The sequence below is a fragment of the Manis pentadactyla genome, chromosome 1, assembly GCF_030020395.1.
Source record: "Manis pentadactyla isolate mManPen7 chromosome 1, mManPen7.hap1, whole genome shotgun sequence".
Classification (NCBI taxonomy): Eukaryota; Metazoa; Chordata; class Mammalia; order Pholidota; family Manidae; genus Manis; species Manis pentadactyla.
Genome location: NC_080019.1, coordinates 26,151,516 through 26,223,604, shown reverse-complemented (window position 1 = coordinate 26,223,604; position 72,089 = coordinate 26,151,516). Strand labels below are relative to the sequence as shown.

Sequence of the window (72,089 nt, the reverse complement as noted above, 5' to 3'; positions counted from 1 at the left end):
TAGCCAATGCATGATTCCCACTGCCACATGGGCACTCTGTTTATCCAGGGAATTCCCTATTTCTCCGAGGGCATATACAGCCATAGGTATCACCTTCACCTGCCCCTTGTCCTGGGGAGGGGCCCACTCCTCTAGGAGGATCACCACCTCTGACAATATGACCACTGGGGGATAATCAAATGTCTCCCTTTCCATAGGGGCAGGCCACAGAACTACCTCTCCAATGAGGGCAGTTTATTCCATTTTTCAGTCTGTAGTGAATACTGCCAACTATGCCAAAATGTACCTCTGAGCCAGACGGGGTTCCCAGCTCCAGGCAAGTTCATTCTTGATTTGGTGAAACTGAAAAATGAAGATGGAATGTCTGGGGGATAAAAGGTCTTATACTAAGCCTTTTTTCTAGTGATGGCAGGTTGAGTGTTAGAATCACATCCATATCTGGGAAGTCTGCATGCAGCAGGTCTGTCTCTATCTCTGCCTCCACTACAAGCTCTGCACAGAGCACTGGGCAGAGCTCTTTATATAGCAACACAGGCAAGAATGGCTTATTGCCAACATGTGTGCAAGCATGCACTTACACAGTAGGCCAAGTATTACATAATTGCATGTACATAATGCAAGAGTAGACTAGGATCAGGTGAGAATTCTGGCATGGAACTTCCATTTTCCCTACAATCTTACAGAAAGTTTTCTTTCTGTATATTCTCAAGTTCTTAATTTCAGTGAGTTGCTATGAGGTTTCTTTCCATGAATGATCAGGTTTACAAAATGTTTAGAATAATTACATACACTAAGTTGATTTCCCATGTCAGTGTATTTACTTAAAATGCTAGATGGACTTTTAAGTCAATCAACACTTGATACCAGATCCCTTCCCCCTCCTAACCCCTCCTGCCTCCTCCCAGTGGGTGCCTAGCATTGTGTTAAGCATAAGGAAAATCCAGAATGTACAGCATCTTCATATCCTTTGAGGACTTTTTAATCCCACTGAATAAACATTATTTTAATCATTAAACAATTAAATACTTTATCACAATGATATGTGGTCTTTTCTAATGCCATTATATATATATGATTTTATACATAGTCTTTATAGCAGAAAACTCTGTAAGTGCATGATGTTATTGCAAGTTAGAAATGATAAATTGGTGGATTGAAACTGGAAAAAACAGATGTAAAATATTCTTCCTAGGATATTCAACCCAGATTCAGTAAACTTTTTTTTCTATCACTTTTGGCCTTTATATTGCAATTTTGCTCCTATCAAAATTCAAAATATCCAAATGTAAACAAGAGAACAAAAGAACAAGATAAACAAAGCACTACCAGATGAAAGGGCAGAGGTGTCCTAGAGCAAAAGCTCAACACAGCCTACTCATTTGCAAAGGAATGACCCCCGATTGTGACTGGCATTATCACCAACTGGGACCCACTTAATTCAGATCTTGGTCTCAATTAAGTTGTATATAAATCACATAATGAAGCTGTCAGAGAAATGCATGTATAACAAGTTTTTTCATATGTGCCATACATAAGTACCTTAGGAGTCCATCTCAGTGATCAAAGTCATCAAATGAAAGAATCATTAAAGGCTTCATAAGAATGTGGAATTTTGAGCTGGCAATGAAATAAAAAGATGAAATGTTCTGTGAAATGTATAGATGAGAAGAACAGTATCTCAGCAGGAAACAATACATATGAGAAGAATTTAAACAGGAGAAATGTGCCTGGAATGGGTGTAGCAACAAACTGATTCAGCCAGTGTGGCTATTAATCATTATCAAAATTTTATAATAGATTCAGTAGCCACCAATAGGTAGCAGCTATTAAATTAAGTAAGGTGCTAGGGAACCTCTCTGCATCTCACTAGCAGTATCTAGTAAAAATAACTCTCAGAATGAATTTGTGTATGCCTGGAAGCATTTATTACTAAGCAGACAAATAAATGAATAAATAGAAACCATTTTATGACATCAACTCCCATCTCTCTGTCTTTTTAGGTGCTCTAAACATAACTGACACAAAAAGTTCACAAGAGATAAAACCAGTGTGAAAATAAGACAAAAACCAAGCAAGTTTCATATCCCACAATATCCAACTACGCCAGAGAACAAAATGCATTACATCAGGCTGTGTGATCTCCAGTGCACTCACACCCTCCAGTGGGCAAATTGTGATAGGAAAGTGCTCCAGAGGCCAAACAAAGTATCTGGAGACATGTGAAACATGAAATTTTATTGAGGCTTATGTATAGGGAGTAAAGGAGCAGCTGGCTGGGGGAGGTTATGCACCACTACTGTAGACAGGAGGGAACTGCTTATATGGAGTGAGGGGACAGAGATTACATGCTTTGCTGGAAAGGAGCATTCATATGTGACCAGTGCCTCAAGTAACAAAACCTTGATCAGAAGGGCCTACCTCCCAGTAACATGTTTCCATAACTAAGGGGGCCTGGAATTGGGCAGCCTCAGGACATCAACATACCACATACCTAGAATACTGCCTGATGATAAGTGATGTGGAGCACCTTTTCATGGGCCTGTTGGTCATCTGCATTTTTTCTTTGGAGAAATGTCTGTTCAAATCCTTCGCCTATTTTTAAGTCAGGTTATTTGTTTTATCAGTGTTGAGGCATATGAGTTCTTTATATATTTTAGATGTTAACTCCTTATCAGATAAAACATTTACAAATATCTTGTACTATACTGTAGGTTGCCTTTTTATTCTGCTGATGGTGTCCTTTGCTGTACAGAAGCTTTTGGTTTAGTGTAGTCCTATTTGTTCATTTTTTATTTTGTTTCCTTTGTCTGAGGAGATGTGATCAGGAGAATGCTCATACTCATGTTCAAGAGAGTTTTGCCTATGTTTTCCTCTAAGAGTTTCATGGCTTTGTGTCTTACATTCAGGTCTTTGATCCATTTTGAGTATGGAGTCAGGCAGTAACCCAGTTTCATTCTCTTGAATGTAACTGTCCAGTTTTTCCAACAGCAGTGATTGAAGAGGCTGTCTTTTCCCCGTTGTATATTCATGGCTCCTTTATCTTATATTAATTGACCATATATGCATGGATTTATATCTGAGCTCTTTATTCTGATCCATTGGTCTCTGGGTCTGTTCTTGTGCTGGTACCATACTGTTTTAATTACCATAGCTTTGTAGTATAGCTTGAAGTCAGGTAGTATAATACCCCCAACTTTGTTCTTTTTTCTGAGGATTTCTTTGATTATTTGGAGTCTTTTGTGGTTCCACAGGAATTTTAGGATTATTTGCTCTAGTTCATTAAAAAATGTTGGTATTTTAATAGGGATTGCATTGACTCTGTAAATTGTTTTGGGCTGGATGGCCATTTTGACAATATTAATTCTTCTTATCCATGACCATGGGATAGATTTCCATTTATTTGAATCTTCTTTAATTTCTCTCATGAGTGTCTTATAGTTTTCAGAATACAGGTAGGTCTTTTACCTCCTTGGTTAGGTTTATTCCCAGATATTTTATTCTTTTTTCTGCAATTATAAATAGAATTGTTTTCTGATTTCTCTTTCTGCTAGTTTGTTGTTAGTATATATGAACACAACAGATTTCTATGTATTAATTTTGTATACTGCAACTTTGCTGAATCGAGCTATTAGTTCTAATAGTTTTTTGGTGGAGTCTTTAGGGTTTTCTATGTATAATATGGTGTTATCTGCAAATAGTGACATTTTAACTTCTTCCTTACCAATCTGGATGCCTTTCATCTCTTTATCTTGTCTGATTGCCATGGCTAGGGCCTCCAGTACTGAATAAAAGTGGTGAGAGTGGACATCCTTTTCTTTCCTGATCTCAGAGAAAAAAGTTTTAGCCTTTCACTATTGAGTATGATGTTGCCTGAAGATTTGTCATATATGGCCTTTATTATGTTTAGGTACATACCCTCTATACCCATTATGTTGAGTTTTTATCTGGAATGGATGCTAGATTTTGCCAAATGCTTTTTCAGCATTTGTTGAGATTATTATTGGTTTTTATCCTTTTTGTTTAATGTGGTATATGATATTGATTGATTGATGAATATTATACCATCCTTGCACCTGTGGAATAAATCCCACTTGGTAATGATGGATGATCCTTTTGATGTATTTTTGAATTCAGTTTGCTAATATTTTGTTGAGTATTTTTGCATCTATGGTCATCAGGGGTATTGGTCTGTAATTTCCCTTTTTTGTAGTATCTCTGTCTCATGTTGGTATTCAAGTCTTGCTGGCCTCATAGAATGTGTTTGGAAGTATTTCCTCCTTTTCTATTTTTGGAATACTTTAAGAAGGATGGGCATTAGCTATTCTTTAAATGTTTGGTTATTCAGCTCTGAAGGCTTCTGGTAGTGGACTTTTGTTCATTTGGGAGTTTTTCATTACCAGTTCAATTTCATTGCTAGTGATTGGTCTGTTCAGATTTTCTTTTTCTTCTTGGGTCAGTTTTGGAAGATTGTATTTTTCTAGGAATTTGTCCACTTCTTCTAGGTTGCCTAGTTTATTGGCATATAATTTTTCATAGAATTCTCTAATAATTCTTCATATCTCTTTGGTGTCAGTTGTGACTATTCCTTTTTCATTTCTGATTTTGTTTGTGTACTCTCTCTTTTTTGCTGGATAAGTCTGGCTAGGGATTTGCCCATTTACATCATTTTTAATCAAAGAATGTTAATTGAGCTTCTATAATATCCCTGTCCTTGTTTGTAAAGATACATTATGATAAGCAATTCACACTGACTAAGGGAATAGAAGATTAAGAAATTCTGTAAAATCTAGGAACTTGGAAAAACTTCCAAGTATAAGGCTTTGGATTTCCTCATTTTAAAATGATCTCAGGAAGTAAAGGGTTGCAGATAAATTTATCATGTGGTAATATAACTATATTGCTTTAAATCACATTCATTATAAGTATTTACCAATGATTATAATTTTATTATGATACCTCAAAGAAACTCCAGCGTATAATAGCTTAAATAAGATAGATTACTATGTCCCTATCACATTATACTCTAGCTATTCCAGACTGGCAGGACCTCACAGATATTCTGAGATCCATATGTTTGCCATGTTGGGCTTGGCTGTGCCCAAGGGCATTGCCCTTTTCTTCATGGACACAGGCAGTTCTCTGGCATGTCTGTTTCCCAGTTCCTGAAAGGGGTAAAGAACCAATGTCTGGAAAAAGTGGTTAGTTCCTAAGTTGGAGAAGAGATTTAAGTTGAATACATCAATTCCTCTCATATCTTTGGTCCAATGCTAGTCACATGGCCATACCCACCTCAGAGAAGACTGGGAAATATAGCCTTACATGGATTAACATATATCCAGGAAGAAAGAGACAATTTGCAGCCTGTTATAGTCTGCCCCTCTGTCCACCCAGATAACCTACACACCATTGTACCCACAGAAGCAACACACCACTTTTTTCCCAAAGGAAAATATGCAAAGTCCCAACCAGTTATGGCAGTCAGCTCAAAATTCAGGACCCCTGAGTGATGAGCAGCTGCTCTACCTGGTTCAGAGTGGTTCCTCATGGTCCGGTAATGTATAAACTAAAAAGTAAGTTATATACATTATCTACATCCTTCCCAATATACATATAAAACACAATGGGGACTAAATTCTAGCCTGAGTATATCTCTTCCTTATAATACTTTAATACTTTTCTAATAGCATCAGAACATTATGTGAGTGCACATATTCAAATTAACCAGTTTTGGTGCTCTAGGCATTGGAAATCACCAGCAGGGGCTTCCTGAGATGCTGCAGGCTGATGGGGTGGTCTTGGAGGTTCCTGAGATTGATTACAGCTACCTACAGATGAGCTCCTGAGCAATGCTGGATAAGATCAGCAATGACAACTTCCCTGCTCTGCACTTGCTCTGGCCTGTTATTGGTGGTGGGAGCCTCTAATTCCCTGTATTGCTATGTTATTCTTAGAATACACAGATTGCTTTTATTTTTCTGACCAAGCCCAAACTCTTTTACCATATTTCATCAAACCTAAGTCATCATCAAATATATGACCCAGTATTAATTTATTCAACACAAAAAATAAAAATTATTGCTAACTAAATTATGGCATGTCAGTCATCCTGAGAACAGTCTGATTTCAGAGCTATTTGATGATTAAAATGTGCTTCTTAGAATAAATAAAATATGGGAAGTTTTATCCACTCGGAATTGTTTTTTGAGTATGAGATGAAGTAGAATCAAGTTTCATATTTTTTCACATGGATACCAAATTATCTCAGCATCATTTATTATAAACTATTTATAAATAAATTATCATTTATTATAAACTCCACTCACTTGCAGTGCTGCCTCTGTTAAATATTAAGCATCTGTATGAGTATGGACATGATTCTGGGCTCGCTAGTCCATTCCACTGGCTTGTCTATCTTCATACAAATATGATGTTGCCTTAGATACTGTAATGCTGAAAGAAGTTTTGATAGCTAATAAACAAATCTTCCCAAATTATTCTTTGGGGCAATCTTAGACTGTTGTATATTATATAAATTTTAGACTCAGCTTGCCAAGTTTACACACAAAGCACTCTGGGGATTTGTTTCAGACGGCATTGACTCTCTAAAGGAATTGGCATGTACAAATAGCACCTAGTCTTCCAATTTATGAACATAGTACATTTTATATTTGTTACTATTTTATAATTTGGCAAAAGAATTTGGTAATTCTATCAAAAAAGTCTTTTATGATTATTCATAGAAGTCTAGCACATATATTGTTGGATTTATTTCAAAATGCTTCATATTTTTGATGCTTTGTAAAATTGCAAACGGCATCTTTGTAAAATTCAATTTATGTATGTTGTTTTTGCAAACTCTCACAAAACTCTCTGTGAATAATGATAGTTTTGTTTCATTCTTCTAATGCTTGTAACTTTTATTTCTTTTTCTAGCCCTGTTGAACTCACTGGAACCTCAAATAAAGTGTTGAATGGAAGTGATGATAGCAGACATGCTGGTCCTCTTCTTAATCACAAGAGAAAGAATTCAGCATCTCACCACTAAGTTAGCTCGTTAGCTATAGTTACTCTGATGAGTAAGAATGTTACCTTCTCTTCTATTTCTAGTTTGCTCAAAGATTTTATCAAAAAAATAGACATTTTACCAAATATTTTATATGTGATAAGAAGTGGTCAATGGCATTTCAGACTGCGGTATTTTTCTCATCACCTGCCACTTGGCTGCTACTATACAACATATTTTTTGTTATGACAGTATACCATTCCCAGATACCTGTTTCTGATTTGTTAAGATAAATGATAAACTAATCTAACAAAGATAATCCAAAACACAGGAGTTTAAGTGACAGTTTTACTTCTTTCTTGCACAGCAGTCTGACCATCCACTCTTCCAGAAAGTCTGTTCATTTCATCATTCACTTGAGATTATGTAGTACTAATTATGTTCTAATTATTGTAAATACAGTAAATGATTCAATCTTCACACAACAACTCCTTGAGGTAGATATTACTAATGTCCTCATTTTATAGGTAAGAAAGCAAAGGATCAGAGGGGTTAAATAAATTTCTCAATTAATGAAGTACGAGGCTTAGATTATTTGTATATGATCCTTGTTTGTAGTCATTGTCTTAATCTTATTTGGCCTCCCTTTGAAGGTCTTATCTTCCTTTTGCCTCATTTTTTTTATCTACTTAAAATGTATTTCATGCATTGTATGTATCAATAAGTACTACCTTAAACTTCTACAGTTACAAGTTAAACTTTTTGAAGAGTGAGCTGTTCACCCAAGCAAATTTTACAAAAAGAAACAAACCATAAAATTAATTAATTTTTTAAATTGTGCATGCACAAACATGGGTTGGCTACAACACCCCTTTCACTGAGGCAAGCCATCTGCTTGTATTGACATAGTTATTAATTATCATTAGATAACTAAAGCTTCACTCACATCTATAAAAAATGGCTGTTGGCTTGAAATTTCAGAAAAACTATCAGGATTTCTTTTGCTTTCTTGGTGAAAAAAACTCAACTTATTAAGATGTATAAAAAAGCATGTTAATCAAATGTTAAATCAATGGATTTTTTACTTTACCTGCCTACTGCCGCCCAATAATACTGCTGAATTTTTATGCAAACTTGAGCCTCTTTAACTATCTATTATTTTGCTTAGGTTGACTTTAATTTTACTTATGGAAATCAATTGAGTTTAATTCCTTCATTGCTCACCTGAATTAGATTCATAGGCTTCTGTTCCATCCGTAGTTCTAATAACCAGTCTCAGGATGACATGTTCAGAAACTTCACCAGCATAAACATGAAAGAAGAGTTCTGCAAAATTTGCTGGTACCATTGTTGCAAGTAACCAAACCATACATAGCAGTCCTCCTTTTCTGAGTGTTTCTCAAGACACATTCTAAATACTAAGAGCCTCCTGGAGCTACAACTTGGGAGAATCTAGTCCCAATCATTTTCCCTTACAATGAACCATTTTCACAGTGCTTCATATTCAATAGAAAAGTTGTGCATATTCATTATTTATTGTAACTTTTTTTTCAAAATTGATGTGTATTCTGCCTCATTTCACAAAACTTGGGAAGACTTTGCAAAAATCAATTTACTACAGTCAGCTAAGATAAAAATAAAATAGAAAATCAAGGCCAGGAGGAAAAGGCCATCATGCAGACTAATAACTAACCTTGCAAAATGTGTACAATCACACATTAACAAGAACTCTCCCGAAGCACAGGGACCTTGCACCTATTCCCAAGCCTACTGCTAATGACACCAGTCCTTCAGCTTGGGATTTAAGTCATTTCCAATTAAATTAATAAATCTTTCTTGAGCACTTTCTAGGTGTTAGTGGTTGTGCTCAGTAATGGAATATGCAAAACATTACAGTTGCTGTTTACAGTCTAGCAAAAAAGATAGGCATGTTCACAGCTGGCTCCATGCCAACTAGAACGAGTTAAGTAGTAAAGTCCATATGCAAACAATGAATTGAGAAGAGAAACCAATTCCAGCTTGGAATCAGGAAGGTCTCTTTTTTTTTTTTAAGCCAGAAGAAATTGTCACATGGAAAAAACTTGCAAAATAATCTAGTTTAACATCCATTTTTAAACGGGAAAAAAATGAGAGATTAACCAAATTGTTCTCCTTCCCATAGCTGAGTGTCTGAGAGGGTGGAACCCTTATCTCTTTTTTTATTAAACTGTCATTAATACGCAATCTTATGTTGGTTTCAAATGTACATCACAGTTGTTCAGTAGTCTCCATGATCAACTTATATTGTGACTGCAAATTATTGTGCCCCTTCCCATCCCCACCCCCATACTTACCCCAACCCCTCCCCCTTGGTAACCAGTAGTCACTTATCAGTGTCTAAGACTCTGCTGCTGTTTTGTTCCTTCTGCTTTGCTTTGTTTTTATACTCCACAAATAAGTGAAATCATATGATATTTGTCTTCACCTGGCTTATTTCACTGAGCATAATACCTTCTGATGGATCCAAGTTGTTGCAAATGGCAGGATTTACTTTTTTTTTTGGACGAATAATATTCCATTGTGTCTATGTACCACATCTTCTTTATCCATTCATCTACTAATGGACACTTAGGTTGCTCCCATATCTTGGCTATTGCAAATAGTGCTGTGATAGACATAGGGGTGCATATGTTTTTTCTAATCAGGGATTTTGTTTTCTTTGGGTAAATTCCTAGGAGTGGCATTACTTGGTCAAATGCTATTTCTATTTCTAGTTTTTTGAGGACCCTCCATACTGCTTTCCACAGCAGCTGTGCCAATTTACATTCCCACCGAGTGTAGGAGGTCTTTGGAAGAGGTAATATCTGAGCTGAGCTTTAAAAGATAGATAGAATTTAGACAGCAAGGTGAGAAAGGAAAAAGGCACTTCAGGCTGAGGAGACAGCTGACCCTCTCCTTGCCCGCAGTGCCGCCGTGAAACACCACAGCTGCTCTGCTACCAGCTACAAGAGCGTGCTGAAGATGCTTGTTGCTCCTCCTGCCCGTTCCCAACGCCAAGGCCCTTCCATGCATGGTCCTTACATCACTGTGAATCCTTCAGCTCTTCTAGTTCATCTTTTGATCTGTGTAACCTCCAGGTCATTAAGGCTTTTGCCATCTTCGTTTTGTTAGCTAAAAACAGAGGCTGATGTTCAGCTTTATCAATGGCCTCGCTGGGGCCACAAAGCCATCTTAACATGGAGGGAAGGGACCTGGTCTGACTTTTGAACACTCTCTACCACCAAGTCTAAACACATGCTTTCCATTAAAAAGCTATCTAATTGAGAAATGGTATTGCTTTTTATTTATAGAAATATATTTTAGTAACTATTAAGCATATACTATATATATCATGTATTTCTAATTTTTAAATGTTTACTTATATAAATATGTATGTTGAATAAACATTAAAAAATATTTAATTCATGTTAAATAAAATAATAAATAAAAGATATTTAATAAAATGTCCCCTTTCAAATCATTCTCCAGACCCGGTATAGTTTGATGATTTTGCAAACCACATAAAGCCCACCTTTGTGTTTCACTGCTCTTAGGTTGCGGGCCAAACTTCTTAGCAGTTTACAATGTCCTGCACGATCAGTCTCTGCTTAGCTCTCCTGCTCTGCAGCTCATCGCTCCTATCATCACAATCTACGTTATAGCTATAGAGTTCCTCAAACCTTATCTTTTATTTGTAGGCCCTTTCTTATACTTTCGGAGATTGTTCACATTGTCTGAATCTCCTACCAAGTGATCTTCCAGCCTTAAACCTTCTTCCATTCTCTTACTAAAAAATACATAAAGAGGTTAAGTTTTAGAATAATCATTTGAGGGTAAGCTGATATAGGAAACGGAGACAATAGAATATGATTTTTGTGACAATCTTTTGATGCTCAGATCTGAATTCCTACCAGGACATCTACTTAGAGGGACCCACAGGGAAATCAATCTTAAGAGACACCTGCAAGCAAGCCCAGAGCAGATTCATATTGATTTCTGTCCCATTCTAATAAATCAAGGATGAGCTTTCTTTAGGCTCTTAGAAGCTCAAAGGCTGTGCCTCGGTGAGTGGAAGTTTGAGGAGCAGAGTCTCTGAGGGGTGCAGAAGGTCTGCAGCAATGGGTCAGCAAAGGTGTCAGCAGAGCAATAGCAGTGAGACCAGCCCCGCAGCCCAGGAGGGGCCTCCTAACACTGCCCTCTCCTGATTCCTCCCACCTCACAACCTCCCTGGGCGTGGCTGCCTGCCACTCCTTCACATTTCAGCCTGAGCATTAGTGCCCTGGCATCTAGGGGCCATCCTATAACAAGTACACACTGTCTCTGGGATAACTGCCAGGGTGTTAAGTCAGTCACCCAAGAGCACTACAGACCAATACAGTCCCCATTAGTCAATTTTATGTAGTAGCCTCCTTGACCAGGCACCCTCAGCATCTGGTCCCATTCCTACCCCACTGAATCGTGCTAGTTTGTGTTGTCTGTCTACACATTTGAGGAATATTCCCTTTCCTCCCTTATAAGGCCTAGCACAGGCAGTTGGGTTATGCTGAGACTTAATCCTGGTTGTAGGCCTCATGGCCAGGAGGAGAGATAGGCAGAATCACTTAGACTCTGTGTCAGGGTCCTATTCTTTCTCAACTAGGCTGCTAACCAGGGCTTTCCTGCCTTTGTTGGGAGTTAACCCTCTCTGGAGCTGAGCTACTCTTGACAATTCAGTGCTAGCGGGTCTCCAGTGCCCAGGCTTTCTCTGATTTCCCTCTTCAGCAGATGAAAGCCTCTGTAATGTATCTAAGCCCTCCGTTTTCACTGCCCATTAGATGCTTTCAGCCTTTCATCATCATTTTTTAGAACATCAATCAAACTTACCTGAGGGCATCGAATCCCACTGTTATTAAAGTTACTATTTCCTGCCTACTTTTCAGTGATACATTGTACCAGCCAGTGTATCCTTTTCCACTACCACACCGTCCCAGTTTCACCACTAGCCTCAGGTTTACCAATAGGAGCACCCGTGGGAGCTATCTGCACTCGACCTACCAGAGATGGGGTCTTTGGTTCAAGCCCCTCAGTTAATGATCAAGTTCCAAACCATCTTTATTTTTTAGACACATTTTTTTACCCAGTTTTATTGAGAAATAATCAACATATATCACTGTGTTAGTTTAAGACAAACAGCATGGTGGTTTGATTTATATATACTGTGAAATGGTCACCACAGTGGGTTCAGCTATCGTCCATGTATACTTGAAAAGAGTGTGCATTCTATTGCGTTGGATAGAATTTCTGCATATGCCTGTTAGGTTCATTTGGTCTATAGTGCTGCTTAAATCTGCTGTTTTCTTATTGATTCACTGTCTGGGTGATTTATCCATTGATGAGAGTGGAGTATTAAATTCTCCAACTATTACTGAATTACTGTTTATTTCTCCTTTTAGTTCTGTTGGTTTTTGCTGTATAAATTTAGGTGTTGCAATGCTGAGCATATAAATATTTCTAATTGTTATATCTTCTTGGTGTTTTGACTCCATTTTCATCACATAATGACCTTTATTTATTTATTTATTTTTACCATTTTACTTCATGTATTTTGTCTAACAGAAGTGCTTTTTTTGGGTAACCATTTGCTTGAAATGTCTTTTTCCAACCCTTCACTCCCAGTCTATGTACGCTCTAAAGCTAAAGTGAGTCTCTTGCAGACAGAATATTGTTATCTTTTTTTTTTTATCCATTCAGCTATTCTATATCTTTTAATTGGAGAATTTAATCTGCTTGCATTTAAAGTATTTATTGATAGGCAAAAACTTTATTATTGCATTTTATTCATTGTTTTCTGGTTATTTTGTAGATCCACAGTTACTTGTTCCATGTTTCTTATTCTGCTTTTTTGTGCATGTGTTTTGATGTTATTTGATATTGGTATGCTTAACTTCTTTATTGTGTTACAGTGTTTAACTACTACAGGATTTTTCCTTGTGGCTACCATGAAGACTACATAAAATGCCTCAAACATATAATTCCCAATTTTAAATAACTTCAATAAAATTAATACATTTTACATTTTTTTCTCCCTCTTGCATTTTAGATTATTGCTGTTAAAATTGACATGCTTTTTATATTGTATAACTGATAATTAGTTATTGTAGCATGGTTATTTTTATTGCATTCTTTTTTTAACTTTTAAACTAGGGTTGTAACTGAATTATATACCACTATTAGCATATTTCAGAATCTAACTAAGACTACATATTTACCATTACCAGTGAAATTTACCTTTTTATATTTTTTATGTTATAAATTAGTGTTCTTTAACTTCCTCTTAAAAAACTCATTTAGCATTTCTTGTAATGTAAGTGTGAAGTAATGAACTCCCTCAGCATTTTGCTGTTGTTACTGGTCAGCAAAGTCTTTATCCCTCCCTCCTTCGTTTCTGAAAGTGAGTGGGTATAGAATTCTTAGTTGGCAGTTATTTTCTCTCAATATTTTTTTTTGTCTTTCTTTTTTTTAAATTTTGTTATCATTAATATACAATTACATGAGCAACATTGTAGTTACAAGATTCCCCCCATTATCAAGTCCCCACCACATACACCATTACAGTCACTTTCCATCAGCATAGTAAGATGCTATAGAATCACTACTTGTCTTTTTTGTGCTATACTGCCTTCCCCGTGCCCCCACCCGCTACATTATGTGTGCTAATCATAATGTCCCTTACTCCCCTTCTCACTCCCTTCCCTCCCATCCTCCCCAGTCCCTTTCCCTTTGGCAACTGTTAGTCCATTCCTGGGTTCTGTTAGTCTGCTGCTGTTTGTTCCTTCAGTTTTTGTTTTGTTCTTATACTCCACATATGAGTGAAATCATTTGGTACTTGTCTTTCTCCGCCTGGCTTATTTCATTGAGCATAATACCCTCTAGCTCCATCCATGTTGTTGAAAATGGTAGGATTTGTTTTCTTCTTATGGCTGAATAATACTCCATTGTGTATATGTACCATATCTTCTTTATCCATTCATCTACTGATGGACACTTAGGTTGTTTCCATTTTTGGGGTATTGTAAATAGTGCTGCGATAAACATAGGGGTGCATATGTCTTTTTGAGACTGAGAAACTGCATTCTTAAGATAAATTCCTAGGAGAAGAATTCCCAGGTCAAATGGTATTTCTGTTTTGAGTTTTTTGAGGAACCTCCATACTGCTTTCCACAATGGTTGAACTAATTTACATTCCCACCAGCAGTGTAGAAGGGTTCCCTTTCTCTGTATCCTCACCAGCATTTGTTTTTCCTATTCTTTTCTACATTGGCTATACTAACTGGCATGAGGTGATATCTCACTGTGGTTTTAATTTGTATTTCCCGGATAATTAGTGATGTGGAATATCTTTTCATGTGCCTGTTGGTCATCTGAATTTCTTCTTTGGAGAAGTGTCTGTTCAGATCCTCTGCCCATTTTTTAATTGGTTTATTTGCTTTCTGGGTGTTGAGGCATGTGAGTTCTTTATATATTTTGGATGTTAACCCCTTATCAGATATGTCATTTACAAATACATTCTCCCATACTATCGGTTGCCTTTTTGTTCTACTGATGGTGTCCTTTGCTGTACAGAAGGTTTTTAGTTTGATGTATTCCCATTTGTTCATTTTTGCTTTTGTTTTCCTTGCCTGAGGAGATGTGTTCAGGAAAAAGTTGCTCATTTTTGTATTCAAGGGATTTTTGTCTCTGTTTTCTTCTAAAAGTTTTATGGTTTCATGACATATTCATGTCTTTGATCCATTTTGAGTTTACTTTTGTGTATGGAGATAGACAATGATTCAGTTTCATTCTCTTACATGTAGTTGTCCAGTTTTGCCAACACGAGTTGTTGAAGAGACTGTCATTTCCCCATTGTATATCCATGGCTCCTTTACCATATATTAATCAGCAATATATACGTGGGTTTATATCTGGGCTCTTCTATTCCATTGATCGATGGGTCTGTTCTTGTGCCAGTACCAAATTATCATGACTATTGTGGCTTTGTAGTAGAGCTTGAAGTTGGGGAGTGTCATCCCCCCAGCTTTATTCTTCCTCCTCAGGATTGCTTTGGCTATTCTGGGTATTTTGTGGTTCCATATGAATTTTAGAACTATTTGTTCCAGTTCATTGAAGAATGGTGTTGATATTTTGATAGGGATTGCATTGAACCTGTAGATTGCTTTAGGCAGGATGCCCATTTTGACAATATTAATTCTTCCTTTCCATGAGCACAGGTTGTATTTTGATTTATTGGTGTCTTCTTTAATTTCTCCTCATAAGTGTCTTGTAGTTTTCAGGGTATAGGTCTTTCACATCCTTGGTTAGGTTTATTCCTAGGTAGTTTATTCTTTTTCATGCAGTTGTAAATGGAATTGTTTTCTTGATTCTTTTTCTGCTAGTTCATCATTAATACATAGGAATGCAACAGATTTCTGTGAATTAGTTTTGTATCCTGCAACTTTGCTGAATTCAGATATTAGTTCTAGTAGTTTTGGAGTGGATCCTTTAGGGTTTTTTATGTACAGTATCATGTCTTCTTCAAACAGTGACAGTTTAACTTCTTCCTTACCAATTTGGATGCCTTTTATTTCTTTGTGTTGTCTGATTGCTGTAGCTAGGACCTCCAGTACTATGTTGAATAAAAGTGGTGAGAGGGGGCATCCTTGTCTTGTCCTGATCTGAGAGGAAAGCTTTCAACTTTCTGCTGTTAAGAATTATGTTCGCTGTCGGTTTGTCATATATGGCCTTTATTACATTGAGATACTTGCTTTCTATACCTATTTTGTTGAGTTTTAATCATAAATGGGTGTGTTGAATTTCGTCAAATGCTTTTTTAGCATCTATTGAGGTTATTATATGATTTTTTCCTTCTTCTTGTTGATGTGGAGTATAATGTTGATGGATTTTTAAAATATTTTACCATCCTGGCATCCCTGGAATAAACCCCACTTGATCATGATGGATGATATGTTTTATGTATTTTTTAATTTGGTTTGCTAATATTTTGTTGAGTATTTTTGCATCTATGTTCATTAGGAATATTCATCTGTAATTTTCTTTTTTTATGTGTCTTTGCCTGGTTTTGTCATTAGAGTGATGCTAGCTTCACAGAATGAGTTTGCAAGTATTCTCTCCTCTTCTACTTTTTGGAAAACTATAAGGAGGATGGGTATTAAGTCTACTCTACACGTTTGATAAAATTTGGCGGTGAAGCCATCTGATCCAGGAGTTTTGTTCTTAGGTAGTTTATTGATTACCAATTAAAGTTCATTGCTGATAATTGGTTCATTCAGATTTTCTGTTTCTTCCTGGGTCAGCCTTGGAAGGTTATTTTTCTAGAAAGTTGTCCATGTCTTCTAGGTTATCCAATTTTTAACATGTAATTTTTCATAGTATTCTCTAATAATTCTTTGTCTTTCTGTGGTGCCTGTAGTGATTTTTCCTTTATCATTTCTGGTTCTGGTTATATATGTAGACTTTCTTTTTTTCTTGATAAGTCTGGCTAGGGTTTTATCTATTTGTTAATCTTCTCAAACAACCAGCTCCTGGTTTCATTGTTTCTTTCTATTTTATTCTTCTCAATTTTATTTATTTATGATCTGATCTTTATTATATCCCTCTTTCTACTGACTTTGGGCTTCATTTGTTCTTCTTTTTCTAGTTTCATGAATTGTGAGTTTAGACAGTTCATTTGGGATTCTTCTTCTTTCTTTCGGTTAGCCTGTATTGCAATGTACTTTCCTCCCAGAATTGCCTTCGCTGCTTCCCACAGGTTTTGGGGTGTTGAGTTGTTGTTTTCATTTGTCTCCACACCTTGCTTGGCCTCTGTTTTTATTTGGTCATTGATCCATTGGTTATTTAGGAGAATGTTGTTAAGCCTCCATGTGTTTGTGGGCTTTTTTTTTTCTTTGCACAATTTATTTCTAGTTTTATACATTTGAGGTCTGAGAAGTTGGTTGCTACAATTTCAGTCCTTCTGAATTTACTGAGGCTCTTTTCGTGGTCTAGTATGCGATCTAATTTGGAAAATGTTCCATTTGCACATGAGAAGAATGTGTATCCTGCTGCTTTGGGGTTTAGTGTTCTGTAGATATGTTAGGTCCATCTGTTCTAATCTGTTCAGTGCCTCTGCCTCCTTACTTATTTTCTGTCTGGTTGATCTGTCCTTTGGAATCAGTGGTATGTTGAAGTCTCCTAAAATGACTGCACTGCATTCTACTTCCAGTTTTAAATCTGCTCATATTTGTCTCACATGTGTGGGTGCTCCTATATTTGTGTATAGACATTTATAATGCTTATATCCTCTTTTTAGACTGACTCCTTTATCATTAGGTAAGTCCTTCTTTGTCTCTTGTTACTTTCTTTGTTTTGAAATATCTTTTGTCTGACACAAGTACTGCAACTCCTGCTTTTTTCTCCCTATTATTTGCATGAAATATCTTTTTCCATCCCTCCACTTTTAGTCTGTGTATGTCCTTGTGTTTTAAGTGAGTCTCTTTTAGGCCACACAGAGATGGGTCTTGTTTTTTATCCATTCTGTGACTCTATGTCTTCTGATTGGTGCATTCAGTCCATTTACATTTAGGGTAATTATCACTAGATATGTACTTATTGACCTTGCAGGCTTTAGATTCATGGTTTCCAAAGGTTCAAGGGCATCTTCTTTACTATCTAACAGTCTAACTTAACTTTCTTATTACACTCTTTCAAACACAATTTAAAGGTTCTTTTTTTCTCCCTTCTTTTTCTTCCTCCTCCACTCTTTATATATTAGGTGTCATATTCTGTACTCTTTGTGTATCCTTTGACTGACTTTGTGGGTAGTTGATTTAATTTTGCATTTGCTTAGTAATTAAGTTGTCTACTTCCTTTAGTGTGGTTTTATTTTCTCTGGTAACAGCTCTTTAGCCTGAGCAGCACTTCCATCTATAGCATTCCCTTTAAAATACACTGTAAAGATGGTTTGTGGGAGGTTAAATTCTCTCAACTTTTGCCTATCTGGAAATTGTTTAATCCCTCCTTCAAATTTAAATGATAATCTTGCTGGGTAGAATATTCTTGTTTGGAGTCCTTTCTGTTTCATTGCATTAAATATATCATGCCACTCCCTTCTGTAAGGTTTCTTCTGAGAAGTCTGGTGATAGCCTGATGGGCTTTCCTTGGAGTGTGATCTTTTTTCTCTCTCTGGCTGCTTTTAATAGTCTGTCCTTATCCTTGATCTTTGGCATTTTAATTATTATATGCCTGGGTGTTGTCTTCCTGTGTTGGGAGATCTGTGCACTTCCATGGCTTGAGAGACTATTTTCTTCCCCAGGTTGGTGAAGTTTTCAGCAATTATTTCCCTAAAGAAACTTTCTATCCCTTTTTCTCTCTTCTTCTTTTTCTGGTACCCCTATAATGCTAATATTGTTCTGCTTGAATTGGTTGCACTGTTCTCTTAATATTCGTTCATTCCTATAGATCTATTTTTCTCTCTGTGCCTCAGCTTCTTTGTATTCCTGTTCTCTGATTTCTATTTCACTTACTGTCTCCTCTACCTCATCTAATCTGCTTTTAAATCCCTCCATTATATGTTTCTTTTCAGATACTGTATTTTTCAAAGTTTCTATATCATTCTTGAGGTCCCCCTGACATCTTGAATATTTTTATGTAGCTCCATGAGCATGTTTTTGATTTTTATTTAGAAATCTTTATCAAGAAGATTGGTGATTTCAGTTTCACTGAGCCTTCTTTCTGGTGTTTGAGGGATTTTGGTTTGGATGAGGTTCTTTTGCCTCTTCATATTCCTAATGAATAATATGGAATAATAACTTTGTGTAAGCAATGTCTTCTAGTGCCCAGGACCTCTACTATCTGGAGCTGCCCAGTCCATGGAGCGATACTGGGGGTCGCAGGTGAGTGGCACCAGTGCCTGTCAAGGAGCTCTTTCCTGCTTCCCAGCCACAGTACCTGTTTCCACTGCCAGGGCCAAATGGACTTATCATGCAGGGAGGAGCCTCTGCATTATGCTCCTGTAGCTGCCATAGGTGGGGCTGCCCTCTGGCTGGCCTGGCCTGAAGGCTGGGGCAGCAGGTTTGTGAGCAGGTGCCGGCTAAGAGGAAGGAAAAACAGGCTGCATATTGCAGTTTGGGGCCTTAGGGTTGTGTTGCCAGCCAAGTGGATGGAGCACCTGAAGCCCCTGAAAGTTCCCAAGGTGCTGTGCTTACTGTGCCTGGGTGATTTTTTCCATCTGTCCTTTCTCCTGAGCAGCAAGCTGTGTGTAATCCTTGCCTTTTTAGCAGCCCTCTCACTGTTGGGAAGTCTTTCAAAGGGCCCACCTTTCTTTTGTCCTGGAGTGGCTGGTTGTGTGTACCTGTTCTCCACAAGTGACTGCAATCTCAGTCTCTCTGAGCATTCAGCTTGTCTTTGCTTTCCAAACCCTCTAATCTCCAGAGCATCATGTAATGTGTGTTCATGCTCCTGGAACAGATCTCCAGGGGTGAGTATTTAGCAATCCTGGGCTTCTACTCCCTCCCTGCTCCATTTCTCTTCCACGTGTGAGCTGGGTTGGAAGGAGAGCTTGGGTCACGCTGGATCGAGGTTTTGCTACTTTAACCTTTTCTGTGAGGTCTTCTATGTTCCCTAGGTGTAAGCCATCTGTTACAGTCTTCTTTCTCATCACTATTTCAGGATTTGTTGTATTTGCTGTATTTTCATGTTATATGTGGTTTTGGGAGGAGGTTTCTGCCTCACTTCTCACACTGCCATCTTTTTCCCTGCCAGGACATTGGAAAAAATCCATCAGAGGAACAAAGAGGGAAAAGAATAAAAAAGAGTGAAAAAAGCCTATGGGAATTATAGGACACACTGAAATAAATACTCACATTATAAGAATTACAGATGGAGAAGAGAAAGAGACAGGGGAAGGAAGAATATTTAAAGCAATAATGGCTGAAAACATCCTGAACGTAGGGAGAGAAATAGATATCTAGATCCATGAGGCCCAAAGGATTCTAAATAGGTTGAACTCAAAAAGGGCTACACCAAGACTAAATAATTAAAAATTAAATATTTAATTAATAGTATAATTAAACTGTCAAAAGCCAAAAAAATAAGGAAAGAATATTAAGAGCATCAACAGAGAGAAGTTACATACAAGGAAACTCCCATAAGACAATAGGCAAATTTCTCAACAGAAACTTTTTAGGCCGGGAGAGAATGGGATGACACATCAAAATATTGAGAGACCTCTTCAACAGCTGATGTTGGCAAACCTGGACAGCTACATGCAAGAGAATGAAACTGGATTATTGTTTCACCCCAACACAAAAGTAAACTCGAAATAGATCAAAAACTTGAATGTAAGTCATGAAATCATAAAACTCTCAGAAAAAAACATAGGCAAAAATCTCTTGGACATAAACATGAGCAACTTCTTCATGAACATATCTCCCTGAGCAAGAAAAACAAAAGCAAAAATGAACACATGGGACTATATCATGTTAAAAAGCTCTGTACAGCAAAGGACACTATCAGCAGAACAAAAAGGCATTCTACAGTATGGGAGAATATATTTGTAAATGACTTATCTGACAAGGGGTTAACATCCAAAATATATAAAGAACTCATATGCGTCAACACCCAAAAAGTAAATAACCCTATTTAAAAATGGGTGGAGGATATGAACAGACAATTCTCCAAAGAAGAAATTCAGATGGCCAACAGGCACATGAAAAGATGCTCCACATCGCTAATTATCAGGGAAATGCAAATTAAAACCACAGTGAGATATCATCTCATTAAACTGTATGCAGCTATGAGTGGGGCTACAAATTAGATTCCCTGACAAGGTGCAGTGGAGAAACAGCTCTAAAGCTGGTAAATCTTTTTGCTGTCTTAAGTCAAGCCCGCCTGCACCCCAAGTTCCCTGGCCAAACAGAGCCACTGGTGTTGCTGTAGAGACTGTTTGCTGTGCCCACCTCTCAGTTCATGTGCTGCTAGGCTGTACAGCTCCTAGGAGCTGTCTCCAGCCATTGTGATCAGATGGAGCTGGAAGATACTCTCCACACTGGGTGGGGCTATGTCACGGCTCTCTTGCCTGAGTGGGTAGGGGAGATGTTGCTCTAGGCTACTCTTCATTTCCTAAACAGGTTACCTGGTTGGGAGAAGTCAGAAGCTATTCTCAGCCTTGGCAATGAATTAATTCCCCTGTTTGTACATAGCATGGCAATGCTCCATGGCCTGCCCTGGCTTTCCTTTGGGTATGATCAGCTCTGCACTCACCTCTCAGCTCTAGTGCCTCTCAGTTGCACTGCTTCCCATTGTCATCGCCAGCCTTTCCAGTGATATGGGGCCAGAAGACACTCTCCTTGCTTGGGCATGGGCAAGTCAGGGTCTAAAGCTGGCAAAACTCACTTGGCTCCATTTCAGGCAGATTTCCACCTGGCTGAGTTCCCTAGTCAGAGTGCATCCCTGACTTGGTTCTGCAGAAGAGCAAAGTCTCTGGTTGGGATTACTTCTTGGGCACTACATATATAAACTCCATCTGCCAGATCCATGTGCTGGTTGTTGCAAGACCTTCCTACTTCTTCACAGTGGTTGAACCCTGCAGACTCCCCTGAAATCCCTACAATGGAAGATCAGAGCAGGGGTCCCCACAAAGTGACCCAGGGTGTGTAGGGGGGGGCTGCTGGTTGTCTCCTCTGGGTTCTCTTTTCCCACTGGAGGAACCAGAGGTTCAGGGAAGACCTTCACGTAGTGCTGTGCTGGCCTTGGGGAAGAGCAATGCAGTCACTGTACGGCTACTTCTCTCACCCTTCTGATGCAGTTTGTCTTGGTCTCTGTGGTGCAGGCCTGTGCTTCAGCCTCACTCCTCTGTTCAAGGATTCTGTCATTGGTGTCTTCTTGAATAGTTGTTCGTTGTTCTTCTTGTGAGAAGCAAAGTCAGCAACAATTTATGTTGCTCTATTGGTATGTCACTTCCCAAATTCATCACTTGCTTTCTCTGCAAAGTCTTGGCACCAAACTGGACGGGTAGGAGGCTCTCTCTGTAAAGCAGACTCTGAGGTAGGGTTTACGTTCAGAATATTCAGTAGGGTCTGCCCACGGGATCAATGCCAATGAAAGGAGGGGGAAGGTAGCAGGGAGAAATTGACATGTGATGCCAGCATGCTATCCTCGGCTGACCCTCTGGCAATCCAGCTAAAATGGCCCCTTGCTTTTATCCTTCACTGGGCTGAAACAGTTGTGCCTCTTATACTCCTGCCTTGATCAGTCACGGGGTCTCAGTACTGCCTTATTCAATTTTCTTCTCGAAGTCACCCTGCCCGCAGTATTAGATAGCCCTTCAGTGGCTTTTCCTTATCCCTTTGTTCTTTATAGCACTTATCCGACAGTGTATTTTTATTGTTGCTAATCATCTCTCCCCCCAGCTAGAACCTAAGCTCATGAGGGCAAGGGCTTTCACCATTTGTGCCCATCTAGAAGAGCAGAGAACAAAACACAGCACGTAGCATCGGTCTGTAGGTATTACCTGAATTCATGAATGAAAGCAAATCCACAGAGACGGTAAAGAATGAAGAAGAAACCAAAAGAAAAGTACAGACGAGGGGCCATGAGAAAGAGAAAGGGTGCTGTGACATCGGCTCAGCTTCTGCCCTGCTGCTTATAATCTTCTATGAGGCCAGACTGTACTCTGTGCCCTGCATGCTGTAAGATGCAGGCATCTGTATCCTTCAAAAATAAATATTTATTTTAAATTTACACTGGTTTTCACAAATTTAAGTGTCTTACAACCCAATGAACCCTGCTCAAAGGCACCTGGAAAAACAGGTGTAGGTCAGACAGTGACAATGAAGTTTAGACATGGGTGGGCCAGGGAAGCTCTGGGGCAAAGGTGATATAATCAGAAATGGGCTTTGAGAAGATTTTCATAGCACCTTTCATCAATCTAATATTTATTATTATTATAGCATTTATATTAGTTATATTATTCAAATGTATTGCACACATTATATAACAGCATAATATTATAACATTATTAGTTAGTGAGAAACTTCAATACATTATTCTAAATGTTATATATACTTGGGTCCTTCACTCAAGGTATTAGACAATAAAGAAGTACTCACCAGAAATAAATCCATGAGAAGTCTAAAAAAAGGAAGTACTCACGCTGATAATATAATTCAAACTTCGTTGATGGGACAAAGTCTTCAATAAAGAGCTCAATTTGAAGGCTGCTGTAATGGTCCAGACAAGAAAAAACTTAGTTCAGGCTCTAAGAATTGTCAATGGCGGGTGAGCAGGTTAGAAATAAAGCAGGATACACTTGGACACACAAGGAGAAGACTTTGTGATCGGTGGGAGTAGGAGCGTGAGGGTTTTAAACCACAATGACCTGAAGAAGGGAGATACTCCATGGTAATAAACAAGTGTGGAAAAATGATAATTAGCTTACGAAATAAGAGATGTAGTTAGTTGAATTATAGATATGTTGAGTTTTAGATATCTGTATGGAACCTGGAAGGAGGTATGAAGAAAACCATCTAAACAGTAATAATAAAGCATTTCATAACTCTCAGCTTGGGGAGGAAGAAAAGATCCTACTGATTCACCTAATTTCACTGTAGCTCAGCTTCATTGTACTGCTGATATTACAGGGCTTGAGTGAGGATTAAAGAAAATAATATGTGTGAAGAAACTACAAATCACATAGAAGTAAAGCTTTCTAACAAATGGCATCAAATGACACAGGAAAACAAAGAAGGTGAAGATCTGGCAACAGGCCTCTGAATGTTACCATTAGGTGGTTAAAGACCTGGTAAAATATCATAAAGAGAAAGGGACCTCTCCTCTCTAGGCCTTAAGTGTGAGACGACAAAAATATGCCCCATTTATCTCTCTGAAAAACAAATATTTTAAATATCAGATTGGAAGAAAGAGATTAAAATGTTGTATTGCCATTTTCTTTCTTTCACCTGAAAGTCAAAAAAAAAAAAATCACATACCTCACTTTTGTGTCACTAGCACACAGCACAGTATTTACACATAGAGGTAGTCAAGCCAATAAATTTTGACTGATGGAACATATGAGGAATGGTGGTCGCCTTTCCACTTCCTGAATATCTCATTTACTTCTCCAGCCTCTCCCTGTGTCCTACTAGCTCTTTCTAGCTCTGAAGACATACAAATTATAGTACTTGGTCAGTTATGCTTTTAGATTATGTGGGTCATCTGAAAACTGTATATTCAATAATTATACATATGGTCAACTAAAATTGACATATTTTTAAAACTTTCATTTTAAAAGCACTTACAGTCTTTACTAAAACCAGGCTGTTGATACTGCAGGGGTTTTTTTTTTTTTCTCATAAACTGGAGGATGTTGCCCCCTGCAGGAAAACTCAGGTAATTTCAGAAACTGTCATAGAAAAATAATCTGCGGCAGTCACTACTTTTGCTGGAGAGAAAACATTGGCTGAACCTGAAAAGGTCTTCTGGGAAAAGGCAACTTGGAGGAAGTGACCACTGAAGTGCATTCTTTTGCATAAATCTTGACAAATCTCAGTGAAGAGGATATACCGTTATGTCCTTACCATATGCCTTAAACAATAAGCATATATAGCATGAAAATGTCCTCTTTCTGGTCTGCGCTTATAATAGTCATGAGTTTTCTGGTCACTAAGAGATTTTTAAAGAGTTGGCTGAGATGGTGAGGTAACTTGGACTGTTCCTATAATGCTGTAATGACTGGAGGCTCATTTGATGCCCAGGACTATTCTCCCATCTCACAGTGCATACATTAAAGTATTGAACTTTTAATATTTTATTTGTTCATCCCTTTGTGTGTTTTTTGTTTTGATGAATCATGCCAGGTAAGGATATAAGAGTATTTCTTTCCCAAATTTAAAGCATTTTTTGCAGATATATTTGGCATCTCATCTACATTGACCTACATAGGTTTCAATCTTCAAGCTCGTCTCTACAAAGATTAAAATTTCAAATATTCAGTGAGTGATGAAGGTAACCAGCTGCTGGGTAGAGATGGCTGCTCTAACCAAACAACCAGGAGCACACTTCTCTTCCCTTTCAGAACTGGAAACAAGAACCACTCTAAAATTTCAAGCAGGAAAGGGATTTAATACAGAAACTGAGTGCCTATAAAACCTGCTGGACAAAACCTAAGCAAGAAGGCCACCACTGGACAATTTAGATTTCAGAGTCACACTCCCTCCACGTGCAATTCAGAGATCGGGTAGGTGGTAGCATTACTCTTACCACAACTGCCTCACACCTGCAAAGCTGACAACTAAGTTGGCATCAGCCACTGAAAACACATCTATACAACTTACACCAGCAAGTACAGCAACAGGGAAGTGGACGTATTATCCTCACCTCCAAATTCCAAAGCTCATCTGAGCACATCTCATTAGAAGAATCTTAAATCAAATCCAGAACCATAGATGCAAGAGAACCTGGAAAAACGTAGTTTCCATCTTCCAGCCCTTACAAGACAGGAGAGAATAAAGAGCACAAAAGAAGCTAATTGCCAATGTATCATCATTCTACCAAGTCTCACAAGCAAGCAAAGCGAAGCTCCCCCGGATCCTTCCCTCTTCCCCAACTTCTACATCCAATCACTTTCCATGCATCTTCTAAGTTCACCCACTTCCCTGTGGCTCAAATGCCATGTCAAACATACTTCAGGCTGTTGTTATCCATCACCTGGATTCCTGGTATGGCTTCCTAGCCGGGTGCTCCTTCACAAGGTCTCACCCATCACCAACTTGTTTTCTAAACTGCCACTAAAAGTGACTTTCTGAAATTTGAATAGTCTTTCTTTCCTTTTTCAGTCTGTTACCTGGTTTCTCATGAGCAAAGAACAAAGCACAAGCTCCTTAGTTTGGTCCACGAGGCCCCACTGACCCAACCCCTACCTTCCTCTCCAGGTTTATGACAGATTCCCTCATTCTCATTCCTCTGCCAACCCTGCAGTTTATGCTCTATCCACTGCAAACTTCTAATTCTATACATGTGGTATGCTGCCTCGCAGTGCCATCTTTGCATATATTATTTTTCCTAACTGAAATGCCATGACCCTTCTCTGCTTAAGAAACAATTTTCCCAAGTTCATGCAGCATATTATCCAGAATTATTTATGAAATGCTCAAGATCATTTAATCACTATGTACTACCTCAGTGACTATACTGGGGAGTTTAAAAGGCCAGAGAGGTGTGTGAGCAAATCATCCAATTAAAAAATGGGCACAGGAGCTGGACAGTTCTTCAAAGAAGAAATTCAGATGGCCAACAGACAGATGAAAAGATGCTCCACATTGCTAGTCATCAGAGAAATGCAAATTAAAACCACAATGAGATATCACTTCACACCAGTAAGGATCACCATCATTGAAAAGACAAACAATAACAAATGTTGGTGAGGTTGTGGAGAAAGGGGAACCCTCCTACACTGCTGGTGGGAATGTAAATTAGTTCAACCATTGTGGAAAGCAGTATGGAGGTTCCTCAAAAAGCTCAAAATAGAAATACCATTTGACCCAGGAATTCCACTTCTAGGAATTTACTCTAAGAATGCAGCAGCCCAGTTTGAAAAAGAGAGATGCACCCCTATGTTTATCTCAGCAGTATTTACAATAGCCAAGAAATGGAAGCAACCCAAGTGTCCATCAGTAGATGAATGGATAAAGATGTGGTACATATACACAATGGACTATTATTCAGCCATAAGAAGAAAACAAATCTTATCGTTTGCAACAACATGGATGGAGCTAGAAGAGGGTATTATGCTCAGTGAAATAAGCCAGGCAGAGAAAGACAAGTACCAAATGATTTCACTTATATGTGGAGTATAAGAACAAAGAAAAACTGAAGGAACAAAACAGCAGCAGAATCACAGAACCCAAGAATGGACTAACAGTTACCAAAGGGAAAGAGATTGGGGAGGAAAAGGGAAGGGAGGGACAAGGGCAGGGAAAAAGACAGGGGGCATTACGATTAGCATGTATAATGTCGGGGGGGGCACGGGGAGGGCTGTGCAACACAGAGAAGACAAGTAGAGTCTACAGCATCTTACTACGCTGATGGACAGTGACTGTAATGGGGATTGTGGGGGGGACTTGGTGATGGGGGAAGCTTAGTAAACATAATGTTCTGCATGTAATTGTAGACTATTGATAACAACAAAAACAAATACATTCATCAAAAGCAAAGAAATAAAAAATAAAAAAATAAAAGGCCAGAGAGTGAGTACTCAAGTAGAACTGGTGTGAAAATGACTAGGTTCCTAGTTCACAGGTCAATGATCCTTTCGTGGATGACAGTTTGGTTTGCATTGCTCTCCCCAATGTTCTCTGAAGGTTACCTTTTAATCATTACCTATTATTGAAGAACGTTCTAAACAGCCCTTTTAAAATGAGTATGTAAGTTAATCTAATCAGAGCTGTGGGCATTTTACCTTCACATTGCATCAAGAGCTCAAAAAATAATCCTTGTGGAATTTGATGTCTGTATTCACTCTTACTTACAGGGAGCTTGGAAACTGTAGTGTTCTCTAATCACACTGAAGGTGTGGGCCACATGTAGCTTTATAAATTGCTTTTTTTATTGTTCAAGAGTTTCTAGAAGATATGTGAGATTTTATTTTGGTGACTTCATTATTATCCTTAGGATAGTTTCAATGTTTTCCCCTTGGCCAACTGATCTTAGGGGCCCTATGTGGTACAAGAGATAAAGGGATGGCAGTATGCATGTCCTCTGGACTGTCATACACCACTTCCACTTGACAGTAGTGCTGCTGGTCGTGTTCAACTTTCTGAATTTGGTGGTCAAGTAACACCCAATTCATGACCGTCAGTCTCTTATAAGGCCTGTCACTAAAAGCTGTTTCTCAGAAAGAGGCAATATTTACCTCAGAGAATATGGCTTTGTTCCAGATCTCAGGTGTGTGACTGTCTTTTTCCTGTCAGAGATCATATACCTGTGCCTTACACACATCACCATTAGTGACAGAGTTCCAGTACACGGGATTGAATCACAGCGGTGCAGAGCAGGGCTGCTGGCCGTGCTGCAGTTCCCACCTGGGTTTATTCTGCCCCGAATCCTTACTCAAAACCCACTGACCGCTGGTCACTCAGTAACCAGATTCCCTCATTCTCATTCCTCTGATCAATATAGCTCTTCCTAGTATGCTTCTGTTCAGGATATAGTTCACTAAACATCTTCATTTTGTTTCTGAGAGTAGTTTTATGTAACTTTTTACTTAAATTTAGGTAGATAAATGATCATTGCACTGTGTCTAAAGGGAACATTTAAAGTGTGATCTTATCCACCTTCCTAATAATCATTTAGCTTTGTGTGCAAATACAAGCATATACAAGTGTTTTCTCCCTCTTTACCCACAATATAGCATATATTAGTTATTTCTGAACCTTGTTCTTTTTCACTTAACATTACCTCTATTTAAGAAAAGTGTCCTTATTTTCTTTTGTACTTCTTAGTATGCACCAAAACATGTATTATTTGATCAGTCCCCTAATGATGAGTATTTGGGTTCGTTTCAATAGGTAGCCTTTTACATGTATCATTTTTCACATACATACAAGTATCTCCAAAAAATAGGACAGCTGGCTCAGATTTAAGTATCTGTAATTTTGGATGACAGCTGCCAAATTGCTTTCTACATGAATTATACCAATTTATAATCCCAATGGCAATGTATTATCTGCTTTCTTTTTTTAAGGCATATCCAAACTTTTTTTTTAATGGCATACCCAAATCTCATCAAACCTGTGCATTTCTGCATATCTGAACTTTCCATTTGCATTTCTGAGGTAAAACAGCTTTTTATATGCTTCAGGACCATCAGCCTATTCTTTCATTTTACCCATTTTTCTTGAGTGGATGGTCTTTTTCTTATTCATATCTAGAAATATTAGGTGAGCCCTTGGTGAAATTATCTGCAATTATTATTCAACTTTATCATTTATCTTTTGACAAACAGTGCTTCCTATCATGTAGGCTTTACTTTTTAAATTGGACTTATCAACCTTTTCTTTTATGGCTTCTAGATTCTGAGTCATAATTGTTCCCACTTTTAACACTGTGAAAGAACTAGAGAGATGAGGTTAAAGTTTCTACAGAACCATCTTTCTGCTTAACAAGGGATTTTATGCAAGATGGATCATGGATACATAATAAGGCATATCCACCTTTCAGCCATGGTCCCTTGCACAAAATTGCACAGAGGATTTGACAAGGGGCTTTCTTTAGAATTGCTCCCCTGCCCAATGAGCAGTCACAGAGGTTAGACACTTGATAAAAGCTTGTGATCAACCAAGTCAGGAAGGCCTCATTTGAATCAAAGGCCTTATACAGCCTGTACTGTAAGAATTAAAGCTGCAAATAATTAGTAGCTTTGTTCACAAGCTAAATGAAATTTCATATGCAGTATGAACAAAATTAACTGCTCATCTGTAACATCATAGAAAGTGAAAGCATTTGACATTAAATGTGCTGATTTCTCCATCTCTGGTTGAAGGGAGCAAAAGGAATAAAAAAAACTGGTACAAATACTATATTCTTTATAGAATTATTCCAAATTAGTATCAGCTACCATTTGAATGCCTTCTGTTTGCCAGCTGTTTTACCTTTAACATTGTAAGGTATTTATCACCATTGTACAGATGGGAAACGTACGGCTCCAAGAGATACAAACTGTGTCCAAGCTCAAAGAGCTGTTACTCGGCAGACAACACGTTAACTGAATCTGACCAGAACTTCTGTTTCTCCTATCATATTACTGTGAATCTCCAAATACACCATGTGGTATAAGCTCTTTCAACTGTTTTGAGATATTTTTTTCCCCGGTGTGAAAAAGCTATGTGGGAACTTGTAATTATGATTTGGGTCATTCCAAACATTTCTGTGAAAAACTATACTAATGTGTCTGTTTTTCTTCTGGTTTGTAACCTGACTCACCTCCGTATACCAAAGGTATTACCACAGTAGCTGACAAAATAAACCTAAAACATTATATGTTTAATGAAGACAGGAACCTGTGAGTCATGGAAATTAAACTGCAAAATCTGTACGATTCACACACAGGAGAAAAAAAAATCAGTACTGGTCAAGTATAGTGTCCATGCTCATTTAAATTAGAAAAACAAATGCAGTAACCTGGAAAGTTAAGTGCTGCATATGGTTCTATGGAATGAACCTTATTTGGAGGATGAAAAAGAGAGAGACCAATTTTCCTCCATATAACTTCTGCTAGAAACTTTAGCAGAAGTATTTGCAACCATTTCAGTCTATGTATGCAAATCCTATGTACTTCACAGTTACACGATGAGCTAATCAACGAAGTTAACATCTCATAACTGAGAGTGGACTTTTGTTTGATTATTACTTAAATCATTAGAAATCCATTATAAATGTACACTACTAAACAATCAAAATGACTGATTCATTAGTTATTCTTAAGTAAAAGGGGAAAAAAGTTCAACAACAAAATATTTCTATCACTTTTGTTACTATGTTTCATAAAACTAAGTTTTCTCTCTGCAATATCCTTTGCTTTGGTCCCATGAAGGCATAGAGCCCATGACTGTAAACCCAGTAAGGGAAGCTATTCACAAGAAAAGGTCAAGGTAATTGTTGAGAGCTAATTTTTTTGTACATACTAATAAAAACAGAACACATGTATATTAGAAGCATCACATATTTAATGTCAAAGAATTTGAATTCAAGTATTAAAATTAAACAACACATGATTTCAACATTTAAAAAAATTAAAACTTATTATCCAAACAACTATACAGTGAATATCAAAAACATAAATGAAGCATAACTATAATAAACCTGAAATACATTAACAGCAAAATTATAATTTATTTCTATAACAAATAATTATTAACTAAAATATTTATAGTTATTTTCAAGGACCACAATGTAGATTTTTTTTTCATTAGTACTGCATAAAATTTGCATCTTAATCTTTTTTTGCCCTTCATTTCTTTCTGTGTAATAGATGCTTCTGGTTATATAACTGTTCTAATCTCTAATTCAGAGAGTGATCCTTGGCAGTCAAATCTAGTGCAACCACTGTCTGCAAGTGCTTTAATAGTCATGAAATGCAATATTTAGCAAAGTTATTATGCAAACATTTAACAAACGACTGGACTCTATTGCCCACTCAGGAATTATAAGTATTTAAAATCCTGAAAGTTTAAAAAGAATAGTTTGTTATACCTTTATCAAGAGAAACCACTGAACTTTTTTAATTTACCATTTTTACAAGTTTTACAACTATAAGTGATCCTGAATTATGACCGATGTTTACTATGTTGAAATAAATATATATTTTTCATGTTAAAACCTAATGTGCAAACCCGATTAAAAAATAAAACAGTATTTTAATTTGCATGCTTTACAAAGAAACTTTCATACTCATGTTTACAGTGTTTTCTTCAGAAGAATGAGGCCTGATGGGAGATATATAGTCGCTGTCCAACATGGCTGCCATTAGCAAGTGATACTGTTGGTGACAAGGGGTAGCTTGGATAGGAATAAGGCCTTGAAGTTTAAGGAAGCATGCTGGGAGTTCCAGAAGAGAGGGTAGCACTAACAGGGGAAAAACTATTTATTGAGCTGCGATGGAAATTGTAGTCTGCAAATAAATACATGAACAATTATGCTGCACATCTTTATGGATATGAATTTAATTCAAAGAGAAAAGCATTAAAACTATAATCACAGTTTAACATAATATCTAACATTCAAAATCGTGATAATATTATTTTGCTGGTAAAGACTGTTTAACACTCTCTGCATGCAAATCCTGATGGTTTTTCGGTCAGTATTATTATATTTCTTTCACTAATACAATGCTTCAGAAATCTTATTAGAATGCATTCTTGGATATACATTTCTTGCATATCTATTAATTGTTCTGTATCTTTTTTTGATCTCAGAAAAAGAGAACTTCTGATTTCTCTTGCTCTGAAATGAAGCTCCTTTTAAATTTGGTTCTGATATTTAAGGTGAAGTCCATGAAGAAAAGATAAAAAGTAGCCAATAGCCAATTCATATTTGCTTCTTTTCTGAAACTGTACTAGGCATCAAACTAGAAGTAACACTCACCCCTGGACTGCAAAAATATTTTATGTAAATGAACTGTCCAATATTTCATTACTTAATACTAATACTAACATTTATACAACTCAACATGCCAATCTAACATTAGAGTCCTACTGGTACCACAGAACAGCAAAATGAATCATCTTTATAAAATGAACTTCAAGAAACCATTATCAACTTAAAGAAACACCCAAAAATTTAAACCAAATTAATTTTTAAAAGACAATTATACTTGAACTATTTCTGTTCCACAATACACATTCATCTTATGCACCAGTAATTCCCTGCATCATCAATTGCAATGTTTATATATGTGTGTGAATATTAAAGACCAAATTTGCAAATCCTCTACTTTCCAAAAACTCAACTATGTTCTTTAGGGTAGAATAAACCAAGGGTGTGTTAATGACTATAAAATGATTACTTATAAAAGTTATGGTGTTTCTAGGAATGGAAGAAAAGGAATATTTAGATCATCTAATGTACAGGTAAAGTTTTTTCTCTATTCTCCTGGTACTATAAATGAAGCCAAAAATATTAAAGCATTAACTTAATGTTGTCATGGGACAATATTTAGCCAACAGGAATGAGATCAACTGCAGGACAGTAAGCTCAAGCAACATCAGTAAGGACCTAGTTAAGAAAAAAAAAAAATCAGTTAAATATAGGTTTAATTTCTAGCACTGTAAAATTCTAATTAGAATCATTTTATAACCTTTTTATTTTTATTAATGCCATGATAAGATCAATAAAAGCATGTTACTTCAAGAAGACATAAATACTTTTAAAGTATTCAGTTCAAAATATTTTTAGTATTTTCAAATTGGGTAAGGAATTATTTTGATATCATTTGCTTTTGTAATATCCAAAGTACGATAACTCCAGGTACCACAGAATTGTTTTTCTTCTCTTAAAAGGATCCACTTCGTCTGAAGAGTTATGTTACTGAGCATAAACAGAAACCTTAATGCTCCTATAATTCAAATAACTGCTTTAAAAAAAGTTCTGATTCTCTCCTCCTAAATATTATTACATAAATACAGTCAAATCCTTATTAGTCATGTATCTATGATACAACTAGCTCTTTCAATTCTTAACAGTGTGGTCACAGATAACATGTTTTAGAAAAGTAAATCTTTATACAGTTACACTTTAGTAGTTGAGGACAATGTACTTTTCAGAGATACCACTTTCACTCTGGGCTTACAGCTTCTCCAGAGCTAATGCAGCTCCCTGACGGATGAGGACAGGAGAGGCATCACCAGAGGAAGGCACCACAAAGACGACAGCCAGAAAACTGGCTACTGGCATAGTGCTTAGGTTTGAAAATTTGCATTTCTGATAAGTCTCCCATTATCAACCTTTATTTTAAAAATACACTAATCTACTGTTGTCTTCTCAATTTTTAAGGAGGCTAAATTAAAAGGTAAATCAAGAGAAAAAAGTTTCCCCCAAATACTACAAAGATTAGGAAATGAAAAGCTTCAGATGTTTATATGATTTTTACAAGCATTTCAAAAATAAACTGTATTACAATCTAAGAATCTAAAATGCACTCAGAAAACCAACTGGGTGATTAAAAAATACAATACATATCAAACTGAAGCTAATAACTAGTGGGACAAACCTAGATGAAGCATGTTTTCCTTAGATCTAACATACAATATATATCATGGAAAATAAGAAGCATAAAGTACTGATTTTTATGAAATAAAAAAACACTAAATGAGTTAAAATTTCTAGCATCCACTTACTTGCCTGGTTTTTCTTTCAATCTCATTGTTTCTGCCTCAAACTAGGAACTATACCTCCCCTTCCCCTTCTTAAGGGAATGACACAGAACCAATTTCAGAATTTAAGTTTTACACTGAAAATTATTCAACTGGATTAATACTTTTTAAGATGAGGTATGTACAATTTCTATAAACCTATGTGTTCATTTCAATGAGTTTTGGTAATTGTATAAACCCAAGTAACCAACACACAAAACAAGATATATATCTATCAATCCAGAAGTTCCCTGTGCTCCTTTCCAGTCAACAGCCCTTTGGTTCTACCTTTGTTCTACCTTTCTTCTCTCAATATAATTTCTAAGATCCATTCACGATGTGTATGTCAATAGTGTGTTCCTTTTTATTTATCCATTGTATGAATACACCATCATTCTTTTATCCACTCCTTTGTTGATAGGTATTTGTTTCTAAACTATTCTGAATAAAGGTGTTAATGAACACTCTTATACAAGTCTTATTGTGGATAAATATTTTCATTTCTTTTGGGTAAATAACTGTTGGGTCACAGGGTAGATAGAAACACCCAAACAGTTCTCCAACGTGACCATTTTACAGTCACACCAGTAAAATCTGAGAGCTCCAGTTGCTCCACATCCTCACCAACATTTGGTATTGCCAGTGTGTTTAATTACAGCTATTTCAGTGATATATCTCACTTTGGTTTTAATTTGCATTTCCCTTGTGACTATAGTGTATCTAGTGCCCATCTGAACATCTCCTTTAGTAAAGTATCTGTTCTACCCTTTTGTTCATTTTTATTTATCTCTTTATTGTTGATATTAACAAAGCTTTTGAGTAATCAAATTCCCTAATTCAAAATCACAGACCAGGAATAGATTGAGTCCTCAGAAATCTCTAATTCAAACCACCTTTTTCACTGAAGAATGACACAGACAAAAGATGGTGTAGATTAAGTGACTGTTCCATATTACCACAGTTAAATGAAGAAGGAACAAGGTAAAAATTAGGCCTCCTAATTCCTAGGAAAGTATTATTTCACTTGACCAGGCTTTTCTACTCTGGCAATATTGTTCTCAAAACTGGGTTGAAAGAACGTGTTTCAAGGGGTAGTTGTGGGCAGGGAGACAGAATAAAGTAGATGGTGCTCTAAGCTACCTGTCCTATGCTTGCACCTACCCACCCACACACATCCCATTTCAACCCACACAGCTCTGCAGTCCCTTACTTTATATGCTAAACTTATATGCAATATTTTGTTTCAAGGAAAGGCCCTTTTAAAAAATAAATGAAAAATTTTAAGGATGACCTGCTCTAGTATAATGGATTATTATAGATATGATTTTGAAAAAATCATCTACAATTTCACATTTATATCTTGAAGGAATACAAACATTTTTGTACAATAACTCTGATCTACACAAATACTAGGAAACAGTCTTAACCTTAAGTGCCAATTCCGATCAAGCAGTAATAGCTAAAAGGATGCTGGATTTCAAGATTCTGAAGCTGCATCTGGGATGAGCAGGAAAGAGTAATAACTGCTGTGTCGTATCTGACACAGAAGCATATTCACCACCTATTTATAGGTCCTGCTTCTGCAGCAATTGTAATTTGGTCCACCACCAGTCTCTGCCCAGCAGTAAAGACAAGTATCACCAGCATGTTTCTCAGTGAAAATCTATGCAATGGATATACACTGATTCACTCTATTTGTGTTTCCTTTGTTTCCAATTTTCTTACACATTTTCACCAAACACCACAAATTCTCTAGCTGCTTTTCTACTTCATATAAAGGGAGGGATCCTTAACAGAGACTTTAAATTGAGTTCAGTGAAAATGTCTTCTCTTAATTTTGGATTATCCTTTTCCTTTAGTCTGTTTCTGACCACTCTTTAAACTAATTTTCCATTAAAAAGTACATTCATCATAATTGTTTTTTCTTCTCCTTGCTAATAATTTGAGTTCTTTTTCACAGTCACCCCTTGTTTGATGCACCTTTTTTAAAGTACACAATTCAGTGGCTTTTATTACATTCCTAAAGCTTGTACAACCAATGCCACTGTCCAGAACATTTTCATTAATCTACATGGAAACTGTGTAATTGTCAGTAGTCATTCCCCATTCTGCACCCCCTCCAAGCCCCAGCAACCACTAATTTTTCTGTCTGTATAGATTTGCCTGTTCTTTTATATAAATGGAATCATACACTTTATGTGGTCTTTTTTAACTGGCTGCTTAGCATCATGTTTTCATTTTCATATTGTAGTTCATTTATCAGAACTTCATTGTTTTTTTTATATCCATTGTATGGATATACTGCATTTTGTTTATCCTTTCATCAGTTAATGGACATTTAAGTTGTTTCCATCTTTTGGCTATTGTGAATAACGTCATAAAGAATAACGTGTCAAAAAAAAAAAGAATAACGTGTCAAAATTTGTGTGGACATATATTTTCAATTCTCTTGGGTAAATAACTAAGAATGGAAATACTGGGTCATATGGTAACCCTATATTTAACATTTTGAGGTACTGCCAACTATTTTCAAGGCAGCTACACTATTTTACGCTCCCAACAAAAAGATATGAGGGTGAAGCATCTGATATTCTGATCTATGAAATACATTTCCCATAGCTTTACTGCATATTTTAAGTACTTTTCAGATTTCTATGTAATCTGTATTATTTGTAACATTCAAACAGCCATATCTGAAGTAACTCATTTTCTTTCACTGGACCACTGAATTTCATCTACAAAACAGTTTCTGTAACATATCCAGAACATAAATTATGGCTCTGTCAAACAGAGATTTAAAAAATATATATTAGAATATAAGTAAGATTTGCCATTTACTATTTTATACTTTGCATCCTAGTATAGGAATTCAGCAGTAACTACAAAAAAGAGAAAAGAATTTTCAGAACTGCTAATTCAGCAATTTATAACCTATAAAATATTTAAAAATCACTAACTAAAAATTTTGAAATGATACCTTGGGCCCTACCACATTAGTATTGTAAAATCTACTGGCATTTTACCTCATTTACTTATTCCCTATTGCAATTAAATTTTGACAGTAAAAGAGCTATTTTTCTTCTTTAATTTTTCAGTCAGGTGACTAGACAGCAAAGGGCAAGCAGCACACATGAAAGTGACCAATGTCTTTTTCTAAGATAAGGCCTATAGAGCAGCTTAGGTCAATATTTCTGCTTAAAATGATTTACAGGAAGCTTTGAGTTTACTAATCTTAGTAATTGGATGGTTGGGTATTAAAAAAATTTTAATCTATAACTGCTTCTTTTTAAAGTTCTAGTTGGTTAGTTTTCTATTTTTATTGGAGTAATTATTTTTCAGATTTAATTTTGGGGGAGACATCTGTTTTTGTTTTTAACTAATTTTTTTTAATTTATAAAATATTTCCCATAGAAATTTTGAAAGCATGATTTGGGTTTTAAATTTCTTACTGTGAAATTTTGAGAGTGTGTAACAATTATCATAAATATATAATCTTTCAGTTCTATCTGTACTTTTTATTTTTAAGAAATTATAATTATCTCATTTTAAATTATCTAAATATAATAATCCAAACCTTCAAAAATAAGGGTTTGAAATTCTGGAAAATGCAAACTAATCTAATGACAGCAAACAGATCAGTGGTTGCCTGAGAAAGAGGGTAGGAGGAGGAATAGATTACATTAGGGGTGTTGAAAATACTTGTTTTCTTGATTGTGGTGTCATCTCACAGATGTACACATAAACCAAAACTAACCAATGTGTACACCTTAAATGTACATTTTATTGTATTTTAATTATACCTCAATAAAGCTATAAAAATAAAACCCAAATGTATCTTTAGGTTAATTTCATTGTTTCCCAAACTATACCTCATATTCAAGTACTTCAAAATAAGAATCCCTTTGCTAAAAAAAAAAAAAAAACACTTGGTAAATATTCAGGAAAGATGGAGTTAACAGTTAAATCAGATGCTACTACAATGATTTCATATGCTGATATGTATTAGGATTTTCCAAGAAGAAAATATAGTACACAGTTTTCCCCAAAATTGTTTGATTTTAGAAACAATTATTTCACTGAACAACTTTGCAGATCAGTTTGGGAAGAACTATTAATGGGAAAAGTATATAATGGAAAGACATTTAAAACAAAACAGAAAAATCCTTGATATATATTAAACACTGTGATTACAAACTCAAATTCCTCCTGCAAGATGCAACACACAAACATAAAAGAACTCAGAGGACCAAATGTAAACCAGTAGGTGTCTAGCAATTTGAAGTTAAGTCTAGCTGCTTTCCTTTCAGAAACTGAAAACATATCTAGAGCTTCCAGTTTGCTACCTTTGTGTTAAAAGATTAACTATGTCAAATTCTTTTTAATGCTAGTTTCTGAATCAGTAGTAAAAAAGAATCCTATGAGAGGTAAAGTCATGATCTGAGCTGCAGTAATCTAAGCTTCAGTATTGTTAAAAAATTGTAACTCATTAGAAAGAATGGGCAAAAGTAAAGAGAAGATAAATGCCTTGGAAAAGACAGCAACTCTTTTCAAGTTTCATTTCTATCAGAAAATTAGCCCTCACAATTCAAAATGTGAACTTTAAAAACTCATAGGAAAAGGTAGTTCTGAAAACAGCGTCACTATAAAAATATTTATAAGTCTAAAATGTAATCTATTTCTTTGTATCTGAAATGAGTTATCTTAATAACAGCTAACATTTATTGAGCATTTACTAAAGTGCCAAAAATAACTATATACGATCAGCACTATTTAATCCTTACAATAGTCTTACAAGGTAAGTACTATTATTTTCCTCTTTAACAAGGAAACTGAGGCAAAGAAAGATGAAGAATCCAGAACTACTCCAGAATACAGAACCAGTACATGGATTGCTACCCAGGAACCACAACATTCTTTTTGTCTCTACATGTAAAAAGGAGTTTAGATAGTAATAATCTTTATTCAAACTAGAAAATACCTTTAATTTCCTACCAAAATTTACCTTTCTCAGTACCATGTTGGAAAAAACTAAACAGTGAATCCTAGTAAACATAACTTTTATTGTAAATTGTATCAATGATAATTTCATTTTACTAAGTTTGAAAATAAAATTATGAGTTTTTCAGGTAAGTCTGAGAAATGTTGGATAATTTACATATAACACACTCACTCTAATGACATTACCTTAAAATACTGTTTACTACCTTGGTTCACAATGATACTAGCATGTTAACAAAGTTTGAGAAGATCTGAAATATGGAAACCAGTTTAACTTTTTAAAACTGCTTAATGAGTCTATAATTAACAAAGCTATTAATAATCAAAATATTTCATAAAGCTTCACTGGATGATTTTAGTATCTCTTCTTATAACCATAAGAAGGATAATTTATAACCAGCTCTCTGACAGCTAAACATATCCCTTAATATTATTCCTAAGAGACTTTTTCTTACCTGATTACTTTCTCCAAATTCTTCTACACAGATCCAGGCTGAAGAGATTGTGTTCCCTGTCTGTAAACAGGTAAGACAGAAAATAAATGAGTCTTTAGATTGATGTTATTCCTATTTTGGAAGTACATGGAATCCTTGATAACTTTAGTTTTAATTTAAAACATTTTGTTCAGTAAATAGGAAAATAAATTTAGGGAAAAAGAAACAAGTGACAAATAGTTATCATTCCTGAAGTTCTGCAAAGATGAACAAAGAGAACAGTATTTTGATATTTGAATGAAAATCATGTTAAGTATCAGAAAAAAATATATCTTCCTTTATAAATTAAGTGCTTATTGGTTTTTCCAAAAGGTACTTACTACTCTAATAAAATAAAGATAGAATTCTAAAAACAAACAAGATTGCCCAGTATCTACCAAGCAGACTGCTGAAGAATCTGAGTTTGAAAAATATCAACATTCTTTCCTCCTGTCTTGAAAAGACATAGATGGCCAAAACAATACGAAGTTTAGAAAAACATTTTGCTTATTAACAGCTAAACTTTATCTACCCGAGGCCTAGTTTAACCATACATAGTACAGCTTTGGACATCGATCCATTTTAAGGGTTATCTCTTTATATGCCTTAAAGCTTTCTGGTAGGGATATGGATCCAACTCTGTGCTAAGTTAAGACATGCTGTGCATAAAAGTATGAAAAAATGAAGTATGTTTGATGAGATACACAAAGCTAGATTTTTAAATGGCCATCTTAAAGATCGTAACAGTAGAAAAAAGTCAAAATATTTTCTTATTCTTACATGAAGTTAGGTAACTTTAATCAATCTTCTCAGTGAAAACTAGAAAATGTAGGTAATTATTAAAAGCAAAAATATCTATCTGAAAGCACTGAGGAAGACCAAGACAGGGAAGAATTATGGGAATGTGACCTTAGACAAAGAGGAAACCCAAGAGGTATGCACACCTTTTGGAGCTAAGGTTTCCCTAAGAAGGATTAGCCAATTTCTGAAGAGGGATCTGAGAAGCAAGGAAAAATATCAAGAAACAAGAAACTTCCCAGGATAGGAGGACAAAAATTGGAGCTGAGGAGCTACTGATGAGGCATTCTGGAACTCTGAGTAAAACGGAACTAGAAGCAGACCAACTTTAACAGAGACCAAATTCAACTTCAAATCTTCTTAATCCCTGCCTGGATTAACACAATCTGGGATTGTCCATCTCTTCACCATCTTTCTGAAGCAGCATGCTAGTTTTCCAGTTATCTCTACATATTTTTATATACATTATCAGTCATTCAATCAAAAATAACCAGTCATACAGAGAGATAAAACAGTATTACCTAAAACTGACTCACATAATAATCAATAGTAACAGACCACCAGGATGAAGTTTTCAAAACTGTATATAACCATAACCATGCTTAATATGCTCAAGGAAATAAAAGACAAGAATGAAAAGTTTGGAAGAAAAATGGAAATCATAAAACAGTCAAATGAACTAAGAAGTAAGTGGTTTTACTAGCATGTTTAGTTAAATGGTTTTATTAGCATTAATGCAAGTTGAATTGTGGCCCCCTAATGTTGAAGTCCTAACCCCTAGTACTGCTGAATGTGACCTTATTTGAATATAGGGTCACTGCAAATGTAATCAGTTAAGATGAGGTCATAGTGGAGGAGGGTGGGAACTTAATCTAATAGCAATCTAATACCAATCTAATTGGTATCCTTTTACATGTAGAGAGGAAAGAGTAGAATGACATGCGAAGACACAAAAACACACAGGGAGAAGATAACCACGTTACAACAGAGTCAGTGATCAGAGCAATGCATCTATGAAGCCAGCAACTCAAGGACTGCTGGCAGACACTAGAAATTAAAAGAGGCAAGGAAAATCTCCCCTACTGGCTTCAGTGGGAACATAGCTCTGCCAATTCTTGATTTCTGACTTTTACCTTCCCAAACATTGGGAGAATAAATTTCTGTTGCTGAAGCACCCAGACTGTGATACTTCGCTACAGCAACCTTGGCAAATTAAAAGACCACAATTAACAACTGCAAACGTTCTTTTTAGGCAGGCATGGAATGTTTACTTTAATTGGTCTTTAGAATACAGAAAAGGACTGAAATGATACATAATATGCTTTCTGGTCATAGTAAAATAAAAATATAACTATAAAAATTTTCACATTTAGAAATTTATACTAAAGAACAAGAGATCAAAATAGAAAATTTTGAAATGATAAAAACAAAATATACCAAAATGTGTGATGCAGCTATAAACTATACTTAAGGAACTCTGTAATCTAAAATGAATATATTGTAATAAAAGGTTGAAAATCCTAAACTAAGATGACTTCTTAAATGATATTTCACATATTAAAGTATATATATATGTGTATATATATATATACACACATATATATAAAATATCAGTCATATACAAACTCCCACAGAACAGTGGAAGAGACAAACCTCCCAACTCTTTTTATGAGGCAAAGTATGGGCCAGTTCACTAATGAACACAGATGTTAACAATCCTAACAATCCTAAAGAAAATACCACAAACCAAATTTAGCAGTATATAAAAAGTCATGTACCCAGACGGAACTGGGTTGATTCCAGAAATACAAGGTTCATGGCATATTCAAACATCAATCAATATAATTCACCACATTAACAGAATAACAGAAAAAAATATTACTTAAATAGATGCAGAAAAGCATGTAATTAAAATTCATCACCCATTCATTATAAAAACTTGTAGCAAACCAGGAACAGAAGGGAATATCCTTAATGTGACAAAGGGCTGCTACAATACAAGCTGCAACAAGCATCATACCTTAGCGGAGAAAGAGTGAAAATGTACAAGGATGCCTTCTATCATTTGTGTTCAGTGCTGGGCAAGCAGTTCTAGGCAATGCAGTATGGCAAGAGAAAAAATAAAAGTATAAGGATAGAAAGGAAGAAAAAAGTTCATTATTTTTAGTTGACATGACTGTGTATGTAGAAAATTTTAAATCATGTAGAGCCAAACCATTAGAATCAAATAGTTTTATTTATTACATAAAAAATAAATTATACTTATACAAATAGAAGCAATTAGAAATTCAAAATTAAAAGGCAGCTTTTACGATGGTATTAAAAACATTAAATACCTATGAATAAATCTGTTGAAAATTATAGGAGATATATACACAGTAAGCTACTGAATGTTTAGAGAAAGCCTAAATAAAGATCTATAATGCTCACAGATCAAGAGGCCCAGTACTATAAAAATATTATTTCCTTTCAAATCGATCTAAATTCAATTCAAATCCAATAAAATTCCCAGTACCACCTTTTTCTGGCATAAAATCACAATCTGACTCTAAAATTCATATGGAAAGATAAGGAATGAGAAGAGACAAGGTAAACCTGAGGGGAAGTGTGAAGGCATGCTCTAACCAAGCATGAAGACTTTTCATAAAGTTATATGATTAATACCATGTAGTAAAACAGATCAATGGAACAGAGGATCTAGAATAGGCATGTACGTATGTATGTGTATACAGGTGTGCATGTGTGTACATACACACACATACATATATATTTTATTTATGTTAAAGATGGCACCACAGAGTCATGGGAAAAGGGCAGTCTTTTCAATAAGTAGTGCAAGGTAAATGATTATACTTATTGGAGGTAAACAAAAATTTGATATGTACACTGAACTGAAAAGGTAAAAATTTTATAAAATATAATATAGGTGAATATTTCATGACCTCAGGTAAGCAAAGCTTCCTTAAGCAGGACACAAGCAATACTAACTTTAAAAGACTGATAAATTGAACCACAGAAAAATTAAGAACTTTTTATTTTCAAAGTGTATCATGAAGACAGTAGAAAGGTAAGCCACACAATGGAAGAAGGCATTTATAAAATATATATCCAGCAAAGGACTTGTAAATTAAGTAATAAGGTAAAAAACAGACAACACAGTAAGGTGAACAAGAGAATTAAAACAGGACACTTTATCAAGAGAGTATCTTAATTCCCTATAATCCCATTGAAAGGTGCTATAGAAGAGATGATGATTCTCAAAAATATCCTTTTTTATGAGTCAAAAGTTAAAATATCAGCAGAATCCCAATTTAATCTCAAACACAAGATTTCTATTGGTGTTGTAGTCCAGTTTAATTTGCCATTTTTAGTGTCATTCCCTTAAAAAAATGCACTGATGGTTAATGAATATATTCTGAAAAATTAATTCAATAGGGATTATTCACTGATCAAGACGAAAGAGACTTAGGAAAAGAAAAGGCATGTCTAAAGGTCAAGAAAGAATAAGAATGGAATACATTAAACCTCAAAGATTAGAGACAGAATTTATTTTCTGTAAAACTGGAATCATTAGGTGTGTCACTTTAAGCCCTATAGGAATAAGAGCCAAAAGAAAGATAAGCTAAATAAAATTCCCACTAATTTTTATTATATTCATTAAGAAATAATGTAGATATGTAGCTTGCTTTATAAAGGTGTGGTAAAAATTTTGAAAGCCACTTAAAACTAATCATCCAAGTATATTGTGTATCTTTGAAGATTTTACCTGTTTTCAGTCTGAAGGAGAATTCCATATAAATTTTAAAGTAAGTGATATGGAAGAAAAACTTTATCAGACTCACTGATATGTCATACTGCCATTTCTTTTCTTGAAAACAGAAAATAACAATGCATTCTAGCATATTAATAAAGGATTAATACAGGATTACATATTAATAAAGGATTCTAGCATATTCCAAATAAGACTATTATATTAGCATCCTGAATTTTCAGGACTTTTCTTACCTTTAGGAAACTAAACTGAAAGAAAGAACAGCATCTTCACAGTCTATAGCAGTGTAGGATAATGAAGAAGAAATGCAATGCCAGTGTAATCTATGTTTAGAAATAGCATGCAATAAGCTATTGCCAATTATTTTTCACTTGTGAAGTCTTAACAAATGTTACAGATGGCATTAAATGTAACTGTAGCTTATGTACTAAACTAAAAAATCTGTCATAATGGTCTGTAAAATTTTTAAATTGTACATAATATAATCTATTATATTCTATATACATATAGTATATAATATATATCCATTATAACCATAATCTATTCTTTCACTATTCAAATTTTACTTACATATATATATATATACACATACACACACATATTTGATATAAAATAATCCATATGACTCAGTGTGTAGTTCAAGAATTTCATTATTTTGAGACAATTGTTTCAATCAACATTTAAAAAATTTTTTGCTAATTTTTACTTCAGTGAAATGTAAGCATATGTTGACCCCTATTCATAATTTAATCATTCTGTGTCTGCACATAACAACTCCATAATTTCAGATATTTGTTTCCCAATCCTTTTTTCTTTATGCTCAAAGCACAGGCAAACTTTATCTTTCTTCAGAATATTGGTCTTTTAATCTTCCAGCATGTAGGTCACTTTCAATTACATGAAAAGTACCTCATGCAGAGTACTAAAGGACACAGTACTGACCTCTATAATGCAGGACATAATAACAAAAAACCTAATGTGTACAAAGTCCCTTTGTTTTATATACCTGATGGATCAAAAATTTGTAATAGTAAGAAAGTCTTATAAAATTACAAAATTATTGAGTAATACTATAAAAAACAAGTCATTCTCAGTTACTGTAGCCAAGAAAAGCTTAGTATAACTTAAAGTAGATGAAAGTAGAAGAAATTTCAAGCAGAGTGAGGCACTCTAGGGAAAGTACCAATGAACGTGGCAAATTCAGATGATCAAGCAAGAGGTATTTTTCACATGGAAGGTTAAGATGGGGCCAAAGAGAGCATTCTGAACAGCAGAATGTAGAGCTGAAGGGACTTGATCACACTACAACAGCGAGGCCATTTTAAGGTTCCTGAGCAAAGAAATAACTAAAAAGCACAGGCTTTTAGTGAAAGCAGAGTGAAAAATTATATGGTGAATTATGTACTATGATGTTTTGAGTAATCAGAAAGTGAGATAGCCAAGGAACAAAGGACAATTAAATAGATGTAAACAAACTGCCTATTTAAAATTCTGTCTAGCATCTGATGGAGAAAAAAACACTTATCTGCCACCTTGACACACATGCCATTGGTTGGCAATGCTTACCCTAGAGTAAACTCAAAAACGTCAAATCTACGACTGGTTAGTCAGAGACGGGTAAGATTCCTCAAGGGAGGAACAACCTAAGACAGGCACAGTCGCAGGGGGGCCATCAGGTGAGAAATTGGGGATCAACAGAGGTGAGGCTTAGAACCTCACCCCGTTTTGAGAGAAATCTTCTGCATCCATGGATGTTTTGTTGCCCTTGTCTAGCTTGGATTAACACATAGTCTACAGGCACACACCTGATCATCTACATTTGCTCTCTTACAGCACTAAACTATGTTTTCTACCTTTATCTTGTATCTACCTACCACTTCAGCATTTTATTAAAAAATAATAATAATAATAAGGGAGAAATGTGGGATTCACATATAAATCAAGTATAAAAATCAAACGAACATTCATATTTGACCTGATTGTTTATAGTTCATAATGCGTGATCAAAACTGAAAGTTTCTGTGATGACTGCCCTCATACTGTTCACCATGTAAGAACTTATTCCCTATGTAAGAATTTGTTCACCATGTAAGAACTTGTTCGTTATGCTTCAGAAGATTGGAGACTGATGAGAATTAGGCTTGGGGTGGATTAATGATTGTGCATTGAGTCCCCTATACAGAATTTTATTGTTGTTAACAACCATTTGATCAATAAATATGAGAGATGCCCTCTCAAAAAAAAAATTTCAAATCTACTTTGTAAATAAGTTAGGTTCACAAGATCTTTGTGATTTAGAAGGATTCATTTAGCATTCATTCAGATGTCCTGGGCCAACACTACGCTGGAGTGGTCTGGTATAAGGGTTGACTGGCAAAGATAAAACTGTCTCTGAAAAGGAGGTAAAGCATGGAACAAAAGCCCATTTCATATTTTAATTTTTAAAATAACTTGCCAGTAACATCTCACAAATTCATACTATTATCAAATGTTTAACATTAGACAAAGATGTTTTTCACTGTAATCATATAAAGTTACAAAGATTATCAGTTAAGAGCACAGCCTCTTAGCTAACTGGGACATCTTGGGCAAATTATTTGATCTACTAAAGATATGAAAAATTATATGCTAACAAACTGGATAACCTAGAAGAAATGGACAATTTTCTAGAAAAATACAACCTTTCAAGACTGACCCAGGAAGAAACAGAAAATCTGAACAGACCAATTATCAGCAGTGAAATTGAATGGGTAATCAAAAAACTACCCAAGAACAAAACCCCCGGAGCAGATGGCTTCATCACTGAATTTTATCATTTAGAGGAGACATAATGCCCATTCTCCTTCAAGTTTTCCAAAACATAGAAGAAGAGGCAATACTTCCAAACTCATTCTATGAAGCCAGCATCACTCTAATGCCAAAACCAGGCAAAGACAACACAAAAAAAGAAAACTACAGACCAATATCCCTGATGAACATAGATGCAAAAATACTCAACAATATATTAGCAAACCAAATTCAAAAATACATAAAAAAAATCGATCATGATCAAATGGGATTCATCCCAGGGATGCAAGGATGGTACAACATTCGAAAATCCATCAACATCATCCACCACATCAATAAAAAAAGGAAAAAAATCACATGACAATCTCCATAGATGCTGAAAAAGCATTTCACAAAATTCAACATCCATTCATAATAAAAACTCTCAACAAAATGGGTATAGAGGGCAAGTACCTCAACATAACAAAGGCCATATATGACAAACCCACAGCCACATCATACTTAACAGTGAAAAGCTGAAAGCTTTTCCTTTAAGATCGAGAACAAGATAAGGATGCCCACTCTTCCCACTTATATTCAACATAGTACTGGAGGTCCTAGCCACAGCAGTCAGACAACACAAAGAAATAAAAGGCATCCAGATTGGTATGGAAGAAGTTACACTGTCATGTTCACAGATTATATGATATTGTATGTAAAAAACCCTAAAGAGTCCACTACAAAACTACTAGAATATCTGAATTCAGCAAAATTGCAGGATACAAAATTAATACACAAAAATCTGTTACATTCCTATACACTAACAATGAACTAGCAGAAAAAGAAATCAGGAAAACAATTCCATTCACAATTGCATCAAAAAGAATAAAATACCTAGGAATACACCTAACCAAGAACATGAAAGACCTATATCCTGAAAACTACAAGATACTCTTAAGAGAAATTAAAGAGGACACTAATAACTGGAAATTCATCCCATGCTTTTGGATAGGAAGAATTAATATTGTCAAAATGGACATCCTGCCTAAAGCAATCTACAGATTCAATGCAATCCCTATCAAAATACCAACAGCATTCTTCAACAAACTGGAATAAATTAGTCCTAAAATTCATATGGAACCACAAAAGACCCCAAAGAGCCAAAGCAATCCTGAGAAGGAAGAATAAAGCAGGGAGGATTATACTCCCCAACTTCAAGCTCTACTACAAAGCCACACTAATCAAAACAATTTGGTACTGGCACAGACCCATCAATCAATGGAACAGAATAGAGAGCCCAGATATAAACCAACACATATATGGCCAATTAATACATGATAAAGGAGCCATGGACATACAATGGGGAAATGACAGCCTCTTCAACAGCTTCTGTTGGCAAAACTGGATGGCTACATGTAAAAGAATGAAACTGGATTACTGTCTAACTCCATACACAAAAGTAAACTTAAAATGGATCAGAGACCTGACTTTAAGCCATGAAACCATAAAACTCGTAGAAGAAAATTTAGACAAATTCTCTTGAATATAAACATGAGCAACTTTTTCATGAACGTTATCTCCTCAGGCAAGGGAAACAAGAGCAAAATGAACAAGTAGGACTATATCAAACTAAAAATTTTCTGTACAGCAAAGGACACCATCAGTAGAACAAAAAGACATCCCACAGTACGTGAGAATATATTCATAAATGACATATCCAATAATGGGCTGACATCCAAAATTCATAAAGAGCTCATGTGCCTCAACAACCAAAAAGCTAATAACCTGATTAAAAAATGGGCAAGGGATCTGAACAGACACTCCTCCAAAGAAGAAATTCAGATGGCAACAGGTATATGAAAAGATGTTCCACATTGTTAATCATCAGAGAAATGCAAATTAAAACCACAATGAGATATCACCTCACACCAGTTAGGATGGCCAATATCCAAAAGACAAACAACAAATGCTGGCAAGGATGTGGAGAAAGGGGAACCCTCCTACACTGCTGGTGGGAATGTAAATTAGTTCAACCATTGTGAAAGCAGTATGGAGGGTCCTCAAAAAACTAAAAATAGAAATACCATTTGACCCAGGAATTCCACTTCTAGAAATTTACCCTAAGAAAACAGGATCACAGACTCAAAAAATTATATGCCCCCTATGTTTATCACAGCACTATTTATAATAGCCAAGAAATGAAAGCAACCTAAGTGTCCATCAGTAGATGAGTGGATAAAGAAGAGGCGGTACATATACACAATGGAATATTATTCAGCCGTAGGAAGAAACAGATCCTACCATTTGCAACAACATGGATGGAGCTAGAGGGTATTATGCTCAGTGAAATAAGCCAGGTGGAGAAAGACAAGTACCAAATGATTTTACTCATCTGTGGAGTATAAGAAAAAAGCAAAAACTGAAGGAACAAAACAGCAGCAGACTCATAGAACCCAAGAATGGAATAACAGTTACCAAAGGGAAAGGGACTGGGGAGGGTGGGTGTGAAGGGAGGGATAAGGGGATTAAGGGCTATTATGATTAGCATACATAATATAAGCAGGGCATGGGGGAAGAACTATGGCATAGAGAAGACCAGTGACTCTATAGCATCTTACTATGCTGATGGACAGTGACTATAATGGGGTGTGTGGTGGGGACTTGATAATAGGGGGAATGTAGTAACCACAATGTTGCTCATGTGAAACCTGCGCATAAGATTGTATAGCAATGATACCTTAATGAAAAAATAAATAAAATTGTAGACATTAAAATAATGTCTACCTCAAATAAATGTCAGAACAATATATTATGTAAAGGCATTTATCACAGTACCTAACATACAATAAGTGCTCAAATAATCTTTGATATTATTACTAGCAATATTTATTATTACAAATGATTGCAAACTGATGACCTGGATTTGGTTTTTGAATAAATATTCCTTTTCAACACTTATATGACACATTTTACACAAAAAAGGCATTGTTGTGGGCCCTTTATAGCTTTAACTTATTTAATATGTATAATTACTATATGAGATAAATACTGTTAACATTCTCCATTTACAGATAAGGAAGCTGCAATACAGAGATGTTAAATAACTTTTCCAACTAAGTAATGAAGCTGGATGTGAACCCAGGCAATCTGGCTCCAAATTCCATGCTCTTTTATTCTCTGTTGCCTACATGCTATACTAAATTTCAAGTACTGAGTTTCCTTTTGTTGAATTTTAAAATGCAATATACTATTTCCTGACCCTCCTATCTCAGATTAGGACAGATCACCAATTATGCATTTTTATACACCCTGTACTTCAGAGTGTTTATCAGAACTGCAACTGAATAACTATCTCCCTCAACATAAGATAAATAAACTCTATGAAGGCAGCAACTGTGTCTGATTCACTGTAGATCTAAAGACATTATACAATTCACAGTGTTCAATAAGTATTTGCTGAATGAACATACACATTAACAAGGATTAACAATCAGCCAGCTGCCAGCTAATACACTGAAAATGAGAAGAGAAATCCTAGAAGTGTAAATAACAGTAAACAAAAGGGTTATTCATATGAGAAGAATAAGGATGCCCCAACCAAACCTTCTTAAAGTTTGCAAAAGGCAAATTTTTAGAGCACTTCAAAACAGCAAGGTTAATATAATCTACCTCAAGTAGTGCTAAGGAAGATAATTCTGTTACAATAGTCTAGTAAAGAATCTCTCCTTCCCCCATACATTTATTTAACAATATAAACAGATTTAAAATAAATGTTAAAAAAATTAAAGGTTTTCTCTTTTAAATGAGGAATATAGAGTTCTCAGTAATAAAACTTAGATGAATTTACATGGTTCTGGTTTATTAAAATCATAATCTACCTCCCTGAAACTTTCCTCTATTATACTTAATTCCAATCCCTAGAGTTTCATATTAAGTCGTTCTTCCATGTGGCAGCTCTTCAAACATCTGAAGACAACAATCACATTTCCCTGGAAATATTAATATTATAGACAAACAGCCCTAAGTATTTCAGTTGTTCACTGTTCTACTTCAATATTATAAAGTTTCCAAGTCCTCCCTAGATGCCAAGGTTTAATTAAATTCTGGTGTCCCAAAGCAAACAATGTTCTAGATATAATTTAGGCAGAATAAAACTATTGATCTGGATTTTATATAACTATATATATGACATTTTGTCCTGAATTATATTAATTTGAGAATCTCTAGAGTAAAATGACTCACTCTGGTTTTGACAAAATAATACAAGTTCTTAATCTTGGCTGGTTGGATAACTTTCTTTGCCAGTTTAATCAAAAAGTTATGCTGTACAAACAGAAGAATGCACAAAATAAAGAGGTACAGCTTATACAACTTAAAAAATACATGTACTCACCACTGAGGCAGAAAACATCAGTAACTTACAAGTCTCCTTTGCATCCTTTCTAATTTCTCCTTCTAGCCCTTAATGTAATCATGACCTTAATTTTTAAGTGTTAATCATTCCCTTGCTTTTCTTCATGGTTTTGCCATACATTCATACACTCCTGAACAATAAACTGTTGTTTTGCTTGGCTTTATTTTCCCACTCATAATTATCCATTACCTCAAATCACTTCAAATTAAAAATTTTTGTATTTACATGTTTTTAATAAGCCACTCCAAATCTTTATGGAATGAGGCAGGGCTGAAAGTGGCAGCCCATCCATTACCACTAAAAAAGACAAAGAAAAAAGAGAAGTAAAATTAATATGCTACTTAGGTCAGCACGGCTCCATCAATATGAGAAAATTTCTTCTCTCCCCAGGAAGAAACACAGCTGAGAGGAAGTTAAATATCTTTCCACCTTTTCCTAAATTGGGTTTTGTAATAGAGATTTAGAATGTATGTAAATTCCCTTAACTGATAAAACCATATATTCAAAGAACATCCTAGGATAAATAAATAAGGCAATGATATTTGGATTATTTAGTTTCAATTTATTCATATCTCATATCTAAATATAAATATTTGGGAGTTGACTAAAGAAATTTTTCGTGTCATAGAAAAAAATCTCAATATAGAAAGATCAGATTGAAAGAACTGAAAATAAAAACCATTATTACCTGAGGATTCAGATAAAATCTTAAAACAATGAAATAATTCCCTTATTTACCAGTTCAAAGAAAGGAGTGCCTGACATCACCAATCTACCTTCCAAAGTCTCAGGGGATTGATGAAAAGCCTGTTAATCCCCTCCCCAAGCCATGTTCACTAATGTAACAACTCATTACCGATAGCATAAACCACAATAAATAAAATAATTAAATAAAAAAGCAAAGATTTTTTAAAATCAAGAGAAGTGGGGGGAGGGCGGTTAAAAAACCTCTGGTACGTTAATATTAAGTTGATTGCAAAAAGAGCAGAAAATTCACAGATATCCTTCATGCACTTCAATACAAGAACTTAAAATCTTAAGTCTATTACTAAGTAAGTCATAAAGAAAAAGTAAGAAATAAAGAAGGAAGAACAATTATGGCCATTGCATCATTCTTGTAAATCCTCCTCTGAATCTGAGAGAATGCTTTCATAGGGTAACTAATCCTACTCTGCTTAGTATTGCCCCTTTCCCTCTAGTTCTTAAGAGAAATCACTTTTCAATGCTCCAGGTAACTTCACTGTTTCTATGCTTGATTACCTCAATTTCATACCAAGGAATGACTCAAGGGATTCTTGAATCACTCAGGGAAACTTGATTCGTGACCTCCCAAGGAAACATATATAAACATGTAATGTATACAGGTGAGTATCATTTCAGTTAATAAACATTTCCTTTCTTGAATTATTTTTTTGCTTTTAATAAAAATTAAAACTTTATACTGTGTAACACAATTTTAAACCTGTTTTCCAAAGATTTATAATGGCTTACTTGGAACCTCATAAATTTTGTGCCCAAAGTAATCCAATATTTTACAAATCCATAATTACAGATTTGGTCACCCTTGAACCAAATATTAACACAACAGTGTGAAGAAAAAAAGGATCATAAACAGATACAGCATATATGCTGCATAGTTATTTGTTTACCCCATAATCTTGCCAGTAAATAAGCAGACTGGAACATGTATTGCTGAAAAAAAGGTAACAAGAAAAAAATTAAGTTAATGGGCTTACAGTCTTACAATACTCCACATACAAAACAGAATTACCAAAAAATAAAAATAAAAAATAGAAAAAGTAAAATATCTCTAATGATAACATGAAGAAAATCAAAATGTGCAAAAGAAAAGTGAAGTAAAGGTCAACACAGATACCCACTGGTAAAAGAAGCTGGAGTTGTACATCCTCATTTACATTTTTTATTTATTCAAGTTTACTTATTCAAATGTGAATTACTGTATTAGCTGTGTATAATTTGAATCTGTGTATAAAAATTAAGCTGTACTGTTTAAACATTAAACAGACAACAAAAAAGGGGTTTCAGATTATGCTCAACAAATTACCAAGTAATACATTAGACAACAGATGTTTTCTAATGATTGCATCCCTGTTTTTAGTTTGAAGTTATAGATATAATTATGGTAGAAATCATTATCAGTATGGTATATGGATTATACTTACTGAATCAAAGCAATGCAGGAAGGTATTTCATTAACCAAATAAATCATTTTCTTTAAATATGAACTACTGAATATATAAAAATACATATACAAAGCCATTTTTATACTCAAATGTCACTTTGAAATAATAATGGCACACATGAAACTAATTTATCTTTAGCCAAATACTACAAATTTAAGAACCAAGAAAATCCAAGTAGTTATTAATAATCTACCAATTTAAAACTTCTAATTAGCTGGGGAGACTAAAGTTTTTTTTATTTTGTTTTCTTTTAATTTGAATCCCCAGAAGGAAGTTCACTATTCTTAGAGGTAATGGACTACCAGGTCTTAGATAGAGGATATATTACTCTAGGAAAGAGGATAAACTATCTAGGATAGATAATATATCCAAAACTAGCTATATTTAATCTTAACCAAAATGCCTGGAATAAACAGACACTGAGTAATTTTAAAGCGGTTAAAAGCACAGATGATCACTTGAATAAATTCATCACAGTAAAACCATTTTTCTAAAACATCTTCTGTCTCTATTCACTCAATTATATGGCTGCAGCATAAGCAGTTATTGTCTACAAATACTAAATAGGAAGCAGAATAAAGTCATGATAGGCAGAAGACTAAGTGCAGCTTCTCATACAGATTTTACTGATTCTAACCCTACCCAGCAAGACAGACATAGAAGAGAGAAAAAATCAATATATCATTGAAATTTTTTCTGAAGCAACATGAAAAAAATATACTTAGGTAATACAATGTGGCAAAATTATGAATTGCTGCTGACATCTAAGAATGGCACATATATGCTTAAATTTACTATGGCATTTGATACAAGATGGGGTAATTTAAAGACATTTTTAAAAAAATATTAAATGACAAAATAAGATGTTAAACTTAATTTAATAAAGCAATAACTGGTGTTAAGATGTGTATTAAAACAAGTATTTCACTAATGTATTAACCAAAGATACTAAAAAATTATAAGATAAAGGATAAAACATGATTAAATAAATGTATAAAGTAAATGAAATCACATATTAGCCATTTAATAATATAACTATGAAACAATTAGTTGCATGTGTTTTAATATACATCATCATTTTCCTAGACTTTCTCCACAAAAAGAAACTAATTTCCAAGTTTTCAACTAATTAAGCTTTTTATAAAATCTTGTTTTTGATTATAAATTGACACATTCAGGGAAGAAAACAACCAAAAAAGCAATTACTTGTTATCATGCAAACAAAAATGGTGGCTGACCAAATTTTTCCTTTTTTTAATACAGTTTTTCTGCTGTGAAGTAGATATGTTTTGAAATGTATAAAGGAAGGGACATTAAACTGATAGCTAATTCTTGTAAAAGCAGCTCTTGGTTTTGAGCTATTTGAGCTCAAATATGGATCTTAGACATAAAAAACTTCAAGTATTATTTTTGGTCTTCATAAGGTTTTTTGACTATTTTTTTAAAAGCTGTAAGTTTCAGGGATAAAAGAATCTCAAGGGGTCACCAAGTGAAACGCTGGTATTCTGGAGGTGAAAACACTGAGGCCCTCAGAGTAAATGACTCATTTGGCCTCCGAGGTCAGTTTGTTGGTGGTTTAGATTCTTGTACTTTCACTCAGATACTCGTATCATTTTAAGCTACTTTGCTCACAGTACTAACTCCACAAAAATTATGGTCCTGGTACATTACAAGTATTAGTAAAGCAAGAATTATGAGTAATATCAGATGATGGTCTTTCAGAAAAAGTAAGTTTCAAGAGGAAGAGAAATACATTTTTATGAGCACTGGGCCCTCTCAGAGGTAAAGACACATAGTTGAGTTGATGGAATTTTTGTCTCACCACTTGGTCATATGATACAAATTAATATAATTAATATATACAATATTGATGCTGATTGTACTTAACTAGGTGAATCTTAAAGCAAACTTACCTAGTTATTTTTATTCTTTGAAATTTCATTTGAAATAGTATCATCAAAGATCTGTAATTAAAACTGGAAAGAATAACCTTCTACAAGTATAATTTTCTTCTAATTATTTAGAATTGAAGTGTCATAATATAACCACTATAATATGTTAAGCTGAAGTATCTTAAATTTTTTTAAAACTGAAGCTTTCTCTGTTTTAAACCAATTTATTGCAAACTTTTTAAATTGAAATGTTATTTTTACATTTCTGCCCTTCAATCTGGAAATAATGATAGCTCATAAGAATAAAAGCACCAATTATTTTTCAGGTTAAAACTAAGAATAGTATACCTTCATCCTGCTGTGTCTTCTATTTCACAACTTTCAACCAAGTTGCAAGTGATAACAGAAATCAAAACCTAATTTAAGTGATAGCAAACCTAATGGTTATCATGCTTAGAATACATACTAAGTAATTTACCACTCAATGACCAGAAAATATTAAAGATTCTAAGGATGTAACTACAAAGTCACATATAAGGAGCAATATGCAAGTCAGCCACAAAATGAATACTGAAAAAAAGACATTTTAAAAAGATGAATATTTACACAAAATGGTCACACAAATCAGGATGGATTCAGCTAGAAAAAAATGGCTCAGAGGAAAAGCAAGTAAAGTCAATATAGTTGTACTAAAAAAAATACTTGCCACATTTTAACAAGCAGTACTGATGAAACTGCCATTAACTAAAGTCCACATCTTTTCAATTTCTAATTCTTAAAGTCTAACCAAAATCACCAAGGTAAACACTATACAGAAAAATTTGCCATTCATTCACTACCATGCTATTCTTGTAATACGCCTTTCCTCATGTTGTGCCCCTCTCTGCACATAAACTGTCCTCTCGACTGATTCACATCTCAGAGCAGGTGGGAGGTATACTCTTCCTTTGTGCTCCCAAAATAACCTATGCATAAAGTTTGTGTCTCTGCCTTCTTCAGTACACTGAGGCTCCTTAAGAGCAAAAACGTTTTATTTATCTTTAGCTCTCAATTGCGTAGGAAAGTACACTTAGCATATAAGAGGCACTCAAAAAAGATTTGTTCTTTAAATTTCATCAATTATGGCTAAAGCAACAGTACACAAATAAGATGAAATTAAATCATTGGTTTGGGACAGAAGTTCTTCACCCCTGTTTTAAAGCTTTAGTTGGTCACTAAGTAAAAAATTACCACTTACATTAGTATCACACAAACAGAAACAAGAAATGCCTTGCCTACAATAATTTGTTAATAAATTATTTAGCAAGGTGAACTGTCAATACACACTGAGCCTACCTCCCTCCTTCCAGTAAGTTTATTCTCCATGACTTTATTCTTCAAAATTATAACTCTCTGGGACTTCCCTTAATCTCCTTGATTTTGCTTATTCCACACCTAGATGGCGAAGAATGCCTCAGGGGAAAGCAGTAGCAATATTGAAAAGCCCAGATTCAAAACAGAGGCAAAGTTTTAGGCAAAGCAGGATTATTCACACTAATAGTCTGATCCATTATTAAACAGATACAAAGTTATGAAATAGAAAAGGATTATTTAAAAAGCTACAATACTGAATGATCAAAGATGTCAGTATTTAGTATAGAACCTATCTCCTAGTTCCCAAGTTTTGCATTCTACCCTTTGCACCCATCAAGTATTACACTTATTATAAGTCCATAAATATAACCAGGTAACATAATTTGTTTTCCTGCTGGCTGGGTGATCAGTTTCCAGTAAGGTTAAGGAGGTTATTCTCTGACATTATGAAGTGAAGATGGTCTCTAAATTTGAAATAAAAAAAAATAAGGGTTCAATTGTGGCATTAACACCAGCTTTCAAATTTTCTTCTGTAAGAGTATTTTGCTTAAAACAGAGCTCACTTTAAATGAGACCAAGAAACTCAAAATATTTTTAAGATTGATTTTAAGATACTAAATACCAAGAACTTTTGGAATTCTAGTAAGAGCACTAAATGGTCACCAGAAGTAAACTGATTTCTAGTACTCATTTAGGTGCCTGTTATCCCTTTAAGAAACTTCTGTATTCTTCATAACATCAATTGATAGTCATTTAACTAAGGTCAAACTGTTTTCCCTTTTATTTTTCAGACTTGAAAAACAGGCATGGTAATGCTAAAACCATGTGGATATTAAAGTACATTCTAAGAGCTCTAAAATAAGAAGGTAAATGACTTTATATTACATATGATAGTAAAGATCATCCAAAGAAAGACAACTACAACATGATTTCCCTCATTTGTGGAGTATGAAAAACAAAGCAAAACTGAAAGAACAAAATAGGAACAGGCTCACAGACTCCAAGAAGGGACTAGTGGTTCCCAAAGGCAAGGGTTGGGGAGGGTGGGTGCAGAGGGAGGAAGAAGGGGATTAAGGGACTATAATTCGCAATCACAATATAGGTAGGTCACAGGGAAGGCGATACAGCACGGAAAGAACAAGTAATGACTCTGCAGCACCTTGCTATGCTGATGGACAGTGACTGCAATGAGGGGATGAGGACTTGATAATATGAGTGAGTGTTGAAACCACAGTGCTGTTCATGTGAAACCTTCGTAAGATTGCATATCAATGATACTTTAATTAAAAAATAAAACATCATCAAAATAAGACTAGATAATAATGCTCAAAATAACATTAAATGAAATGGTTAATAGAAGAGTATCAAAGCAATTTTAAAAAAGAATTACTATACCCAAACAAAACATCTTAAAGTAGTTGTTAAATTCACAATCTAGGAATCAGACTCAAATATTTTAAGAAAATAAATCCAAAAGATGATAATATGTAATTAATTCCATTTGAGGGATCACAGGAACTAATAACTACCTCTCAAGATCTCAGAAAAATCCAATGCATAAAACAAGTAAATATTAAGCAGGTATCAACAATACATCATTCCTTGTCCTCTAAGAACACACGACTACCACCAACTGATCTCGTTCTTGAACCATGCGATGAAACACTGCAACCTTTATCTGAAAAACTGCACCTAAAAAGACATCAACTCTAATAAAGCCCACAGGCTGGAGGAGCAGCGAGGAGAAAGCAGGCCAGAATAGTACAACAGTACTCAATCAATTCTTGACCTGCTGTGTGGTGACTTGTAGGCTCCTGTCTACACCTCCTGCCCCTACTTTAATGACCTCTGAAGGTCCGCTATTTGTTTCGTGATCAAGGATTTCTAGACTTCTGAACTCTTATTCTTTCACTTCCCTGAATTTTTTCATTCTGTCGGTTGCCTGTAACTCAACCTCACTCGTATTTCTAATAAATCACAATAAGGATTTTTGTGTTACTGTCTGTTGACAAGGACTCAGGCCTTATGTACTACATACAAACAAGCCCTGGAGTTTAACTGAATTTTTTGGCTTGTATTTGGATCTTAGCTTTTCTCCCTGATGGTGATTAGAAACTGAAACTATATATAAACACAAAGTGTCCAATTTTTCATTATAAGGGACATTGAATAGGGTTAATATCTGAAATAAATGACTAAAGAAACTGCCTGTGCTCTCTAAGGATTTCATTTATTGAAGCTCATTATTCCTAATTAACATAATCAAGTTGGGAATACTGTACCTGAACAGGGGTTTTCTTTGGGACCTATAGGTCAGTATGACTCAACTATGGCCCTGGGACTCAAGTAACAAGCATCTAATGGAATTAAAAGCTGATGAAAAACCTCTGGTTCCATTAACATCTGATCTTTATGGGATAACAAGATGGGCAAATCATGCCTAAGTGGAAAGTCTGACATAAAATAAATGAAGAAGACTATGTTTTGAAAATCATGAGAATTCAATAAGTTAAATTTGTAAGAGAAATGAGTGGGGATAGAAATAAAATATGTTTTAGCATTACTATGTTAGATCAGACGTATGTACCCTGGGAAAATCTTGCTCTAATACAACTAATTACATATATTCCTCTCCAAAAGAATAATTTGATCCATTTCTAAGAATCCTAATTTGATACTTGCCATCCACTTAATTTTATCTTTAACTTAGATTGTCTTTTCTTAAGAAAATACAAGTCTTCTATTTTGTACATTAATGGAAGTCATACCTAAGAATTTGTTAGCTTAGATAACTGCAAACAAAATTCCCAAGTACTTCCAAACTAATAATTGAGGACACTATGGGAAAGTTTCTTTGAAGGGAACACTTCCTTCTTCAGCACTAAAGTTCTGACGAGATCTCCAAATCAGAATCTCGTAAAAATATTCACACCATGGGAATGCTATGATGGATAAATTCATACAATGCACAGAAATTACTCTCCCTCTGACAATGGTTTTCATTTTTGACTGCCCTCACTTAAGAAATTTGAGAATATCAATTTTAAGTAGATATAAGCCTCAGTAGTATGATACTGCAACAATATAACAATTCAATTTTAAGCCAAGAGTTTGACAATTATATCAAGAAGCAACTACTATCCCTCAGAGGAGACCTCTCCTTTTTACTATTTATTTTCAAGGAACCACTATTATTCTATTAAATATTATTCTGAGCACAAACTAATCACCAATTGAAATCTATAGATGCATTAAAAATGAGACAAAGTGGTAGGAGGAAGTTAGTAGTAAAAACAGGAAGTAGGAAAATACCAGAGTGATATAACATTATCTTCTTTCCCAAAGCTGAGTATTTAATTAGCATATGGCCCAAAGCCTTTCTTAATTATCCTTCAAGTCCTCTGGAGAAACTTACTTTTTTTTTTAAGTATGAAATTAAGAGAATGGTCATAAACATCTCTTAATGATGCTTTTTGTCTTTCATGAGTAATAATGACTAATTTCCAGATCAGTGCGCATAAGGCTGTCTACACATGACCCACCTGAATGCCTCTGATTTTACCAACTCCCTACTCCTGCCTGCAAAAAAGATTACCAAAGATTCAGGGACACTCTTATAAATTTTGGTTTAAGGAACAAATCCTGCAGCTTATATAGAAATTATTTCAAATGAGGATTAGTCATTACAAAAACAATAAATTAATGACACAGGATCATGAACCCTAAAGTAAATCAAAACCAATTTTCCCCTGCTAAGATTTAAAAAGCTAAATATAGGAACATTATACAGGAGAAAATTCTCAGCAAAATCTACCATGAATTTAAAAAATTGAGTTAAAATTCATGTTAAATTAACACTCTTGTTGAGTTCAAAATAAATGAACTTAGAAATAAGCTATAATAATATTTCCCAACTTCATATTCTACAATGTTATCTGAAGTATTTTTAAACTTACCCAAATGGAGTAATGTAAACTGGGCTGCCAGTTCCTTTGCATCTTCTAATGTAGTACAGAGTTTGTCTGGCATGAAATAACTTTGGGATCCATTTGCAATAGCAGGAATAACAATTTTATATACCAAGAATACTTTCCCATCTTGACCTGTTGTTGAATATAAGTAATATTCTGGCGGTGCCCAATTATTTTTGTTGCAGTAGTAATCCAAATGCATTACTGCAGAATTGAAATGATTGTATTTTAAAGAATACATACTAATTGGGGTAAGCTTTGTTCCAGGAAAAAATGGGTAAGTGCATCTTTCCATTTCAGGGGGGCTTGGGCTATGCTGACCATTGAGACGAACTGAAAGAGTGGGTGACTTGCCTAGAGTTTTTGGGTGGCTTTCTTCCTTGTTAGCAAACACAATCAGGTTTTCAGAATTGGGGCAAATCTGACCATTAGCATGTCTCCAAGTGGTTTCTTTAGATACTGGTTTTGCTAGTGTTACCTCAATAAGTGCTCCATCAATGCATTTTCCATTCATAACAGACATAGCAGTCATTGCATCTTCTCGGTTGAAGAAGTGAACAAAAGCATAATCTCTAAGTTTCTTTACTCGTTCAACTGCACCAAGTTTGAATTTATTGAATTCTGCTTTAATTGTTTCCTCTGTAGTTGAGATCATTAAATTTCTTACATAGAGAACTTTAACTCTCTGCATGGTTTCCTCATCAACCTCTTTCTCTGGGTCAGCCCAATCTACCTGAATGGTATGGCCCCATAATTGGAAGGTTCCTGTAAAAAAGAATAAATAAACCTAAATACATATAAACAAATAAAAGTCAAAAATTATTAAGTAAAACTGTTTCTCCAAAGAAAGAGAAACTCAGGTACAAATAAATATATTTAATTAAGCATTAGTTTCCTAAGCATTAGTTTCCTAAGCATATGAAAATTTTTACTTAAGCAAGCCTAGCCAGAACTTATGGTGGAACTCATTTTAAAAGTGAATAGAACAAAGTACACTTCAAAGACAGACGTTTATTAGAAGAATCAGGTATTGTCATCTGGATTTTTATTCAACAACCATTAACAGCTCAATATAAGTATATACATTCATTAAATTAGTAAATTATAAATAATGACTCCTTTTAGAGGAACAACACTTTGTCTTTTAGAATCATTTCATTTATTTTACTTCCTTACTCAAATAATCCTTATTCCTCTTTAAGGGCATTATATATTTTCATATGATCTATGAGATACTATAATTTTTCCATATTTATAATAAGGTTAATTTGGAAAAAAATAAAAAGATAAGTTTACCTGGAATTAGTTTTCTCCTAGCCATAGCTGCAGCTCTGTGAGATTCATATTCAACAAATGCAAAACCACGATTTTTGGTCTTATCGATTGCACTTGGATAAACAATGACATCTATAACTCCTTCTGTAACTTTCTTCATTTCATCCAAAATTTCTTCCTTCTTCCTTTCCTTGGGAATAGCTCCAATAAATAATCTGCAATTATCCAAGCTTACACACACACCAATAAACTTTCCTGGTCGAATCTCATAATTATTAAGAATTCTGATGGCTGACTGGGCTTCTTCTTTTGTAGTGTACATCACAAATGCATAGCCTCGATTTTCACCACTAAACTCCATCATTAGTCGAAACTCATATATTTTCCCAGCTCTTTCAAATACAGGAACTAGCTCATCTTCATACATATCACGAGGTATTTTTCCTACAAAAACTTCACAGCCTCTAGGTGGAGGAGGACCTTCCCAACCTGGAAGAGGAAAATAGACAAAGTCTAACAAGACATTTATATTCACCACTCAGTCATTTGCTCATTCCACAAATTTACTGTAAGCCTTCTATGTGCCATGTACTATTCTAGGCATTCAGGATACAACATGAACAAAACAGAAGCCCCCTCCCTCAAAACAGTCATACTCTTGGCAAAGAAGATGACAGTAAGTGCTTTGAAAAAAAAAAAACTACAGAAGGGCTGATATTTTTGGTAGTCAGGTAAATCTCTGAGCACATGAGCTTTAAGCAGAATCTGAATGAAATGAAGGATCAAGCTTTGAGGATATATCAGGAAAAGGAAAAATCCAAATGCTTTATGTTAGAACAATGTAGAGCAGCACAGGGGTCTGTGTAGCTAGGATGTACGGGGGGGGGGCACATAAAGTGAGGCCAATGTAGCCATCCATGGTAGCTGGAGGCCAAGATTTTACTTTAAGTCTGACACAACATTAATTGGAGGGTTCTGAGCAAAGAAATTTCACTGGCTATTGTACCTGTTTACTTGTTTGCATCTGGCCTGCATCTAATATAAACACCAGTCCTCTTCTCACTGCTCTTTCAAATTCCTCCCCAGATGACCTCCCCTTTTAATCACTAGAGTAACCTTTTCCTGACTTCTTTCTAAACCCAGCCCAGCTTCTTTCTCAACAGCTTCTTAAACCAAGAGTCAAAAAATGTAACCATAAAGACCTGTATAACATAAATAATATACTTTCTTTCCCTCACAACAGTGAAAATGATTGCTAGAGTCCTTAAGCAGTTATAAGAAAAGAGTTGTTATTTAGGATATTTGGGGATACATACACCTGATGTAAATGACTACATTAAAGATTCAATTTTGTTTTAACATAAACAAATCCACACCTGGAGGAGGACCACCGAATTTCCTTTGCCCATTTTCTTGAACCATGTTGTAACCAGTCTTTTCCATCAAGGCAAGTAATGCTGCTTCATTCTGAGTACCAGTCCGGACTTTACTGCACCCACTTGTTCCATCTATATTTTCTTCATTCATGGCTGCGGTTCCTAAAATAAAGTTTAAAAACAGTGTCTAACCCCATACACAAAAGTATATTCGAAATGGATCAAAGACCTGAATGTAAGTCATGAAACCATAAAACTCTTAGAAAAAAACATAGGCAAAAATCTCATGGACATAAACATGAGTGACTTCTTCATGAACATATCTCTCTGGGCAAGGGAAACAAAAGCAAAAATGAACAAGTGGGACTATATCAAGCTGAAAAGCTTCTGTACAGCAAAGGACACCATCAACAGAACAAAAAGGTATCCTACAGTATGGGAGAATATATTCATAAATGACATATCTGATAAAGGCTTGACATCCAAAATATATAAAGAGCTCATGCACCTCAACAAACAAAAAGCAAATAATCCAATTAAAAGATGGGCAGAGGAGTTGAACAGACAGTTCTCCAAAGAAGAAATTCAGATGGCCAACAGACACATGAAAAGATGCTCCACATCACTAGTCATCAGATAAATGCAAATTAAAACCACAATGAGATATCACCTCTCAGCAGTAATGATCACCACCATCCAAAAGACAAACAACAACAAATGTTGGCGAGGTTGTGGAGAAAGGGGAACCCTCCTACACTGCTGGTGGGAATGTAAATTAGTTCAACAACTGTGGAAAGTAGTATGGAGGTTCCTCAAAAAGCTCAAAATAGAAATACCATTTGACCCAGGAATTCCACTTCTAGGAATTTACCCTAAGAATGCAGCAGCCCAGTTTGAAAAAGAGAGATGCACCCCTATGTTTATCACAGCACTATTTACAATAGCCAAGAAATGGAAGCAACCCAAGTGTCCATCAGTAGATGAATGGATAAAGAAGATGTGGTACATATACACAATAGACTATTATTCAGCCATAAGAAGAAAACAAATCCTACCATACCATTTGCAACAACATGGATGGAGCTAGAGGGTATTATGCTCAATGAAATAAGCCAGGCGGAGGAAGACAAGTACCAAATGATTTCACTTATCTGTGGAGTATAAGAACAAAGAAAAGAACTGAAGTAACAAAACAGCAGCAGAATGAAAGAACCCAAGAATGGACTAAGTTACCAAAGGGAAAGGGACTGGGGAGGATGGGTGGGAAGGGAGGGATAAGGGCAGGGAAAAAGACAGGGGGCCTTATGATTAGCATGTATAATGTGTCGGGGGCGGGGGGGGGCACGGGGAGGGCTGTACAACACAAAGAAGACAAGTAGTGATTCTACAGCATCTTACAACGCTGATGGACAGTGACTGGAATGGGGTTTGTTGGGGGGACTTGTTGAAGGGGGGAGCCTAGTAAACATAATGTTCTTCATGTAATTGTAGATTAATGATAACAAAAAAACAAAACAAAACAAAACAGTGTTTATGACATGAAGCACCAGGAACCTATGAAGCTTTTCTTTGGGTTGCAAGAAACCAAGGATAGTGTAGTTGGTACATTTGGTGATCACTGCAGTCCGGCCTGCAAGGTTCTCTACAGTGGAAGCTGGAAATTTCTTTTAACATCAATGATCATTTAGACTGTACCTTTAGAAGGCCTAAAAGGGAGGTGAAAGGGAAAAAGTGGAAGGAACAAAAAAACAAAGAGTAGGAAAACAAAAGTAAGTGAAATGGAGTTAGAGAAGAAATAAGCAGGAGTAACAAAATACACTGCCACAAATGAATACATGATCACTGCTTGATCTACACAGTCCAAGGTTTAAGTTATTTTATCATATATTTTTCTGTCTTATACTTGTAAGATAAATGTAGCCTAATGCCAATAGTGCTCATGCTGCCAGCAATCCTCCAGAACTCCACCAGTTATTGCAGACTGAGCAGCGGTGTGGAATGAGTAAATGGAGCTTCAAATCAGCCTGTTATTATCTACTAGAAGCTACCAGGGAGAACAGGGATCAAAACAACTTGTCCTCTAAGCAGAAACAGGAACTACTGTGATTTCCAGCCAGCAGTGGCTTAAGAAACTTACATCAGTGGGTAGACAGGAACTAGAGAAGAGGAGCTGAGATCTATGTTGACCACTATATATAAAAATGTTTTTTTTAATGGACTTAATTACCATACCCTTAGGTTAGCAGAAAAATCACTGATCCTAAAGATCAATACTGTGATTAATTCTGTTTTTTAATTTTATGTCTCATCCATGGTGTTGCCATGAACAAATATAAATATTAAAATCCACAGTATGAGAAATGCACTGGGAAAGCTATTTTCACTTTCAAAGGAACTTTCCTAATTACGAATGGAAACCAAGTCACTCTATCACAGCATTTCAAAAAGAATGGAATTTTCAGCTACAGCACCTCAGTTTCAGACTTACCTTTGCCACTTCCTAGCTGTACAACTTTGGACAACTTCCTCAGTCTCTTCACACCTAGTCTTTTCATTTGTAAAATGGGAGTCCACTAAAAGTTATCACAACTTTTGCTGTAAGGATTAAATGAGGCAACGTATTGAAAAGGCCTTCTGAAATTACATAAGGCCAAATAAAGGTTAATTTTGATACTAAAGAGCAGTACATCTCAATTTTTCATAGTTGACACAATTGTTTTCAATTTGGCACTGTTGATACAGGCAGCACGTTTTGTCTTTTTTTTTTCATAAACATCTTTCATTTTTTCAAAGGTAGAGAAGTGGGTGTGGTGTGATAGATATTTACCAAGGGAAGAGAGTCAGCACCTCCCTACTGGACAGACGGTGGGCGTGAGTGGAGAGGACGTCACCGAGGGTGCTGCAGTCCTGGCACTAGTACTAGTGCAGCACAGTGGCTCTGAAGCCAGACTGCTGGATTCACATCCTTCCTTTATGCTTATTTGCTATATAATTTTGAGTAAGTTACTTAGCCCCTCAACTTCCTCATCTGTAAAACATAGGTAATAATACCATCTCACAGTTTTCCTGAATGTCAAATCAGTTAACTGTTCCAAGAAAACAAAAACCCTCTAAGACTTTCTTTTTGGCCTTGAACACAAACACTAATTTTTTTGCATATAATGGAACTTTTCAAATCATTAAACACCTACTAATAACTATAACTTAGATCCAGATATTCAATTTCTTTTACAATAATTGACTTCAAAACAAAACTGTGACCCTAGATAGAGATAGGCTGAGAATAACAATCTTAAGAAGTTTGGTTTATTTATAGTAATTTATAAATAATTCACATTATTTATAATAATACAAATGCCAGGGAATTTCTATACATTATGTCTAATCTCTATAACTACTAGAAAGGAGACCCGACTTTGCTAAAAGAAAATTATTATTATTTCCAAAGATGAAAAAATTGAGTCTAAGAAAGAGAAATTATCCAAGATCACAAACCTAGTAAGTAGCACAGACAGAAATCAAACCCAGGTCTGCTCGATCTCAAATTATTTCCTCCCGTCAAGAAAATCACTTTGACAAACCTTGGGCCACAACTTTAACGGTCCCTCAAAAATAACAAAGAAGCCCCCAAACTGACTTTTATACAAATGAAACCTTCAGAAATGATAAGCTGTTATAGCTAAAATTAAGTGACCTCTTAAGTCCTTCCTGGTTTTAAAGTATCTGAATTTTTCTGAGTGATAATGAATAAAGATAGAAACACATATCACACCACACACAATTTTTTTACAGTCTTTTAAAGCTCCTTCCAAGCTATTATATTGCATCCAATGGAGTCATTCTGAAGAAAAGATGGCAGGAAAGGACCTCACATGCCCATATAGTTTCTACCTGCCATCTACCTCATTTCCTTAAACTTAGCAGCCCAGTTTTTACTAAGCCAAGATTCACTTATCAAACTTACTAATAAATATGTATTGAGAATGAAGTGTTCTACAGGCATCTTGAATTCTATGTATTCAAACCTAAACGGCATTTTATCTCCCAAAACCTGTTCCTTCCTGTTTTAACCTCATCTCTATAAATGCATCCATCCAATCAATAAATGACACCACAATAAACATATTCCCTCCTCTCCTCCAAAACTGCCAAAACCAAAAACCTGGAAGTTAACTCAGAGTCCTTTGACTCACTAGTAAAAGTCACAAGACCTGCATGTTTTACCTTCTGAATATCTCTTGAAATCAATTATTTCCTGTCCATCCTCACAGCCTGTTCTCAGGCAATTATTTCTTCCTTGACTTAGTACTAGGTTCCTAACTGTTTTCCAGGGTTTAGTCTTGTCTCCTTCAAACAAAATCTCCACAGTGCTGTCAAGGTGATATAAAATATATACCTGATTATATTAAGCTTCTGCTGCAAATCAAAACTAAGGGGAAAATGAGTAAATTTTCTTTATTTTTAATACTGGAATCATGAAAGTCCTTCTAAAAACATATTTTAATACCTTAAAGGAAAATATTACTAAGTTATTTTTATTACTATATTAACTATTTTGGAAGGCAAAAAAAAACACAAGACCAATAGAGAAATTTACAAACAGGGAAAAATGAACTGCAATACACATAACAAAAGGCTAACTTCCTTAAAATAAAAAGAGCAGCATGGTATCATAATTAAAAGAGCAAACTCAGGTGCCTGAATGATCATTTAAAAGTGAATCCTGGTTCTCCCCTTTACTGTGACTTGGGCCAAGTTTGGTCTCAGTTTACATGTCTCTAAAAAGAGGAAAATAATGGTTCCAACTCACAAGGTTGTTGTCAGGATTAAGCCTAAAGGGCTTAAAGCAGTAGTTTGCATATAAGCATTACAAAAAATGTATTTACTATGTACCTAATATATAATAAAACAATATATAATACAAATTTCTAATAAAATAATGGTATTGCCTAATAAATTGGTTAATAAATGCTAAAGAAAACACAAACTGCAGCCAGAGACTGAAAACTCAAATTCACTCATTTGTTTAACAAATGTTTATTAAGCACCAACTGTGTGACCAGGCACTATGTCTAGGATACATCCTTAAATAAAGGACCAAAATTCCTCCCTTGCATAGCTTTTACACCAGTAGGAAAAACAAATGATAATAAAATTAATAAGCAAATAATATATGTTACAATTTTAAATAGGATAACTAGTACAGACCTCACTGAAAAGGAACATTTGAGCAAAGAATTAAGGAACCGAGCCATGTAGTTATTTGGGAAGAGCATTTTACAAAAGTAGAAAAACCAGGACAAAGGCCCAAGGTAGATGTGTGCATGGCCCATACATGGTACAGCAAGGGGACCAGTATGGTAAAACCAGAGGAAGAGTAAGAATAGTAGGAGACGATGTCAGTGAGGTAACAAGCTGCCAAATCTCACAGACCTTTAAGGCAGGTAATGAAGGACCTTAACTTCTATTCTGAGTTAAATGAGGAGTCACTGTAGATTTTGAGCACAGGAATAATATGATTTTGCATTTTTTAGAGTATCATCTGGCTATTGTATTGAAAAGTCAGTCCAAGTGCCAAGGTGGAAGCACGGAGACCAATTAGAAGACTACAACTAAACCTCAGGTGCGGGATAATGGTGGTATGGAGCAGAGATGCTATAAGGTGGAGAGGAAAACAAGCAGGCTCTGATATGAAACAGACTTTGAAGATATATCCAATAGAATTTTCTGACAGACTGGATGTAGATTGTGAGATAAACAGAAAAATCAGGGATAACAAAATAAAGTTTTGGCATGAGCAATGAGAAGCAGAGAGGTGAGGAAGACTGAGATAAAACAGATTTTAGGGATAAGATCTGAGTTCAAATTTTGGGCATGTTAAGTTTGAGTATCCACTAAATGACCAATTCAAATGCCCACAAGGCACTAGAAGGAAATATTAAATGTGTAGAAGGGCCAGGTACAAGGCTCTAAAAGTGCCATGGACTGTGCTTACCACAAAGTCTATGCACCCTCTGAAAGGGGCAGTTTGGCTACTCAATTCTAGCAAACGGTTACCGTAAGGAAATCCGGTTTTCCCAGTTATGTCAAATTTTCCAATTTTTCAAGAGCAGCCAGAAATCTGCAGATTTATATGTGAAACGTCTCAGTTTTTAAAACCTGGGAGCCAAAGAGCCCCATTTATGTAATAAAACTGCAAAACTACATAAATATCATTTCCACTTTCGTGGCAGGCAGACACATGACTAAGGTAATCTGGTGGAAAATCATGTCAAACTTAATCCCAGCTGTATCTTAATTCCAAATCCCAGTTCAAACACTTAATAGTCAAATCCTCTCAATTCAGTTAAATTCTCTAACAATTATTGAATGTTTTCTATTTCCAAGTAAAATATGTCTAGCCCATTTTTTGATATTTGTATATACTAGAAAATGATCAACACAATAATTCTAGTTAACATCCATCACCATACAGTTAAAAACATTTTTTTAATGAGAACTTGTAAGATCTCTTCTTAGCAAGTTTCAAATATATAGAAGAGTATTACTAACTATAGTCACCATGCTGGACATGACAAGCCCAGGAATTCTTTACTGCATAACTGGAAGTTTGTATCTTTCAACACCCTTCAACCCATTTTTCCTACATTCTATCTAATTGGCTACAGTGCCTTCCACTCCCTATTATTCTACTGTTGCTCTATCAGCTTTGGTTTCCCATGACATCTATGGTCTTATGACCAGTGACCTTAGGCTACTGAATTTTGGACATTAGGGCACATGGCTCTTTGTAAGATCTGAGGAAGAGAAGATGCCCCTCAACAGCGCTGGCAGGCCCTATGATATCTATCCCCATGAATAAAGGAAACAATTTCCTGCTGTTCCCAGAAGCACTTGAGGTTGTCATATATGACCCCTCCTCAGGGTGATCTCAACCTCCTGAAACTAATAGAATTCAGGCCTCAAATGAGGACCACAAAGCCCAGCACCCTTTCCTAGGAGGCCATGGACAGCTATGCAAACTTGACGAAACAGGCGAGCTATTTTCCACCATCAAATAGTTTCTTTGAGGCACAGAAAGCTTGTGGTTCACATAAAAGGTGTTCATCATTCATGCTTGTAGATCACAACTGTTTAAAAAGTATCCCTACAACAAAAAGAATGCCCCAAATTAAAGATGACATAAACAATACAGCTGTCATTACTATACAAACCAAAGCAACACAGGGCTGTCAGTTCTGTTGCATGAACTAGAAGCTGAAAAAACTCATCACAAGTATGATGTGAGGAAAAAAATGTCCCTAAAAAAGATGGTCCTTCTACAATCCTTCTAAAAAATTCAGAAGTCCTTAACTTCACATACTGTTGGCAGTATGCATTACATTGGAATTATCTTTTCAAGGGGAAATTTGCCAATATTTATCAAAATCTAAGATGCACATAAACTTAGTAACTCAATTACTAAGAAATTAACCCATATAGTACACAATGTGGCACAAAAGCATATGCACTGAAACATTGTATGTAAAAGCAAAAATCCAGAAAACAGTCAGTTGTCTACCAATAGGGCACTGATTCAAAAATTATGGTATAACTACACAACAGAATAATGCAGTTTTTAAAGAACATCATAGATTTGTGTGTGCTGATATGGCATACTATTCAAGAAATAGCATGAGAAAAAGTAAAATGGGGAACAATAAATTACTGTAATGCCAACTTTGTATCACACACACACACATACACACACACACACACACACACACACACATATACACATTCATAGATGCCCGTATAGGCATACAAAATGGGGAACAATACATTTACTGTAATGCCAACTTTGTATCACACATACACACATATACACACACACACACATATATATATACACATTCATAGATGCCCATATAGGCATACAAAAGTTTTGGAAAAATTCACAATGAATTTTAATACTGGTTCTCCTTGGTGAATACAGGAATGAGGAATCAAGGGCTCTTAACTTCTCACTTCTCTGTGCATATCAAGGACATGAGTTACTTAAAAATCCTTACAGGAACAGATTCCCACTGTTTCTTAAAGATAAAATCCAAACTCTATAAAAAGTCATAAAGGTCCTTTCATAACCTGGCCCAACCTACCTCTACAACTTCATTTCTTACCTAATATCAACAATACTTACCTACTTGCCATTTCTCAAATGCACCATGTTCTCATAAACCAGTCTTTGCAAAGGTTGTTCACAGTCCTTCCTCAATTTCTCTGAGAAAATATTCTCAAGAAATTCTCCAGGAGCCACACCCAATCCCTCCACACTCCCGGCCAGTCCTCCCTTCTCAATGTTAAATTAAGTATTCCTTTGTTTGTATTACTACCACAGAACCCATTGCAGAGTGCTAGACTGTCAATATCCTCCATCTCCTCTTCCCCAGCCCCTGCCAGGTATCAAAAAAGGTCTACTTTGTTATTTTCAAATCTCTACCACCATGTACACTCCCTGGCATACGATAAATGTTCAGTGAATGACATAAAGGAGGGACATTTTAATTTAACTAAAAATAATGGACTTGGATGAGAGAAGACATGAGTTCTAGTTCTTAGTCAAAGGTATTTGACAAATCACTCTACAACTTTTACCTTTACTTTCCTAATATGAGAAATTCCATTTTATGCTTACTTCTGCATTCATTTATTGAGCAGGTTATATGTCCTGCGTGATGACAGGCACTTCACATACATTATCTCATTTAGTATTTATAATAACCCTGTGAGTTAAGTAGTATTATTTTCCATCTTAAAAAGAAATAAACTGAGACTAAAAGAGATAAAATCATAGTGCTACTAAATTGGTAGGGTAAATATTC

At 35.4% G+C, this 72,089-nt stretch overlaps 1 protein-coding gene across 1 annotated transcript; it reads right to left on the bottom strand.

Moving 5' to 3' along the window:
• Window positions 1-30,855: 30,855 nt before the first annotated feature.
• RBM46 (RNA binding motif protein 46) lies at window positions 30,856-63,384 on the bottom strand. The gene is made up of 5 exons (XM_057498732.1): window positions 63,229-63,384; window positions 61,874-62,341; window positions 60,563-61,342; window positions 39,390-39,449; window positions 30,856-32,800 (listed from the first exon to the last, which is right to left on the bottom strand). The coding sequence occupies exons 1-4, from the start codon at window positions 63,377-63,379 to the stop codon at window positions 39,394-39,396; spliced, it is 1,455 nt and encodes a 484-aa protein (XP_057354715.1). The 5' UTR covers window positions 63,380-63,384; the 3' UTR covers window positions 30,856-32,800; window positions 39,390-39,393.
• Window positions 63,385-72,089: the final 8,705 nt, after the last annotated feature.

Coding starts and splice junctions, on each gene's coding strand:
- RBM46 (XM_057498732.1), bottom strand. CDS start 63,379: ATGAATGAAGAAAATATAGATGGAACAAGTGGGTGCAGTAAAGTCCGG. Junction 62,342..63,228: donor ATTCGGTGGTCCTCCTCCAG/GTGTGGATTTGT, acceptor TTCCTCTTCCAG/GTTGGGAAGGTCCTCCTCCA. Junction 39,450..60,562: donor GTTTACATTACTCCATTTGG/GTAAGTTTAAAA, acceptor ACCTGTTTACAG/ACAGGGAACACAATCTCTTC.